At 34.3% G+C, this 72,089-nt stretch overlaps 3 protein-coding genes and 1 pseudogene across 4 annotated transcripts in view; 3 read left to right on the top strand and 1 right to left on the bottom strand.

Moving 5' to 3' along the window:
* LOC120123501 (transcription factor WER-like) overlaps nucleotides 1-364 on the top strand; it is a 790-nt gene extending 426 nt beyond the window's left edge. The window contains exon 2 of the mRNA XM_039142376.1: nucleotides 1-364. This exon is cut by the window's left edge and continues 205 nt beyond it. Within this exon, the coding sequence (XP_038998307.1) occupies nucleotides 1-364 (364 nt within the window).
* A 30,745-nt stretch (nucleotides 365-31,109) lies between these two features.
* On the top strand, nucleotides 31,110-32,290 carry LOC120123470 (MYB-like transcription factor EOBI). The gene is made up of 2 exons (XM_039142355.1): nucleotides 31,110-31,228; nucleotides 31,308-32,290. Exons 1-2 carry the CDS (start codon nucleotides 31,111-31,113, stop codon nucleotides 32,108-32,110), a joined length of 921 nt encoding a protein of 306 aa, XP_038998286.1. The 5' UTR covers nucleotide 31,110; the 3' UTR covers nucleotides 32,111-32,290.
* Nucleotides 32,291-34,414: 2,124 nt separating this feature from the next.
* On the bottom strand, nucleotides 34,415-43,469 carry LOC120123500 (annotated as a pseudogene).
* A 1,358-nt stretch (nucleotides 43,470-44,827) lies between these two features.
* On the top strand, nucleotides 44,828-46,295 carry LOC120123475. Of its 2 annotated transcripts, XM_039142360.1 has the most exons (4): nucleotides 44,828-44,852; nucleotides 45,496-45,530; nucleotides 45,669-45,946; nucleotides 46,041-46,295. In XM_039142360.1, the coding sequence occupies exons 1-4, from the start codon at nucleotides 44,843-44,845 to the stop codon at nucleotides 46,075-46,077; spliced, it is 360 nt and encodes a 119-aa protein (XP_038998291.1). In that variant the 5' UTR covers nucleotides 44,828-44,842; the 3' UTR covers nucleotides 46,078-46,295. The 2 variants fall into 2 exon arrangements, with proteins under 2 accessions (XP_038998291.1, XP_038998290.1); XM_039142359.1 differs by lacking the exons at nucleotides 44,828-44,852; nucleotides 45,496-45,530 and adding an exon at nucleotides 45,263-45,370.
* The last annotated feature ends 25,794 nt before the right edge of the window (nucleotides 46,296-72,089 follow it).

The raw sequence follows: 72,089 nt of genomic DNA, 5'->3' as shown, positions 1-72,089 counted from the left end.
GAAAAGGGTGATATTGGAGAATAACAAATCATCATCAGTAACCACAGAAACCCATTCCAGTATTGAGGAGAATTCACCTGGTGCTGATTCCTCAAGCTTGCTTAAAATTCCTACAATGGCTGATTTTCCAGAACCATTGACTTACGGTGGTACTTTTACTTCATCTGAAAACAGTTATAGCATGAGGGAAACTTTTGTTTCATCTGAGAACTATTGGGAGATACTGAGTTTTATGGAGCAGCCATTAATTGCAGAAAGTTTTGATTGTGATTCAGTGTCACCAAATTCTCAGTTGTGGCTCAACCACCATCAACAATACTATGATCCTGTGGATGATTTCTGGGCCAATCCATTATTTTCGTAATGCATAAGCAAAACATCCTTGTTTTGTTAGGAGATTTTGATTTGAGCTATGTCTTTGTCAGTCCTTACTGGTGTTTATCAGTTCATAATAATACTTTCCTATAATTGGACTGAATTTTACTTCAATAATAATAATTGTTATTATAATATATAAGAGAATGTAAATTCTAACGTGCTTAAGGAGGTAATATTCAGTTCACCCTGTTGCGGAAGACGACTATCGGATAGAGTAAAATCGCAACTGATAATTTGAAAAAATAAAAATGAAGATAAAAGAGATACAAAATTTACGTGGAAAATCCCTAAAATAAAATAGGGTAAAAACCACGGGCAACGGTAGAAGAATTTCACTATGAGAAGATAAGAATTACAACATCTCTCGATCTACCAAGGAGAAAACAATGATAATTCTCTCTTGATAAAAAGGAGAAAACAACTCTCAATAAACTCTCTAAATTCTCTCTAGTATTGGAAGAAAGCTAGAATGCTTTGGGATGGTTTTGAAGCTAAATGAGCTAGGGTATTTATAGTTGAAACTTAAGGACTAATTTGTAAATACCCTAAATTACAATGACTAAAAATGTGTTTTTACCATTGTCCAATTTCAATTAAAACCTAACCACTTTTCGGTGCCCTCCCAATTGTTTGACAATTTTAATATATTTTTTTTAATTATAACTTTCCACCTTTCGGTGGAATGCAACAATTTTCAACAATCTCCCACTTGAAGATTTGATTGGAACAATCATATCTTCACACCATTATTTCTACCTTGTACCTTTCATGTTGCTTACGTTTCTAACAGGCCACAGGAGGATCGACACCAGGTAAATTTATCAGTATTGATTGCCTTCGTCATGAAATCTGCTATGTTGTCTTTGGTATGGATCTTCTGCATATCTACCGTTCCTTCTTCCACCTTTTCACGAATGAAATGGTACTGAACTCGTATATGCTTAGTCCTTGAATGAAATGTTGGATTCCTTGCTAGATGCAAGGCGCTTTGACTGTCACAAAACAGAGAGACATACTCTTGATTGTGCCCAAGCTTCTCCAATAGCATCTTCAACCAAATTGCTTCTTTACTGGCTTGTGTAGCTGCTACATATTCTGCCTCTGTTGTGGACGTAGCCACAACTGACTGCAATTTTGAAACCCAGCTTACAGCTCCACCAGCAACTTTGAACACATATCCTGTAGTAGATTTGCTTTTATCCAAATCCCCTGCATAGTCAGAATCTACATACCCATTGATTAGTAAGTTTGATCCTCCGTAACATAATGCAACATTTGAGGTCCCTTTGATGTATCTTAGGATCCTCTTTACAATATTCCAATGCTCTTTGCCTGGATTCACCATGTACCGACTAACCACTCCCACTGCTTGTGTAATGTCTGGTCTTGTGCATATCATAGCGAACATTAAACTTCCCACTGCTGATGCATACGGTACTCGAGACATCTCCATCCTCTCTTCTTCACTGCTAGGACTCATACTGGAGGATAATTTGAAGTTAATAGGAAGAGGGGGTACAATCTTGCATGCTAAATCGTGACAAGATTTTCTTCAAGTAATTCTTTTGTGAAAGCCAAATCTTCCTATTACTTCTGTCTCGGTGAATTTGCATCCCTAGAATCTTGTTTGCTGATCCCAAGTCCTTCATTTCAAATTTCCTAGCCAGTTGTGCCTTCAATTCTTCAATATGATCTTTGTTGGGTCCTGCAACCAACATGTCATCCACATACAACAACAATATAACAAAATCGTTATCACCAGACCTCTTGAAATAAGCACAAGGGTCTGCATTAAGTCTGTTGTATCCAAGGCACATAATGAAGGAATCAAATCTCTTATACCAACACCTCGGCGCCTTCTTTAGACCGTACAAAGATTTGTTCAACCTGCAAACCAAGTTCTTCTTTTCGTCTTCTTCAAAACCTTCAGGTTGGAGCATATAAATCTCTTCTTCAAGATTTCCATGAAGAAAAGCTATTTTAACATATAGTTGTTCCAAATGTAAATTCAATGTAGCACACACAGCCAAGACTACTCGAACTGTTATCAGTCGAACCACAGAAGAAAAAATTTCATTGAAATCAATACCTTCTTTCTGAGTATATCCTTTGACCACCAGTCTTGCACGATACCTCTCCACTTGATCGTCACCATTTCGCTTGATTTTGAAAACCCATTTGTTACCAATTGGCTTCCTTCCTTGTGGTAGTGGCACAAGGTCCCATGTATTATTTTTATGAAGGGCTTCGATTTCTTCTTGCATCGCCATCATCCACAGTGAAGCATCTGAGCTGTTTATTGCCTCCTGGTATGTTGATGGCTCACCATCCTCTGTTAAAAGGCAGTATGCAATATTACCTTCTATAACATAATCCGAGTGCCAATTGGGACGTCTTCTTACACGATCTGATTGATGAGTTGTTGGAGCTTCAGAACTCTCTGGTACTTGTTCATCATGTGTTGGTTCTGCTTCAGAAGAATCTCTTTCTTCAAACTCTTTTTCCACATGTATCTGAGTAGTCTCTGACTTTTCAGCGTTATCATCGTCTTCTTTTCTTTGTAGTTTATCTTCTACAAAGATAACATCCCTGCTAATGATTACTTTGCGGGCAGTGGGATCCCACAAGCGATACCCCTTTACTCCATCAGCATACCCCAAGAATTTGCATTTCCTGGATTTTGGATCCAGCTTTGAAATTTCTTGGGCGTTGTACATCACGTACACAATACTTCCAAATACATGGAGGTTTGAATAATCAACTGGTTTACCAGTCCACATCTCCATTGGTGTCTTCAGCTCTATTGCAGTTGATGGAGCTCGATTCACCAAATAACAGGCGGTAATGACTGCTTCTGCCCAAAATGATTTTTCTAGGCCTGCGTCCCTCAACATTGCTCTTGTTCTTTCTAACAAGGTTCTGTTCATCCGCTCTACCACTCCATTTTGTTGAGGAGTGTTCGCCACTGTGAACTGTCTTTTGATGCCTTATTTCTTGCAAAAGTCATCAAATTCTTCGCTTGTGTATTCTCCTCCATTATCTGTTCTGAAACACTTGATCTTATTTCCAGAATCAAGTTCCACCCGTGCTTTGAAGTTTTTGAAAGTTGAAAACACGTCTGACTTCTTCTTAATAGGGTGCACCCAACATCTCCTGGAGTAGTCATCAATAAATGAGACAAAGTATTTTGCTCCACCTAGGGACGTTACTGGTGCTTGCCATACGTCAGAGTGAACCAATTCTAGAACACTTTTGCCTCTAGAATTTGATGTGTTGAATTTCAACCGGTGCTGCTTACTTGTTATGCAATGCTCACACAAAGGAAGTGATACCTTTGTTAAGCCTGGAAGTAGCTTTTGCTCCACAAGGACTTTCATTCCTTGTGCTGACATGTGTCCAAGTTTCTGATGCCATAGCATTGCCGAATCTGAACTTCATGAGGCAACAGAGGCTTCTGCTTCTACCAAAGTCTCTCCCTTCAGCATGTACAAGTTTGCAGCTATTTTTTCGCCTTTCAGTACCACAAGCGCTCCACGGAACACTTTCATGATTCATTTCCGTGTTTCAATCTTGCTTGCATTATTATCCAACAATCCGTAGGATAATAAATTTTTCTTCAAGCCTTTCATGTGCCGCACATCTAGAACAACTTTAATTGTTTCATCATACATCTTTAATTTGATGGTTCCCACGCCAACGATCTCTAAGGCATGATCATTGCAACTATAAACAGATCCTCTTGAGACAGGTTCATAATGATGGAACCATTCTCTTCTTGAGGTCGTGTGATATGTTGCTCCCGAATCAATGAGCCATATATCTGCAAATCGTTTTCTTCATTCCACGGTGGTTGACGCTTCACAGCATAGAGCATCTCCATCATCTGAAGTGTTTGTGGTATTGCCTTGTGGATTGGAGTTTTTATTTAGACTCCAACAATCCTTCTTCAAATGACCCTTCTTTCCACAGTTGTAACACTTTAAATTCTTCTTGCTCCTCGACTTCGATCTACCATGTTTGTGACTGCTGCTTTGGCCACATTCTGTTGATCTCCCTCTCATCGTTGTCAACGTTTCTGCTTGTTGCAGATTTACTTGTCTGTCTTCCTTGTTCTTGCGTCGATTTTCTTCTTGTAGAACAGCAGCTGCAACGTCATCGAAGACTAGACTGGTGACATTACTGTTTTTCAAGTTGATGATGAGTTGATCATACGAATCAGGTAGACTTTGAAGTAGAAGTTCAGCACGTTCTTGTTCTCCTATTTTATAGCTTAAGGATGTAAGCTGAGAAAATAAAGTGTTCAGTGTATTTACGTGATCCGTCACTGAAGTAGATTCTGGCATACGGAGAGTGTACAATTTTCTCTTAAGGAAAATTTTATTGTGGAACGATGTGGCCTCGTACAGTTTGGTGAGATGATCTCATATCTCCTTAGTTGTATTCTTCTCCTCGATACTTGACAATACTTCATCTGCTAATGCTAGATGAAAGTTTGCCATAGCATTTCCGTCCATTTCGATCCATTTGTTATCGTCTGTGAAATCTATTGGCCTTTCACTGATAGCTGCTAGACAACCGTCTTTCCTCAGGATGGCCTTCATCTTCAATTTCCAAAATGAGAAATTTCTCCTATTGAACTTTTCAATATCAAATTTCGTTGCCATTGCTTCGTTTACGGATAACTCCCACTATTTCACTATCGTGAATAGTTCTCTGGAACCTTCAAAGAATGGGTAATAACTTCTTACTTTCTTATTGGAGGATCCACCTTTTGGTGGCAACCACAAAGACAATAAGCAGATATTACACACTCTAATCTAGCTCCGATACCAATTGTTGCGGAAGACGGTTATCGGATAGAGCAAAATCGTAACTGATAATTTGAGAAAATAAAAATGAAGATAAAAGAGACACAAAATTTACATGGAAAACCCCTAAAATAAAATAGGGTAAAAACCACGGGCAACGGTAGAAGAATTTCACTATGAGAAAATAGGAATTACAACCTCTCTCGATCTACCAAGGAGAAAACAATGATAATTCTCTCTTGATAAAAAGGAGAAAACAACTCTCAAGAAACTCTCTAAATGCTTTGGGATGATTTTGAAGCTAAATGAGCTAGGGTATTTATAGTTGAAACTTAAGGATTAATTTACAATGATAATTCTCTCTTGATAAAAAGGAGAAAACAACTCTCAAGAAACTCTCTAAATTCTCTCTAGTATTGGAAGAAAGCTAGAATGCTTTGGGATGATTTTGAAGCTAAATGAGCTAGGGTATTTATAGTTGAAACTTAAGGATTAATTTATAAATACCCTAAATTACAATGACTAAAAATGTAGTTTTACCATTGTCCAATTTCAACTAAAACCTAACCACTTTTCGGTGCCCTCCCAATTGTTTGACAATTTTAATATTTTTTTTTAAATTATAACTTTCCACCTTTCGGTGGAATGCAACAATTTTCAACACACCCATATCTCAAGATCAAGTAATGTTTTGGCTGTGAACCTCGCCAAGGATGGGATGCTGAGATCGAAATTCTTTAAAGACTGATGGTGAGTAAGTAGGCAGCTGGTTCGTTGCTGGCTCTTGTGTCTAGTTGGCGCAGATTGCGTCGACATGACTCTCGAAGGATGTGTTCGATACTGCCTTTGGTTGCGGTTGTATTAAGTGGAGTGTCTTTTGGTCTTTGTCTCTTAGCAGGTTAAATTTCATTCTAAATTGACTGTTGTGTTCTATGTTGGGGCATTTCGGTTCTTCTAGCCTTTTCCTGTTGGTGGTATTGCTGCCAGTGGCGGCTGAGGTTTTAAGTCTTTTCGACAGGGGTTGACTCTATTGTTTTTTTTTTGTCGGTTTTCTTTTCCAGACATTCTCTTTCGACCAAAGTTTTATGATTCTTTTATAAAATTATATTTACAGAGTTAAAAGAAATTTAAGGTAAGTAAAATTAAATTTTTAATAAAAATATATAAACAATTTAAAATATATAATAATTTTAATTTTTTAAGAGGGAGATTGTCTCCCTCATCTTTTCTATACATCTATAATTATATTGATACCCTCAACTTCATGGCAAGCACAATAACACAACTGTAAAAATAAGTATTATACAAATATATTTGATAACAAAATATAATTCGCCTAGATAAAATTCAGTAAAAAAATCTAAAGTACAAAAATCAAAATTAGTAATCTAAATAGTTAACCATTTAAGCATTATCCTAAGAACAATACCCAATTAATATCATATGAGAATGTAAAAAAAAAACTAATAGAGGTGTGGTAAATTCATTTAATTTTACAATAGTGTAAGTGAATTCTTCTCTTTATCATATTATCATTATTAAAATTTGTTTTGGTGCATGAACTAAGTTATTTCATTGATTAAAGGGGTGATTATTATTTCTAGAGGTCTCAGGTTTGAGCACCAGCGATTGCAGGATATTTAAGCTTTCATTGTCAAATGGTTGAGTCTTTAGAACAATTAGTGCAACTTGTAATCACCCTAAATTAATAAAAAAAATATATCTTTTGATTTTAAAAAGTTAAAATATACTCCAAGTTCATGCACTCTTCATACATTTAGAATTTAGCCCTGCTTTCACTTATAAGAATTTAGTCTCTTTACCTGTTGGATTTAAAATTCAAGTTCAATTATTAATATTGTTATAACTGTTCCATTAAATTTATTGATTTGATATTTTAAAATAAAAAATAAGTGTTAATTTAGAAATTAATTAACCAGAAAAATGACATTAGAATGAATCTGAATTTAACAAAAGAACATTAATGACGTTAATAATTAGACTCAAAATTTTAAATTTGAAAAGTAAAGAGATTAGATTTCTAGAAATTAAAACAGAAAGACAAAATTCTAAATACGCAAATAGTGATGGGAGATGAAACATATTTTAATCTATCCAAAAACTAATCATTTAAAATGGTTTTTTTTCTTTTAATTCAATTTTTAAGATCATATTTATTATAAATGGGTGAAACTCAACTTAAATAAAATTGAGAATAAAAATTAAATTATTTAATATTTTATACATATATTCCTCATTTTGGAGCGACTTGGTACTATGCAACGTAAGATAACAACAAAATTAAAACATAAAAGTATTTTCCAGAAGGAAACATGATTCGGTTACAACAACTAATTCTATGACCCTAAAACAGAAAATAAATCAATCACAACAACTTGGAACATAAAAAAAATATCCTTATCATTAGTGAATTTATTCAGATATATCATTTCAATATTATGAAAAAATGACATACTGAAACCTATCATTTTCTCAAGAAATAATAACGCCTAAATAATTTAGCCTCATTAGAATGTCCAAGAACTATATACATAATTTATTATTATGTTTGAAATAATAAAACAAAGGATTTATTAACCAATCTAAGTGCTTATAAATTAAGCATACATATCTTATTTTTATCCACTCCTAGTTCCTAGAAAGTAGAGAATTTAGACCCTATCAGCCTTGGTCGTATTAACTAAAATAATCATAAAAATTAAATATTTGATTATATCGACCGTAGCTCCCAATTTTAGACAAAACTCCAACAATGTTCACATGTAAGGAAAACATTTTCTTGTTTGTTTTTTTTTTCCGACAGTTGCTTGCAATGTAAACATTTATGGAATAAAAATGGAGTTGGGACCGGGATACCCATTTTTTTAAAGTAAACTCGTCTACCCAAAAGGCAATTCAAACATGAGCCACACTCTAGAAAGTCTTTGACATGTTATTTACAACCGATATAAATAGATTGAGATATTCAAGTTCAATAATTAGTTCAAGACTGGAGTTACAGAGTAGTCTGAAAGAAGGAAAGATACCCATACCTAAAGAAAGGAACGTGGATTAGTGATTAACACCAGAAACTTATGACATGCGTCTATATTTATATGTTTGTAAGTTTGTTATAAAAGGAATTTAAGGTTCAAATTTAGAATCACTTAAAAGGTCTAATATAACATTTTAAATCCATTGTATATTATGACGCGAGTTTAAGATGTTACAATAAATAATTTATTCAAAGAAAAATTTAGATAATCTTATATTAAAATTAGTGACCGAATCATAAATTATATTCTGTAATTTAATTTTACTAGATTTCTTCTTAGCAATAAATTTTAATATATTTTTAATTATTTTCTTTTTCATTAAGTCTTCTAATTTTGTTTTCGTTATACAAACTCCCTCTTATTTACTTTCTCTTCTATTTTTGTAAAATTTATCTAACATCACTCTATATAATTTCAAATGCTTATTATTCCTACAAAATCTATTTTGAATGTGAATTATATTTGAAGGCTTCGAGCCTTCGACAATATGTGAAATATCTCAATTGCATTTTCTAATGAACTAGTTATGTTCCGAATCTCTTAGTCGGCATGTTTTGTTATTCGGTGATGTATCTTTACGGTCTATGATTTCCTTTACCATCATATGATCGATATCAATAAGTTAAAAAACATAAATGGGTAGATAATTACCTCTCACTTAATGTTAAAAAATAGGGTAAAGTACATAAATGGTCCCTGATTATAGGGTGCTACTTTGTTAAGTTCTCCAACTATTTAAAGTTATAAAAAGTTCTCCAACTATTTGTTGAGTCCCTGACTATTAAAAGTTACAAAATTATTAACTAACAATTAATATGTTTCAAATTCGTCATTTTTCATTAAAAAATTAGCGGTCATATGTTAACTTGTTGAATAAGATATGATAAAATCCGATCTCATAACTGTTTGAATTGTATTTTGTGGATCAACTCTCAATTTATATTATGTCGTCGAGCCAGTGCTTTAAACATTATGTTGTAGAGCCAGTTCTTGAAAATAACGATGGTGTCAATAGACATAATTAAAATGTCAACGTCCAACTCAGATGGTTGTCAATCTTTTAACGAAAAATGATGAGTTTGGAATATAAATAGTTCAGTGACAATTTTGTAACTGTTAATAGTCGAGGGACTTAACAAAACAATGTCCTGTAATTTGAGGATTATTTTATAACTTTTAATAGTTAAGAGATTTAACAAAATAATACTCTATAGTCGGGGACCATTTTTGTACTTTACCCTAAAAATATGTTGATTTATTTTTTAGAATTATATTTTAATTAAATTTCTCCACTTAATCTTACTGATTTATTTTAGTTTTGATTTTTTGGATTAATTTTCTCATCTTAATTGGCGTTTGTAGTTACTTTATGCTTGATTTGTGATAAAGTTATATATTAAGGTGTTGTCATGTTCTATTTTTATATTAGCGTTGATTGTGTTTATTAGGGGTGAACATTCAATCAAGTCGAGTCGAGTAAAAGAAATTCGTGTTATTCGAGTTGATGAGTCTTATTTTATAACTCAAACTTGATTTAAAAAATTTTCAAGTCAATTCAAGTTTATTAAATTCGAGTCGAATTGAGTTGAGTCAAGTTTTTTATTTTCTATGTAAATTTAATTGTAAATATTTATAATATTATGATACTATTTAATTTCAATTTGAATAAATTTTTATTACTATATACAATGCATATATATTTCATCATATTTGTTTTCATATGTAATATACATATTGTAGACACTAATTTTTCACTTTCATTAAAATTATTATTATCATTATTATACATTATTATTATTATTATTATTATTTATTATTAAATAAATATTACAAATTACAAAAATCCCAAGGCCCAAAATCGAGGCCCGATTACAATTCCAGACCCAACCCGGATGGCCCAAACAACTAGCCCAACTAAACCCTAAACCCAATTTTGGGTTTGTATCATCTCAGCCAGCCGCCAGCTCCTTTCTACCGTCAGATCAAGACAGATCCAAGGGTCCCCAAATGTGCCAGAAGAAACCCTAGGGTTATCATCACCCTAGGGACACGTCGCCGACTCTTTGGCTGCCACCATCTCGCCAACGCCAGCCGCCTCTCCACGTCGCTCTGTCGCTGCCACGCTTCAACAGAAACATTGAAATAAAAATAAGAGAAGCCTTATCGAAGAAGCTGCGACGCCACCGGAGTCCACACGCACCGTAGAAACAAAAATACCGAAGGTATTTTTTTGTAGATCTATGTAAATAGAAGGTGTTTTGTGGTAAAAGGGGGTCAGATTCGGTATTAGACCGTCTCGATCTACGTTTTGAGAGATTTTAGTATTTTTCGACCACCGGTGACGGTGACCGGCGATAGGGTTGACGGCGTGATCGGCGCCGGATTCCCTCTGGCGAGGGAATCCTAGAGAAGGAACATAGAGAATTCTCATCTCTCTCAAATAGAGAGAGAGAGTGAGAAGGGAGAAATGAACCAAAATGGCCTTAGGGCCGTTTGAAATAGGGTTTAAGTACCCTTACCAAAACGACGTAGTTTTGGTGAGGGCCTTTGGGTAATTTCAAATAAGGTTTAATCCTTCCCGTCATCATTGTAATTTCGTAAGCTTACATTTTAGTCACTTAAATAAAACTTCGAACATTTTAAATTTGTCTCTTAATTTTATTTAATTAATAATTTAGTCATTAGCATAATATATATATATATTTTAGACAAATAACCGATTTAGTCCTTTAATTCTAATTAATTTTATTTTAATCTCGAATGCATGTTTTAATTTATTTTAATCTGATATTCGAATTTGATATAAGTTCATTTTAGTCACTAAATTAATAAATAGGTATAATAGCATATTTAAGCCCTGTAACATTAAATAATTAATTACAAATTAGGTTATTAAATTTTAACATATTATAATTTAGTCATTAAGTTTAATATTTTCATTTATTTTTTATAAATTTTATATTTTACTACTATAGTTTTAATTTTATTTATTTTAGTCACTATTTATTTATATTTTAATTTAATTTATTATTTTAATTTTATTTGCAATATATTTAATTATTATTATTAGGTATTATTATTTAATCATATAAATATATATTAAGTAATATTTATTTATTTTATTATATATATTAAATAAATATCCTATTTTTATGAATTATATATATATATATTAATCTATTTTTTTAGAAAAATGTTTAATTAATATTTATCTATTTTTTAATATCGAAGAAAAGAGCTGTCTTAAGGCATCTAGAAGTCCTTTTCTGATATTTCTAAATAAATAAATATTTTATTTATAAATATATATAAATTAATAGATTTTCTTAAAAATTATAGTAATAAATTTGAAATAACAGAATTATAAATTAAATATATTTGAATTCTTAAATTCTATTATTAGAGACAATTTATAATTAAAAAGTACCATTTTTGGGCGTTGTAGGGGTGCTAATCCTTCCCTAAACGTAACCGACCATGAATCCCTTTTAATTATTAAAAAGAACGAATTTTTGGTTAAAACGCATACCAGTTTATCTTTTAAATGATGTTTTCTTAAAAACTCTTTTAAAAGATGATTTTTAGGTATTCGACCTACCTGACTCAAAAGGCCGATGGCGACTCCCAAATTATTTTAAAAAACCATTTATTCACATCACTTTTTCCGCCAAGTAAAAATTTCGTGCCCTGACGAAAAACGGTTACGACAGCTTGGCGACTCTACTGGGGACCATGGTCAAACTTTAAAATCAATTATAAATTGTCTCTATCAATTAGAAATTAAAAATTCATATTTATTTAAATTTTAATTATTTTCTTTCAAATTTTTATATATACTTATTATTTTCATAATATTTATTTATGTTTTATTTTCAGGTATTAAATTTCCTTATTTTATTTGTTTGTCAGAGGTTTGAACATTTCTTCTCACACACAACACTTGCATTGCATAACATAAGCTTTCTAATCAAGCTTGTCCCTTTTAAGTGGGAGTGAAAGCGACGTCTTCGTGGGAATTTATTCTCCGTGTTAGACCTAGCAAGTAGCTTTCGGGATTCATATGCTCTATGTCTTCGTGAGAATTTATTCTCCGTGTCAGGCATAGGGAAATGTGTCCCCTCGAATTGAACTCGATCCGCTTAAGTCTGTGATGGACTAGGATTGAGGGTTGACAGCCCAAGGGGGCATCAACAAGGACAGTTCGAGTACCTTTACTCTTAGAACCAAAACCTTGCATATAATAAACCTTAGAAATTCTCCTGATCTAAGACTGTACTGAACCTCTGTCCGTAGGTTTACACAAAGGAGAAATAAACTCTAGTTTTTAATTTATTTTATTTGTTTTCCTTGAATAAATGCTTGCGAACTAGAAATCATGCGGTTAGTTTAATTTTTCCAAACAAAGCATGGAACAAGAAAGCATGAGGTTAGGATTTATACCTTGATAGATTTTTTTCCATTAGTTGGTACTAACTATTCTATTTTTTTCTTTTTTTTTCATGCATGTTACATTGCTCTAATTTGTTTATATTAATTTCTTTTGTTTACATTGCATGATCATAGCATAACCAAAAAGTGTTTACTTGAAAGACTGTTCATCAAATTGGAAAGAAATCGTAAATGGACAAAAAGTTTTATGATCAAATAAAATATGATGCGGCCAAGAAAAGACATCCTAAGGAAACCCCGAAGATAAAGAAAAGCTATGCACCCAAAGATCGTATGCCCATTGAAGAGCAAAAGGAGATACGAGAAATAAGAGAGCAAATGACCAAGATGATGGATAGAATATCTGTTTTGGACAAAGGAAAAGAGATTCCTGCACAGAAAGAGAGAGAGCTCAATGAACCTAACCCTACAATTTCAGATACGCATGGGACTTCGGATCCTAACCAATTTGAGAAATTACATATAGTTATCATTCGTATTCATAAACTGTCTGGAGATACCAAAGAAATGGTGACAACTGTACAAGCTCCCAGAGATGAGAAGAAATCATGTACTCTGAAATCGTCAAAGTTTAGTCTGCTTCCGATATCTAAAACTCAGGTTTAATCCAAGACAAAAGGTGGTTCTCATTTTGATACTATCCCTATATCATATAAAGAGTTATATGAGAAGTTACTTGAAGTGCGAGAAGTGACTCCGTACTACATAAAACTGTTCCAACCTCCGTATCCGAATTAGTATGACATCAACGTTTATTGTGAATATCATGCCGGAGCTCAAGGACATACCATTGAGAATTGTCTTGCCTTCAAACGTCGAGTCCAAAGTCTTTTGGATCAGGGAATCTTACAGTTTATGATAAATGATCAACTTAGTTTGGTAACTGAAGATCCTGCTAGATTGATACCAAAAGTATTCCACGGTAAGAATATTAGTAGGGACGTCCAGAAGGAAGAAACTTTACTGAGGTTCGAAGCTCAAGTACGTCATTTGAAGGATCAAAATAAGAAATTGAACACAGAAATGGAAACCACGCAGGAAGATTTCCAGAAGATCAGTCAAGCCTTTCAAAATGCTGGCATGGGAAACACTCCAGAAGAATGGATAACAAGGGTCACCAAACTGAAAAAGAACTGCAACATAAATGAAGGACGAGCCAAGAAGTTTTCTCATGATTTACGAGTTGTAGAAGAAAGATGCAATACAACTGTCATTGAATCGAGAAAATATCAAGTAGACAATCAAATGTTGAATAGTGCTATAACCAACATGGAAGCATCATATCAGATCCATCAGCATGGGATTGATACTGAATTAAAAGCCACTATAGATAAGAACAAAACATTAAAGAAATGTTTAGAGGATTATGGAGATCTTGTACGAGAACTTATTGAGCACAAATATTTTCTCACAAGAAAAAATGAACAACATTGTTTACAACTTCGAGAGTTGACACAAAGGATGAAGGAAAAAGATAATGTCGTAAAGGAAGCTGTTTCTCAAGCAAACAATGTGGCTCATAAGCTGGTGGACATAGCTGGCTTCGCGAGAGAATTAAAGCAGATGGATAACTCCATACCTGAGTATGAGTGGAAGTTAGTTTGGCTTTTAAGGGAAATAGAGAAATTAGGAGTGAAAGTTGTCCCATACATGTAAAAGTTTTGTTTGATGTGCCGAAACTTTTGTGTTCAATGAAATTTGTTCTAAGATGATCACTCTTGAGTAACACTTTTTCATACATGCATTTTCATTTTGCATCTTTGCATTTTTCATTTTGTATTCATACTTTTATGTTTGCTTTTGCATTGCACATTTTGCATTCTTATTTTTGCATTTATGCATTTTCACTTTTTTTATTTAAGTATTGTTATATACTTTAATTATAAAAACATGTAAATAATTCATGAAAGGTTTCTGTAATAGTAAAACCAAGATCATTCATTCATTTTAATGTACCATCATCATGAAAACAATGGAGCAATCTTATGAAAGACTACAAGATCAGTGGTTAGAACAATTGACAGGGTTACCTCGAGATACAAGGAAAGAATCGTCAGATTCAGTACCAGATGGATCAAATCAAATTATTCAGTGTATGGCATCTGATAAAGAAGAGATAATTTATAAAGAGCAATCATGCTATCAGATTGAAGAGTCAAGAAAGATAACATACCCTGGAGCATCCCAATTGAACCCAAAGAATAGCATCATTAATTATTCACAATATGAAGAGAGAGTCAAGAGGACGGAAAAAGCAATCAGAAACATAAAAGATGTTAATGTCCACCACAAAGAATTAGAAGCAAGAGAGCTCAGCTTGGTTCCAGATTTGGTTATTCCCCATGATTTCAAAATTCATGATTTTGAGAAATATGATGGCACCAGTTGTCCCTTAATTCACCTGAGAATGTTTTGCAGAAAAATAAAAGGATATTTAAGTTCTGATGATCTGTTAATTCACTCTTTCCATGATAGCCTCGTTGGCTCAACAGTAGTCTGGTATAATCAGTTAACCCAAGAACAGATCAAGAGATGGGTAGATCTAGCTGATGCATGTTTTGGATAATATCGGTATGTTAAAGGCTTAGCTCCAACACGTATGGATCTTCGAAGAGTAAAGAAGAAAACCAATGAAAGATTTCAAGAATATGCCTTAAGATGGAGAGGAGTGGCAGCACAAGTTCAACCTCCCATGTTAGAAGAAGAGATATCACATATGTTTCGGGATTCCATTCCCGCTCCTTTCTGCGAGTTAATGCAGTTAAATCCGACGAAGGAATTCAAGAATTTTGTGACAAGTGGAGATTTAATTGAGAATGTAATCAGTGAAGAAAACTCAAAAGTCACATCCAAGAGCCCGATTGATCAGAGAGCTAAAGTTGGTAATGTGAATGAGTATCGCATCCAGAGTCACCGCAACTGTAAAAGAAAAAGAGTAAATAGTTGTTCGGATCGACCAAAGAAAGTCATGCGATCAAGAAATACTTTTGAGGTATTCCAAACCTCCATTTCATACTTGTACCCACATTTGATTAAAGGTCAATACATAACACCAAGACCAACGAAAGTGACACCAAACCCTTCTGCTCATAACTATGATCAAGGTGGTGTTTGTAATTTCCACTTGGGGGTATCTGGGCACTCTACTGGCAATTGTAGGCCACTGTTGAAAGAAATAGAGACGCTTGTTGACAAGAGAGTCTTGACACAATAATGATCAAGAAATGGGGGGCAAATGAGGACAAGAACTCTGGTCCAATTGCACACCTAACATTATAATGAGGCATGATAAGATAAATAAGTGGAAGTGTTACCTACCACTGTAGTACCTTTCATTTTTAGCATCTTGTTTGAACTTGTTTTTTGTTCCTTTCTCCTCCTTTTGTGCAATAAATAAATTTGTGTTGTTTCTAAGGTTATGAGCATTGAATCAATTTTGCAATCTTGTAGTTCTTTGAATATCAGCTGGATTAAAAAAACTCTTTAAATGATTACAGTTATAATCTTTGACAAAATATCAAGATTAAAAACCAGAAAAATAATGACCCTTGACCTTACCTCAGAAGAAATATACCCTAACATTACCCTTTCCACAAAGTTGAGAGAGCTTTCTCCAATGTAAAGAATTAGGCAAAATGCTTGGTATTTACATATAAATGTGTACAATGTGGGGCATCTTGTGTAACATTGCAAAACTGACTAGATTGCTTTTCTATTGATAAAGTTCGACGATGAAACTTTGACAAATCTAGTCTAAAGTCAATTACTTGGAAATTGAAATTTGGTAATGATATTTTCTGAATTCTACCAAACACATAGGCTATAACAAGTTCTCCTAAAAAAAGAGTCATATATTCAAAGCATGACCTTGATCGGGTATTTGGCAGTTCGGTGTTTGCTCCACTGTGATTGTCAAGTCAAAGACATTATGATGAGTTGAATCCTTTTATTAGTCCAATGAAGGCTAATGTCAAAAAAGAGTCATATATTCAAAGCATGACCTTGATCGGGTATTTGGAAGTTCGGTGTTTGCTCCACTGTGATTGTCAAGTCAAAGACATTGTGATGAGTTGAATATTTTTATTAGTCCAATGAAGGCTAATGTCAAAAAAGAGTCATATATTCAAAGCATGACCTTGATCGGGTATTTGGCAGTTCGGTGTTCGCTCCACTGTGATTGTCAAGTCAAAGACATTGTGATGAGTTGAACCCTTTAATTAGTCCAATGAAGGCTAATGTCAATAAAGCTGAAATTAGCTAGCCAAAATGGCAAAAGAAGCTTTTGAAAAGAAAGACCTGTTATAGTATATTTCACACACGTACACATAGAAATTTCATTATTAGACTGATGTTTTCACACTGCTTTGGCTAGAATCAAGGATTTCAGAGAATTGAAATGGAAATATTCTAGAAGGTCTAGTAACTGTTATGCTAGATTGTGTCATTTTATACGCATCTAGTTAAAGATACGAAGTCAAACAAAGTGAGGTATGTGACAATGTTTACAAATATAGAAAGGAGTGACATCTTAAATAGATGTAACCATAGAAAATAGGAAAGCCATCCTGAAACCAAACCAAATCTTGATACTTTTCAAAGAGCTATAACTCTCAAACATTAAAGAGTTGTTAATTCTTTTGATATTCTTTGAATTTATGCTTATGATTTGATTCTATTGTGAACCTGTAAGGAGCAAAACTTTACAAAATTCTTTCATTCTTTGATAAAGAAAGGAGAAAAAAACATTTTCAAACATGACAGTGTCAAATGAGGAAGGTACTTGAAGCAAGTTGATGCCTATTCTACCTCAATTGTAGAAAAAGAATAAGCAATGCCAGAATGATGAAGCATTCTTGAAGGCAAGTGGTCTGAGAGTCCAAAAAATTTGGAGAATTGAATTTATAACGCTCTCCTGTGACATGATTAGCAATCCATCAAGAAAGATTACATCACAGAGTTATAAGTCCCATTAAGGTGTATGAACAAGTCACTACTTGCACTCTGGTTATACCGTGATGTTGGTTCAGGTCTTGATACATCATTGCTGCCTCTTCCATGCTGATCATTTTCCTTGACAAGATTATATCCATTTTGTCTTTTAGAAGATTGTTGAACTTGAATTTGAGAACTTATGGAACATAATAAGACATTGGAACAAATTCTACATTTGTATGCCTTTCATATTGGGTAACATTGGTTACATGATTCCAAAAGATGAGATAACCAGTTTTACTATAAGCCAAACCTTTCCATGGTTCGGGAAGAGTGGGATATTACAGTACATATTTTAGAGTAGCAGAAGAGACAGTTGTCGTAGCAGTCATTGCAAGAAAAGACACCAACAAAAATCTTCTAGTTCATCCTGATGATGTTTATTTGTTCCAATAAGGTTGTTACACTGGATGCCATTGACGACAAGGTCGAATTCTCCAAATCTACTCATCAATTGCTCCAACTGATCACTATTAAGTTCTTACACATCTACCTTCAAAGGTATGCCAAGACAGTAGAAGTCAACCTCTGTATCACAAATCCCAGAGAAAAGAGACAAGACATTGGAACTTAGAAGCATTTCTACTTCATCAGGTTCAAGTGAAACAACTTTATTTCTTCCAACCCATACCATATTCCATTTTCGGCACTCATTAAGAACATACTTTTGGACACTCAAAGGTGACTCATCGTCATAAGCTTCAAGAGCCTTACAGATCATTTCTGTCAATTTGGCACTTCCTGTACATGTTTGTAAACAATTCAACTTTGTTCTTGGAGCCCAGGAAGGCCACCATTTTTTGTCAATGAAAAAACATCATGTATGGTGCTTGGAGGAAGCAAAATAAGAGGAAATATGTTCACAATTGGAAGATTATGAATATAGCCCTTTTCAGTACAGCAGCATAAAAATACTTCGAATCTACAAATTCTGGCTCTACATCGTATAAGTACCGTGACATTTCGGTCCAAGCACCAACTAGAGCAAGTGCCACTTTCTCGTAGTAGAAATAAGAAGGCCCAATAGCATCTTCTGAGAGTGTTCTTTGAGTTATCTGATATGGTTCGGTAGGAACCCCAAAACTAATCATTAGATTTGAAAGATGAACTGCATGATCGTCTTCATTAAGAAGCTTCTTTTCAAGCTTCCTCTACTTCTTCCTTTTCAAAAATCATAGCCCGAATTTTATCTTTGCTTGTAATTGGGGTCATTACATAATTGCTTCTTATCTTCTACTGAAAGAAGTGCATCAGCAGCCTTAGCCTTTCAAGCAGCACATATAAAACCTGTCAACTCTGTGATTGATGAATCCAGACCACATCTCTCCATGGTTATTGAAGCCTCAGCCTCTGAGTACCCCGTTTTCGTTGAGTACCAACAGTTTATTCTCCTCATTAGAATCAGAATTCAGGATTTCCTCGGTATCAGAAGAACTATCAATACTTGTGAAATCGTCCTGAAAGATCGCTTCATAATCAGAGAAAAGTATATTCCAGAAATAACCTTCACTGGACATAAGGTTCACTGTGTCAGCCTAGAATAGATTACCAAGCGATTTATACCACTCTGTCCGATTAAGATCTCTCCAGATCCAAAAAATGGGCACCTCATTCATAAGAGGCACATATCTCAGACGTTTCTGTCAGAATGATTGAGCACTTCTTAAGTTCGTGACAACATGAAGAGAATTCCTCAAGTTACTTGACAACTGCTGTTTAGTGACACCAGAATGAGAGTATTCAAGATAAATAGATTTGGGGCACGATAAAGCCACAAGTACCCACCACAATGCATTGTCAAAATTGGACCTCATGGGGATCATGATATTCTAGTCAAACAAACATTGAGAGTGAATCAGAAGCAGAATATTGGGGCATCTCGAAAGCTCATTTCAGACAAAAATGTTTCATGTGGGGTATTTTAAAGGCTCACAGCAATATGAATATTTTGGCATTCTTTGAGGCTCATCTCAACAAGAAGTAATGTTGAGCATACTTTTAGCATCTGTATCAGCAAATGTTGGGGCATTTTAAAAGTTCCTTCAGACAGATCCATATGGGGCATTTTGAAGGCTCAGATTAACAATAAGCAAATATTGGGGCATGCTAAAAACCCTTTTCAATCAGAATCAGAAACATTGATGTATTTTGAATGTTTGTATCAGCAAATGTTGGGGCATGTTGAAAGCCCATATTATATTGTGTCAATATTATTGCTTTGAGCAATTATTTCCAATGAGACCGAAAGATATGAAGAATGAAAATGGTGAAACAGTGACAGTCGAGATGACTATACATAATTGCTTCGTTCATCAGACAGTTACATTATGATCATGTTGTTGAACAAATATCTACTCAGCAAGTATGGTTTCAAATACCCAATCTTCTTAGCCATGTGTTACATTACAAAGTATTTTTTGTTAAGCTACATCACGGTTGCATGGATAAAGATAGTCCCCAGGTAGACCATTCGATCCAAGGTTCAGTTCCTCGAGATCTCGACTCTGAATTTGGCCTTTTGTATGCCAGTGATAATTGAAAATATTTCTTAGAGATTCCTGGCAGTTAGTTTCAACCATACTATTGGGATTACAAAAATATTTTTCACAACAGTTTTCACTTAATCGATGACATTGAAAAGGGAGACTCGACTCACTTATATTACTATTATTCCCATTGTTACTGGGGTTATCATTGCCAGCTAGGCTGAACTGAGTTTTCATCTATTTCGGTTTTATCATGTGCGTTTCATCCCCAGCGGCAAGAATTCTACGGATATCGTTCTGTACATGACTCCTATAGTTGATGAGTTTCTACTTCCTACAACGCTCGTTATGAAAAAAAAAACATGATCAGTATCACACTTGCCCTTGCCCAAGATGATATCAAGATCAGTTGGTATCTCTTATTCAATTCAACACTAGCATATTTTGTGAATTTGACCAAGTTTTGGGTCATGAAACACACCAACATCTCACTTGTATTCCCATTGAGTTTTGTTCTCAAGTGGTCTTATGATATCATACAAAAGCTTTGAATATTATGAAAGAGTTTCCTTGACCATAAATTTGTGCAGAAACCACAGGATATGACGAATGTATTGTCAAATGCTTTACAAAAATCTGAGCAGAAACCACAAGAAATGATGAATGTGTTGTCACATGTTTTACAAACATCTGAGCAGAAGCCATAGGAAAGGATGAATGTGTTGTCAAATGTTCTATGAACCAGTAATTATTGTGTTAAACCAATGTTGCGATCATATGGTGTTTCCATTTATTGATCGAAGATGAAGTCTGTCTTCTTCAACCCCAAGATTATAAATGAGATATGATGAAGATTTCTTTCCACAGAAGGGAAGCGGAAATTTTAATAACAAGAAACTAGTGGAGCCAACTAAGGTTGAACGACAGATTGTTGTTAAGCATCTCGACATGATATGGTCCAAGTTGCCTTATTCGAGATTTGATTAGATGTGGAGACATGAAAGGAATTAGGATAAATCTTCCTTATGATGTATTTCAAGAGTCAAATCAGAACAGACATTGTTCTCCTAATTAATTTGCTGAGTCAAGCATATCTATATCTACATTCTTCAAAGGTGATAGATTCTCTCTTCAAAGATGATAGATTTTCTTTTTAAAGATGATAGATTCTCTTTTCAAAGATGAAAGCTTTATTGGATTTCTACACAAGTCCCGACAAAGAAAGCTGGTTTTATCCAAGACAAAATGGGGCATCAAGGTCATGATTCTGATTACAGCAAGGGTTCCACAAATGAAACATTTCTTCTGAGACTTAAATGAAGCAAAGAAGACACCAAAATACAGATTGATCAGATGATTCTGCAGAAATGCAAGCTTGATAACATAAGTTGCTACACTGATATCCAGAAGTAACCCTGGAAATAAATGATGAAGTGAAGGAAGATCAAGTTCACCACTTTGAAGTCAAATGAAGATTGCATCAACATTATGCATTCATAAGCACATCATTTGACAATACATTACATCGATACATTTGATTGCATTCAAACATAAGTTTTTTTTTCTTCAGATTTTCGTATGAAAAAGAAGATTCGTGATGAAAAATACCTTACAAGAAGAAGGTAGAATTACGCAAACATCTAAAGAAGAGATGGACGCAATCCACAATAATGAGCATTATCTTGAGATTGGGGCATGTTACCCAATCAACATATTATTTTGAAAAATAATGAGAAAACGATTTTCATAGTTTCTCATTCAATCTTTTCTGAAAATGAAATTGTTGAAAAGTAAGAAAACAATTTCCATAGTTTCTTACTTAGTAAACTATTTCCCACATCTGTAAGTCCTACAGTGCATGATGTTTCCAAAAAGCCTTCGGGAGCTTTTTGATGTTTTCAAAGCCTTAGGGTCATCTGTAAGTCATACAGTGCATGATGTTTCCAAAAAGCCTTCGGGAGCTTTTTGATGTTTTCAAAACCTTAGGGTCATCTGTAAGTCCTACAGTGCATGATGTTTCCAAAAAAGCCTTCGGGAGCTTTTTGATGTTTTCAAAGCCTTAGGGTCATCTGTAAGTCCTACAGTGTATGATGTTTCCAAAAAGCCTTCGGGAGCTTTTTGATGTTTTCAAAGCCTTAGGGTCATCTGTAAGTCCTACAGTGCATGATGTTTCCAAAAAGCCTTCAGGAGCTTTTTGATGTTTTCAAAGCCTTAGGGTCATCTGTAAGTCCTACAGTGCATGATGTTTCCAAAAAGCCTTCGGGAGCTTTTTGATGTTTTCAAACATGATGTTTCCAAAAAGCCTTCGGGAGCTTTTTGATGTTTTCAAAGCCTAGGGTCATCTGTAAGTCCTACAGTGCATGATGTTCCAAAAAGCCTTCGGGAGATTTTTGATGTTTCAAAGCCTTAGGGTCATCTGTAAGTCCTACAGTGCATGATGTTTCCAAAAATCTTCGGGAGCTTTTGATGTTTTCAAAGCCTTAGGGTTATCCGTAAGTCTTACAGCATGATGTTTCTAAAAAGCCTCGGGATTTTTGATGTTTTCAAAGCCTTAGTTTTGATGTTTTCAAAGCCTTAGGGTCATCTGTAAGTACAGTGCATGATGTTTCCAAAAGCCTTCGAGAGCTTTTTGATGTTTTCAAAACCTTAGGGTCATCTGTAAGCCCTTCAGTGCATGATGTTTTCAACATTTCCATATTACTTAAAATAAGCCGAATGAAAAATTATTGTCTTTTTCGTCTTTGCTCTATTCTTGTTAACACAAGAATGAGCAAAGAGGGGCAGTTGTAGACACTAATTTTTTACTTTCATTAAAATTATTATTATCATTATTATACATAATTATTATTATTATTATTTATTATTAAATAAATATTACAAATTACAAAAATCCTAAGGCCCAAAATCATGCCCCAATTACAGTTCCAGACCCAACCCGGATGGCCCAAACAACTGGCCTAACTAAACCTTAAACCCAATTTAGGGTTTATATCATCTCAACCAACTGCCAGCTCCTTTCTACCGTCAGATCAAGACAGATCCAAGGGTCCCCAGATGTGCCAGAAGAAACCCTAGGGTTATCATCACCCTAGGGACACGTCGCCGACTCTTTGGCTGCCACCATCTCGCCAACGCCAGCCGCCTCTCCACGTCGCTCTTTCGCTGCCACGCTTCAACAGAAACATCCAGAGAAAGCAAGGAACGCCGTCCATATTTCAACTATGGGATGAGTCACCACCTACGGTTTGGTGACTCACCAAACTTCTTCTCTTTATCCAGATCGAAGAGGACACCAGTGGTGGCTATAAAGCCATCACAAAACCTGTAAAAAAAGAGAGGGACGAAAAACAGAGATCCAACAGCAACCACACCATCAAAAAGATCGAAACAAAAATAAGAGAAGCCTTATCAAAGAAGCTGCGACGCCACCGGAGTCCACACACCACCGTAGAAACAAAAATACCGAAGGTATTTTTTTTGTATATCTATGTAAATAGAAGGTGTTTTGTGGTAAAAGGGGGTCAGATTCGGTATTAGATCGTGTCGATCTACGTTTTAAGAGATTTTAGTATTTTTTAACCACCGGTGACGGTGGCCGATGGTAGGGTTGACGGCGGTGATCGGCGCCGGATTCCCTCCCGCGAGGGAATCCTAGAGAGGGAACAGAGAGAATTCTCATCTCTCTCAAATAGAGAGAGAGTGAGAAGGGAGAATGAACCAAAATGGCCTTAGGGCCATTTGAAATAGGGTTTAAGTACCCTCACCAAAATGACGTAGTTTTTGGTGAGAGCGGCGGTGATCGGCGCCGGATTCCCTCCCGCGAGGGAATCCTAGAGAGGAACAGAGAATTCTCATCTCTCAAATAGAGAGAGTGAGAAGGGAGAATGAACCAAAATGGCCTTAGGGCCATTTGAAATAGGGTTTAAGTACCCTCACCAAAATGACGTAGTTTTGGTGAGAGCCTTTTGGTAATTTCAAATAAGGTTTAATCATTCCCGTCATCATTGTAATTTCGTAAGCTTACATTTTAGTCATTTAAATAAAACTTCGAACATTTTAAATTAGTCTCTTAATTTTATTTAATTATAATTTAGTCATTAGCATAATATATATATATTTTAGACAAATAACTGATTTAGTCCTTTAATTCTAATTAATTTTATTTTAATCCCGAATGCATGTTTTAATTTATTTTAATCTGATATTCAAATTTGATATAAGTTCATTTTAGTCACTAAATTAATAAATAGGTATAATAGCATATTTAAGCCCTGTAACATTAAATAATTAATTATGAATTAGGTTATTAAATTTTAAACATATTATAATAGTCATTAAGTTTAATATTTCATTTTTTATAAATTTTATTTTACTACTATAGTTTTAATTTTATTTATTTTAGTCACTGTTTATTTATTTTAATTTATTTAATTTATTATTTTAATTTTATTTCAATATATTTTAATTATTATTATTAGTATTTTATTTAATCATAAATATATTAAGATTATTTATTTTTTATAATATAAATAAATATCCTATTTTTGAATTTATATATATTAATCTATTTTTTTAGAAAAATGTTTTAATATTTATTTATTTTTTAATATCGAAGAAAAGAGTGTTAAGGCACCTAGAAGTCCTTTTTCTGATATTTCTAATAAATAAATATTTATTATAAATATATATAAATTAATAGATTTTCTTAAAAATTATAGTAATAAATTTGAAATAATAATTATAATTAAATATTTGAATTCTTAAATTCTATTATTAGAGACAATTTATAATTAAAAAGTATCATTTTTTGGCGTTGTAGGGGTGCTAATCCTTCCCTAAACGTAACCGACCACGAATCCCTTTTTATTATTAAAAAGAACGAATTTTTTGTTAAAACGCAGACCATATTATCTTTTAAATGATGTTTTCTTAAAAACTATTTTAAAAGATGATTTTTAGGTATTCAACCTACCTGACCCAAAAAACCGATGGCGATTCCCAAATTATTTTAAAAAACTATTTATTCACATCACTTTTCCCGCCAAGTAAAAATTTCGTGCCTGGACAAAAAACGGTTATGACACATATATCATACAAAGCCAATAGGTTCGACTCAAACTTAAAAATAATCCACTAATTACTAAAATTTTCGAGTTATTCAAGTTACTATTTAAGTTATTTGAGTTGTATATTATAAATCGTTTTTTTAATTTAAAAATTTTCGAGTCTAGTTTATAAAATTACAACTCAAAAACAATTCGAGTCGAATAAAATAAAATAAAAATCAATTTTTTTAAATCAGGTCGAATTTTACTGTTTGTCATCACTAACAATTATATTTGTGTATATTCTTATTTTTTTTTTGAGTTATTTGTTTAAAGTTTAAAATATAATTTTATTCTATAATTAGATGGTACATTTCAAAAGATATTTATTTTTAAAAAAATCATTAAATATAAATATTACAGATTTAAAACTAGCTATATTTATACGTAAGACAAGATGTGTCAATGATAGATACTAGAATGTTAGAAGATACAAAATTTAGACTATTTAGTGAACCTTCTTATTTTTTATATTAATTTTATATTGACTTTTTACTTAATTCTTAGAATGAACAATAAAAAAATATTTTATCGATTACAGCCTTTAATTTTGGCTAAATCTACGAGATAATGTGTTGGAATTATTTATTTCACGAGATAACGTTCTCCCAAGATTAATTGTTGAAGTAGGGCGAATTGCACAGTGTTGGCTGTAGGTCGCCATGCCTTCCGGGCGACCTACGGCGTGGCAGCTTCAGATCCAACCCATAGGTCGCCATGCACTCCCAGCGACCTCCTAGGTCGCCATGCACTCCGGGCGACTAAGGAGGCGACCTTGTCTCCTTGCATAGCCATGTGATATTTCTGCACGTCCCGCTCTATGGATGCAACGCATGCATGAGGGAGCAGAGGGTTAAAGCTTGGTCGTCGGGCATAAATCTCCCAGCTATGACATACAGGGCGTGCAAGGGTTAAAAGCTTGGTCGTCGGGCGTGCATGGCGACTTCCTTAGTCACCCCGAGTGCATGGCGACCTAGGAGGTCGCTGGGAGTACATGACGACCTATGGGTTGGGTTGTGCATGTCCCATGCACACGATCATTCCCTCGTCAGAAGCTGCCACGTCGTAGGTCTCCCGGAAGGCATGGCGACCTATGACCAACACTGTGCAATTCGCCTTACTTCAGCAATTAATCTTGGGAGAACATTATCTCTTGAAATAAATAATTCCAATACATTATCTCGTAGATTTAGCCCCCAATTTTTTGACTGACAATGACAATAATCAAATATTTATTACATAAATTTTTTGAGCAGTTAATTGGCTCTTTATTTATTTCTTATAAATATGTTTGTTTTCTACAAATATTTTCTGATGCTTTCTGCATGTAAAAATACACTCTTGGTGGAATAAGAAAAGACTGATGGTCCGAGCTGTTTTTTTTTTTCAAGTAAGCTCGTCTACCCTGAAGGCAATTTAAATAGTCGTGCAATTAGGAGCGTTTGTATCGAGCAAGTGTGAGTTGAATAATGCCACTTAACCTAATTCCAAGAATAAAAAGAATTAAATATTCGACTACATCTATTGCAGCCCCAAATTTTAGACAAAACACAAACACTATTCGCATGTTAGAAAAGCACTTTCTTGTTTTTTTTCCTAACAGTTGCATGCAAATGCAATGTACCATCATGGATGACTTCTTGATCCACATTATATATGGAATAGAAAAAGACTTATTCCACCATTTTTTCCCAAGTAAACTGTTTACTGTGAATGGGATTCAAACATAAGTCACGATCTAGGAAAAAACCTACTAATTCAGTAATTACTAACCCGCGTCTTTGACAGGTTGATTAATTGGATGATTGGAATCTTCCGATCACTATCTACAACTTATATAAATATAGATTGAGAGACTCACAATTCATTAAATGGTTGAAGAATTCAGTTTCAGATAAGACCAGAAGCTGATTGCTTATATCAAGAGATATGGCATTTGGAATTGGAATGAAATGCCCAAATTTGCTGGTATGTTCACTTTAATGAATAAGATGTAATGAAAAACTTGAATCTCATCAAGATTTTTTTCTTATTAGCTGTTGGTTTTGATTTGTAGGGTTGCAAAGACCAGGGAAGAGTTGCAGGCTTCGTTGGATGAATTACTTGAGGCCTAATATAAGGCGTGGAAACTTCAGCAGGGAAGAAGAAGAAACCATAATCCACCTTCAAAGGGAGCTCGGAAATCGATGGTCTGCAATAGCAGCTAAGCTTCCGCAAAGAACTGACAACGACATCAAAAACTACTAGAACACTCGCTTGAAGAAAAGGGTAATATTAGAGAATAATAAATCATCATCAGCAACCACAGAAAACCATTCCAGTATTGAGGAGAATTCACCTGATGCTGAGTCCTCAAGCTTGCTTAACATTCCTACAATGGCTGATTTCCCAGAACCATTGTCTTACCGTGATACTTTTTCTTCATCTGAAAACAGTTATAGCATGAGAGACACTTTTGTTTCATCTAAGAACAACTGGGAGATTTTTATGGAGCAGCCAATAATCGCAGAAGGCTTTGATTGTGTAGCATCATCACCTAATTCTCAGTTGTGGCAAAGCAGCATCAACACTACTATGATCCTGTGGATGTTTTCTGGGCCAATCCTTAATTTTATTACTGCATAAACCAAGCATTCTTACGTTGTTAAAACTTTGAGTAGTTATCGGAAAGTTAGTACAGTCTACACGAATCTATAATAAAAGTTATAGCTAATTGTTTTGTTATCGATTTCAATAGTATCACATTTATCCATTAATTAATGATGCAATAAAGCTTACACATATAATACAACGTTAGTTTCAGTAATACTTGCAACAAACAACCTGTTGCAGCTGGGAATTCCCCTACTCAGATTCCAAAACCAGTCCAGACCCCCAGAACGTTATGCATTAAAGCCATTCTTTAAGTTGTAATTTTAGGTTTCGGTCATGCCATTAGGTAGGTTTTTCAATTTTGTAATCTGTGAATAGGTTTAATTAAAACTAGTTAGATTGAGTTAAGTTGTAAATGGGTTTAATTAGTTGGTTTGGATATAGATATTGGTTTAGGGTAACTTATATAGGGTTTAATTCTAGATAGGTTTTGTACATGATTAAATTTAAATCAAAATTAAATTTGGATTAAGATCTTAAACATACTTTGCCGACAGAGCTGTGATTTCATCGGCTATTTATAATTAAATCATAGTATACTTTCTGTTTAGTGTAATCTTTTTAAATTACTGATATTATTAAATTGAGTGTTATACATAGTAAAGTAGTATCATAATTCCAGACAAATATTGTCTCATAGTATACTTCTTGTTCTATTTTTATGAGGAAAAGGAAGCCCTAATCCTATTAGTATAGAAATTTAGTTATATTAAAATCAGCTTAACTTTAAAAAAAACTTATAAATTACAATTCCTCCTTACATTGCTTTGCCATCATCCCTACTTTCAGTTTTACTTTATATATTCTTCAGATTTAAACCCTTGTTCCCTTTATCTTGTAAAACAATGAAGAAAGTGCGTGAGAAACGCAAGTCAAAAGCCATCGATAATGGCGATAATGGAGAGGATCCGTCGAATTATGAGGTTCACTATGCTGCTTCATGTCTTATTTTATTGAAGCATGAAAAGTTAGACAAAGAATCTGAATTAACGTTATATAATCAGATAGACAAAGACAAGCAAAAACAAGAGGAAGAAGCGAGTTTCAAAATTACTGTTGGAAGAAACAATAGAATGTTGGACGGCTATGAACCCCCAGATATCCCGCCGGTAGCAGCTCTCGCCGGTCTCATTACCGAATGTAGCAAGCCTTACCAAAAGCGGCTGACGGAGACCGACTTAAAGAGAGATCAATCGAGGCTGCTTTTGTGCAAGGATCACGTTAAAGACTCCATGATACCAAGGTTGAAAGAAGATGAGAATGTGCGGAACGGAATCCCGGTGACCGTGTTCGATTCGGAAGGGAACGGATACAACATGACATTCAAGCTCTGGGCTTCGAAGATGTACGTGCTTACTTCTAGCGGCTGGCTATCGTTTTGCAGACAACATAGGTTGGAAAAAGACGTGGATATCGTCACTGTTTGGATGTTTCGTCATGGGCTGACAGATAAACTTTGTTTTGTGATCACCAGAAGAAGGTCGCCACCGACAATCGGCAGAACCCAAGAATTGCGTAGAAGATTAAGAAAAGGGCAACTAGGGGGATAGATTTTTATCCCATTTGGCATAAAAATAAATCTTATTTTACCAATAACAGCCCGTCTATAGGAGTTTTTCGATGTTGTTTTTCTTCAGTGTTACTGTTTGATTTTTGTGCCTCCATGCAACTATTTTTTTTTTAATGATGGTTATTATTAATAAAAATTTAATTTTTTATTGTGAAAAAAGTTGGTGATTTTAATTATTATATTATGAATGGAAAAACTTTAATTAAGATAATTATTTTATAATATTCGAAAAGTATGATTTAAAATTTATTGTATTTGTTATATTTTTTTTTATCGATTTAAAATTTTATTAAGTATAGTTTTGATAAGATGATTAGATATTTATATTTAATCTTTTATCATCGATAAATTTGTGATATGTACTCTTCAAATAAAATAAAATTTCCAACTAATAAAATCAATGAACGTGTGCTATGTTCTAAAATAAAATAAGAGTTATCGACTAATTATGAATAAAGAAAAAATCTTTTGAAAAGAGTCAAACCCCTATTTTTAATAGAAATACTTATTCTTCCACAATCTCTTTTAACTGTCCAGCTTCCTAAAAAGACATTCCAACCTAACAACAATTATGAATCATTAGATTTTGTCGCATAAAGAAACAATATTTTAAAAATATATATTTAACAATAATTATAAGTAGAAATTAAAAAATATATAATTATTTTTATTAAACATGAAATTATTCTTTAAATTAATAAATTTTCGTTTGTTATTTAAAATTTATATATAGAAAAGATAAAAACATAATCATATAATACTTTGGTCTTGTTTGAAGTGATTTTCTAAAATCACTTTTAATTAAAAAATATGTTTCGACCGCAAAATCAATGTCAAATTGATTAAAAGAAAAAAAAATTATGATGAAAACGGTAGTTTCAAACCAACTGCAAAAGCTAAAATTTATAGATTTTTTTTATTTTCAACTTTGCATTTTAAAGCAAATTATAATTTTATCCTTACTCATTTAAATTCTATAATTTTAATTTATAACATAATGTCTATAACGGACGTTTTCTCTTTTCAAATTCATTTTTAACTATAATCTCAAATAATTAAATTTTAAACTGCACTTTTAAACAACACTTTTGAAAGTTTTCTTCTACTGCATTTTTAAAAGATATCTTTCAAAAGTCCTACCAAACTGACCCTTTATTATTATCTATAAAATATATTTTAATAAATTTTAACTACATTCACTTTCTATTACTTATGTTATCAACCCCTCAACGATTTAATAAAAAAAATTAGATCATTGATCTTAGTCTTTTATAATTAATTTTAAATTGATTATTTACTTTATTCGTAGAATGAGCAACAAAATATATATTTTATTAATGACAGCACCCAATTTTAGACTGACAATGACATTAAACAAATATGACTAATCCGCATGCTATTGGTGGAATTAGAAAAGGCGGATTAGAGCCAATTTTTTTCCAAGTAAACGCGTCTACCCTAAGTTAATTCAAACATATCCAGGAAGGATCGTACTTACTAACCCGCCGCTTTGACATATTATCTACAACCGATATAAATATGCATGGGATTAATTGAGAGATTCACATTCCATAAGTGGTTGGAGACATTCGAGTTCCATAAGTAGTCTGAAAGATGGTGAGACAACCATTTGTAAAGAAAGGAACGTGGACTAGTGATGAAGACCAGAAGCTGATTGCTTATATCATGAGATATGGAATTTGGAATTGGAATGAGATGCCCCGATTTGCTGGTATGATCACTTTAATGAACTACCTGTAATGAATTTTGTCGAGATTGTTTTTCTTATTAGCAGTTGGTTTGATTTGTAGGGTTGCGAAGATCAGGGAAGAGTTGCAGGCTTCGTTGGATGAATTACTTGAGGCCTAATATAAGGCGTGGAAACTTCAGCAGGGAAGAAGAAGAAACCATAATCCACCTTCAAAGGGAGCTCGGAAACCGATGGTCAGCCATAGCAGCAAGGCTTCCACACAGAACTGACAACGACATCAAAAACTACTGGAACTCTCGCCTGAAGAAAAGTGTAGTAGTGGAGAATAGCAAGTCATCATCATCCGAAACCACAAAAACCAGTTCCAGTATTGAGGAGAATTCACCTGATGCTGAGTCCTCAAGCCTGCTGAATATTCCTACAATGGCTGACTTCCCAAAACCATCGACTTACAGTAATACTTTATATTCATCTGAAAACGGTTATAGCATGAGGGAAACTGTTGTTTCATCTGAGAACTATTGGGAGATACTGAGTTTTATTGAGCAGCCATTAATAGCACAAGGTTTTGAATTCGATTGTGAAGCATCAGCAACCGCAGAAAACAGTTCCAGTGAAGCTGATTCCTCGGCCTTGCTGATTATCCCAACAATGACCGACTTCGCGGAACCATCAGCTTACAGCACTACTTTTTCTCCATCAGGCTGCCACCAAATTGTGGAAGTTGACAACACTAATAGCATGAGGGAAAATTTTGTGTCGTCTGGAAACTATTGGGAAATACCGTGTTTTTTGGAGCAGCCATTGACGGCACAAGGTTTCGATTGTGAAGCATTGTGGTACAACCAACAACAACACCTATATGATCCTGTGGACGATTTCTGGGCCAATCCATTAATTTAGTAATAGTAGTTTTCGTGCATATATAAATTATAGTACAATTAACTTAAGACCATACTGTTACAATGTTTTTAATGTCAGTTCGCTACCACAATCACAATCTGAAAACGTAGTGATTTGTATTTTGTGTGAAAGTGTGAAACACTGTAAGCATTGAGAAGTCGCTGGGCTCAGGAGGCAAATGGAGAAGAAGATGGTGATGCAAATGAAAACAAACTTGCCTGCTTCACGATGCCGCCCTTCATTTTAATAGAATTCATCTGATCTCATCCATTAAAAAAAATTAGATTTGTATAATATAAAAAATAATCCTTAATATTTGATTGTATTAGCACTTTGATTTATATATTTTTTAAATATTTTAATTCTTAAAACAAGATAAAAACATTGATTAACTAATTGTTAATATGTCACGTTAATAAAAAATTATTTAAAAAATTTAAATATATTTAAACACATATTATCTTGTAGATAAGGATGAAATTTAAGTGTATTATCTTCACTGTCTAACAAGAGCACGAATGCACTAAGCCTCCATAGGGCCTAGTGCATCTCCATTATTTTGAAAAAATTGTTAAATTTAGCTTAATGTGTTTAAGAGAAAATAAAAAAAATTACATACTCATTATTTTTAAGAGAATAAAATTAAAATTTTGGACTAATTCTTAAATTTCTAGATCTACCACTATTATCTAATGATTAAAAGTCTTTAAAATAGATATTATACTTACAAACACCCTAAATTAATTAAAAAAAATCAATAACCTTTTAAAGAGTACACGTACGAAGCAGTGCACTGAGCACAGAACAATTTAATTAGTAAAAGAGGACACACTTGGGGAAAATAGTTTCAAGTCCCAGAGTGTTAGAAGCTACAGAATATAGACTATAGTTTTAGATTGACTCTTGAGTCTTAACTTTATTCCCAGAATGGAAAAAATAATTTATTAATGACAGCTCCCAATTTTAGACCGACAAGGACATTAAATAGAATATTTATTTTTTAATTAACTTTTCTTTTGGAGAGTGAATTGACCAATTCCAAAGATCCAGAATCCGTATAATTCGATATAAAATCTTTGTCATCTAGTAATATTGTCTTTGATGCTGATTCCTCCAACTTGCCGAATATTCCTACAATGGCTAACTTTCCAGAAGCAGCTGCTTCCACTAGTACTTCTTCTCCATCAGGCTGCCATCAAACTGTGGAACTTGAGAACACTTACACCATGACAGAAACTTTTGTTTCATCTGAAAACTATCGAGAAATAATGTGTTTTTTTTTTTGGAGAAGCCTCTGAATTGTGAAACAAAGTCACCAAATGTTCAGCAGCACATCCACCATCAAGACTTAACTATGATCCTGCGCGGGATGGACCAAAGAGGGGTGGGGGAGAACAGACAATCATCTGAAATTTTATATTTATATTTTAAGTTTTTTTTATATATTTTCTTTTGATAATTTGTTTTTGACTTCTAAAATTTTATTAAATTATTTATTTTTTAAATTTTATAAGTTCGTTCTCTTAACAAAAAAAAATAACAAAAAAATCATACGTTAGTCACGTAAATGGTATTTGGGTCAATCCATTTGTTTAATACATTCAACCTATACTGTTATGAATATCTATTAATATTTGTATAGTTTAAACATATATTTGATAATTTTATACGTTCATATTCTGTTAGATCGGTTACAAGTGGCTTTGGCATCGGCGTAATGATATTATCCCAGTAGCAAGACTGTGGCTTGCCCTCAAGTCCTTTCGTTTGGTTGGAGAGCAGTTCATGAAGCTCTTCCAGTTGGTCGACAATTATTCTTGGCTGGATTGACTCCCGGTAATTGTGTATTTTGTGGTGCTTTGGAGGAGACAGTTTCACATGCTTTACGTGATTGCTCGGCGCTGCCTTCAGAATTGTTGGATTTTCTGCTTTCATTCCGAGTCATTGTGCCTCATCGTTTGGATCTTGGCTGGAGTATCAATTGTCTGTTCTTCCCCATGATAGATTTGTTGAAAATCCACCGAAAAAAAATGTCAAAAATGGTTGGCTAATTGTTGAAAATTAGCAATGGTGTAATTGTTATTTTAGTCATTATAATTTAGAGTATTTATAAATTAGTCCTTAAGCTTCAACTATAAATACTCTAGCTCATTTAGCTTCAAAACTATCCCAAATCATTCTAGCTTTCTCCCAATACTAGAGAATTTAGAGAGTTTCTTGGGAGTTGTTTTCTCCTTTTTATCAATAGAGAGGTATCATTGTTTTCTCCTTGGTAGATCGAGAAAAGTTGTAATTCATATTTTCTCATAATGAAATTCTTCCACCGTTGCCCTTGGTTTTTACCCTATATTATTTAGGGGGTTTTCACGTAAAATTTGAGTCTTCTTTATCTTCATTTTTATTTTCTCAAATTATCAGTTGCGATTTTGCTCTATCCGATAGCTGTCTTCCGCAACAATTGGTATCCGAGCCAGATTTGAGTGTGTAATATATGCTTATTGTCTTTGTGATTGCCACCAAAAAGGTGGATCCTCCAACATAAGAAAGTAAGAAGATATTACCCATTCTTTGAAGGTTCCAGAGACTATTCACGATAGTGAAATGATGGGAGCTATCCGTAATAGAAGCTATGGCAACAAAATTTGATATTGAAAAATTCAATGGGAGAAATTTCTCATTGTGAAAATTGAAGATGAAGGCCATCCTAAGGAAAGACGGTTGTCTAGCACCTATCAGTGAAAGACCGGTAGATTTCACAGATGAAAACAAATGGACGAGAATGCTATAGCAAACTTTCATCTAGCATTAGCAGATGAAGTATTGTCAAGCATCGAGGAGAAGAAGATAGCTAAGGAGATATGAGATCATCTCACCAAATTGTACGAGGCCACATCATTGCACAATAAAATTTTCCTTAAGAGGAAATTGTACACTCTCCGGATGCCTGAATCTACTTCAGTGACGGAGCACTTAAACACACTGAACATTTTGTTTTCTCAGCTTACATCCCTAAGATGTACAATAGGAGAACAATAACGTGCTAAACTTTTACTTCAAAGTCTACCTGATTCGTATGATCAACTCATCATCAACTTGACAAACAATAATGTCACCAGTCTAGTCTTCGATGACGTTGCAGCTGTTGTTCTACAAGAAGAAAATCGGCGCAAGAACAAGGAAGACAGAAAAGTAAATCTGCAACAAGCAGAAACGTTGACAACGATGAGAGGGATATCAACGGAACGTGACCAAAGCAGCAGTCACAAACATGATAGATCAAAGTCGAGAAGCAAGAAGAATTTAAAGTGCTACAACTGTGGAAAAAAGGGTCACTTGAAGAAGGATTGTTGGAGTCTAAATAAAAACTCCAATCCACAAGGCAATACCGCAAACACTTCAGATGATGGAGATGTTCTATGTTGTGAAGCGTCAACCACCGTGGAAGGTAGAAAGAGATATGCAGATATATGGCTCATTGATTCGGGAGCAACATATCACATGACCTCAAGAAGATAATGGTTTCATCATTATGAACCTATCTCAGGAGGATCTGTGTATAGTTGCAATGATCATGCCTTAGAGATCATTGGCATGTGACCCATCAAATTGAAGATGTATGATGGAACAATTAAAATTGTTCGAGATGTGCGACACGTGAAAGGCCTGAAGAAAATTTTATTATCCTATGGATTGTTGGATAATAATGCAAGCAAGATTGAAACACGGAAATGAATCATGAAGGTGTTCTGTGGAGCGCCTGTGGTGATGAAAGGTGAAAAGATAGCAACAAACTTGTACATGTTGAAGTGAGAGACTTTGCTAGAAGCAGAAGCCTCTGTTGCCTCATGTAGTTCAGATTCTGCAATGCTATGGCATCAGAAACTTGGACACATGTCAGAACAAGGAATGAAAGTCCTTGTAGAGAAAAAGCTACTTCCAGGCTTAACAAATGTATCACTTACTTTGTGTGAGCATTGCATAACAAGTAAGCAGCACCGGTTGAAATTCAATACATCAAATTCTAGAGGCAAAAGTGTTCTAGAATTGGTTCACTCTGACGTATGGCAAGCACCAGTTACATCCCTAGGCGAAGAAAAATACTTTGTCTCATTTATTGATGACTACTCCAGGAGATGTTGGGTGTACCCTATTAAGAAGAAGTCAGATGTGTTTTCAACTTTCAAAAACTTCAAAGCGTGGGTGGAACTTGATTATGGAAATAAGATCAAGTGTTTCAGAACAAATAATGGAGGAGAATACACAAGTGAAGAATTTGATGAATTTTGCAGGAAAGAAGGCATTAAAAAACAGTTCACAGTGGCGAACACTCCTCAACAAAATGGAGTGGCAGAGCGGATAAACAGAACCTTGTTAGAAAGAACAAGAGCAATGTTGAGCGATAAAGGCCTAGAAAAATCATTCTGGGCAGAAGCAGTCAATACCGCCTGTTATTTGGTGAATCGAGCTCCATCAACTGCAATAGAGCTAAAGACACCAATGGAGATGTGGACTGGTAAACCAGCTGATTATTCAAATCTCCATGTATTTGGAAGTATTGTGTATGTGATGTACAACTCCTAAGAAATTTCAAAGCTGGATCCAAAATCCAGGAAATGCAAATTCTTGGGGTATGCTGATGGTGTAAAGGGGTATCGCTTGTGGGATCTCACTGCCCGCAAAGTGATCATTAGCAGGGATGTTATCTTTGTAGAAGATAAACTACAAAGAAAAGAAGACGATGATAGCGCTGAAAAGTCAGAGACTACACAGATACATGTGGAAAATGAGCTTGAACAAGGAGATTTTTCTGAAGCATAACCAGCACATGATGAACAAGAACCAAAGAGTTCTGAAGCTTCAACAACTCGTCATTCAGATCGTGTGAGAAGACGTCCCAATTGGCACTAAGATTATGTTATAGAAGGAAATATTGCATATTGACTTTTAACAGAGGACGGTGAGCCATCAACATACCAGGAAACAATAAACAGCTCAGATGCTTCACTGTAGATGATGGCGATGCAAGAAGAAATTGAAGCCTTTCATAAAAATAATACATGGGACCTTGTGCTACTACCACAAGGAAGGAAGCTAATTGGTTACAAATGTGTCTTCAAAAAAATCAAGCGAAATGGTGACGATCAAGTTGAGAGGTATCGTGCAAGACTGGTGGTCAAAGGATATGCTCAAAAAGAAAGTATTGATTTCAATGAAATATTTTCTCCTGTGGTTCGACTAACAACAGTTCGAATAGTTTTGACAATGTGTGCTCTATCCGATAGCCCAGTTGGTCGATGATTATTCTTGGCTGGATTGACTCCCGGTAATTGTGTATTTTGTGGTGCTTTGGAGGAGATAATTTCACATGCTTTACGTGATTGCTCGGCGCTGCCTTCGGAATTGTTGGGTTTTCTGCTTTCATTCCGAGTCATTGTGCCTCATCGTTTGGATATTGGCTGGAGTATCAATTGTCTGTTCTTCCCCCTAATAGATTCATATTGTTTCTTATATTACTTTGGAAAAATTTGGTATCACAAGAACTTTTATATCCATGAGGATCATTTGTTGTCGATCTAACAATTGTTTGCTTATGCTGCAGTGATACAAGCTGCTGCTTCTTTTTTTATCAGCAACACAATTTTATTAAGAAAAGTCAAGACAACAATTGATTATATGCCTCGTTAAAAACCCTCGTAATCTAAATGATGGAAAAGAGTACATACAACCAAGTAAGCAACGCCATTACAAGCTTTTTAAGTCGTTGTTGCTCGCGACTCATCTCGATTATCCTCGACATCAACCCTAGATAGGTGGCAAAAGCCTCCCCCGGTACTTGGAAAATAAACGTTGATGGTACTTGTCCAACTGTTGTGCGTACGCCTGCAGTTGGTATTGTTGTTCAAAACAGTGAAGGTGTTGCGGTTGCCAGTCGCGCGCTCCCAATATCAATCCCTCGTGTTGCTAACCTTATTGAAGCACATACACTCTCTCATGGGGTATGTCTGGCCATCGACATGGGGTTTCCATTAGTGATCATAGAGAGTGATTGTTTAAATATGGTACGCAGTTGGAGAATCCTGCCACCGACCGAACAATCTTTTGTTTCCTCCTGCTGGAAGTGCGACAACTATTTGATTCTCACCCTCAAATATTTTTCTAATTTGTTCATCGGGAAGCGAATGGTGCCACCAATTTACTAGCGTCTCATGTTAATATGAACATCCGGCCTGTAGTTTGGATGTCCTTGTCACTGATGCTATTTTTGGGATATTAATGCATTGTTAACGTTTTTAAAAAATTTATACACAAATTAATATTTATTTGCATGAACTAAAAGATTTCAACGGTAAAGAAATTATTATTATTTCTTGATATTTCGGATTCGAGTACTAGGAATATCAGGAGTGTAAACGTTTAATGTTAAATGGTTGAAAATTGTCTTTAAACAAATAATGTATTGTACTTACCACAAATTAATTAAAAAATAATTTTATTTATTATTTTAACATTTTATTAATTATTTTGATATTGACCAATATTATAAGAAGATTCTCAAGGATACCTTTCTTCCTTTATAAAATAAGAAACACAATTCTAACTTATACTACTTTATATTCACTCTAAATTATTGAAAAAATTAAATAATTTTTAATATCTTTAAAATATCAAATAATAAAAAAGTAATTTTATTTATTATTTTAACATTTTATTAATTATTTTGATATTGACCAATATTATAAGAAGATTCTCAAGGATATCTTTCTTCTTTTATAAAATAAGAAACACAAATACTACTTTATATTCACTCTAAATTATTAAAAAAATTCAATAATTTTTAATATCTTTAAAATATCAAATAATTTTAAAATATCCTTAAAATGTCTTGCGTACAAGTCGCAACCATGTGTGTTTTTGGGATATAACATGCACCATCAAGGTTATCAGTGTTAAGCGCCCGATGGGAGAGTCTATGTGTCTCGCCATGTTGTTTTTTATGAGTATGTGTTTATGTTTGTTACTAGAATGGATCAGACGGATGTTTCTTTCGAGGTCAATCCACGTGGTGGAGCTTCGCTTTTTTTGGTTCCTGGTGCTCGACGTATTTGTGATGGTTATTCGCAGGTGGCTACGGGTGTACGTCCTGAGGTCCAAAAATCTAGTTGTGCACCAGTTTGTGAAGCAGACACGTTTGTGAATGTTGAAGTTGGGGTTCCTGGTCTTGTTGTGGACCAGACTGGCGACAATGTTGGTCCTAATGCAAGTAAGAGTAGTGATCGTCTTTCGGCTGTTGTGCAAGATCATACAGAGCAGCAGGGTGCATCTTTAGTTGCTGAACCGATTCCTAGTAGTAGTGCTTCTAGGAATTTTGAGGATGGTCCAACTCTTCATCCTTTTCGAAATGGGCATCCGATGGTCACTCGTAGTAAACGGGGAATTTTTAAACCAAAGTCGTTTGTTGCTCAAAAACAAGTGGGTGATGGTGAGCCTTGCACAATTGTTCAGGCTCTTCGAGGCCCTCGATGAAATGAAGCAGTTTTCGCCGAGTATGATGCCCTTGTGAAGAATGATACGTTGGTTCTTGAGCCGCTGCCAGTTGGGCGAACGACAGTTGAGTGTAAATGGTTATTCAAGGTCAAGTATCATGCTGATGGGTCTGTCTCGAGGTAGAAGGCTCGTCTTGTGGTGACAGGTTTTTCTCAGGCGCCCGGTCATGATTTTAATGATATGATTAGTATGGTGGTGAAGACTACCATGGTAAATGTTGTTATGTCGTTAGTCGTTACTCAATGATGGAGCTTGAGACAGGTTGACGTCAATAACACATTCTTTAACGGTGATTTTGGAGAAGAAGTCTATATGGTGCAACCACCGGGTTTTGAACGTGTGGCTAATGATGGCTCTCGGTTGGTTTGTAGGTTGAAGAAGGTGTTGTATGGGTTGCGTCAAGCCCCGCACATGTGGTATTCCAAGTTGCGTCATTTTTTGTTGGAGTTTGGGTTTCATGGAACTTCGGCTGATGCATCTCTGTTTATTCGTCGAGATGGTGGAGGCCATACGTTTATTCTAGTGTATGTGGTCGATATTATTATAACAGGTGAGTCTCATAATGCTATCGATGATGTTGTTTGGTTGCTTGGTCAGAAGTTTTCGTTAAAGGATTTGGGTGAGCTTGGGTATTTTCTTGGCATTGAGGTTCACTGAACACCTGAGCAACTGGTTTTGTGCCAAAGTAAATTTGTTCGAGAGTTGTTGGAACAAACGGGTATGGTCAGCTCTAAACCTGTGCCTACCCCGATGGTAGTTTCACCTAAGTTGACTTGTGATGCTGGGAAGCTGCTTGCGGATGCTTTGATGTATCGTAGTGCTGTTATGGCGTTGTTATATTTAAGTCACACACGACCAGATATAGCTTTTAGTATTAATCGTGTGGCTTAACATATGCATCGTCCTTGTGACGGTCATTGGTTTGCTGTGAAGAGAGTTTTGCTTTACTTGAATGGAACAATTGATCAAGGTTTGGTGTTTCGGTCGTCGTCTTCATCTGAAGCTTGTTGTGTAACTGTGTTTGTCGATGTTGATTGGGCAAGTAATGTAGATGATCGTCGGTCTGTTTTTGGGTCGTGTGTGTTCCTTGGGTGTAATATGGTTTCATGGAGTACTAGAGGCAGAAGACGGTGGCTCGGTCGACAACTGAGGCTGAATATTGTAGCATTGTTGATATGGTATCTAGGTAGTATGGGTTAAGTCCTTATTAACTGATATGGGTGAGTCGGTGTCTACGACTCCGGTTGTATGGAGTGATAACACGAGTGCCATTGCGATGAGTGCTAATCCAATATTTCATGCTCATTCTAAACAAATCGAATTGGATCTGCATTTTGTGCAAGAAAAAGTGGCTCGTGGAGCTGTTCAGGTGACTTATGTTCCTGCAAACCACCAAGTTGCAGACGGGACTAAACCCTTGCCGAAGTCTGCTCATGTTTTGTTTCGACAGAAAGTTCAAGTTGCTGATGCTGGAAAAGAGACAGCTGAAAGGGACGGGGAGAATGTTGAAGCATGAATAGTAGTCACATGGTTGTGTGTATATTGAGAAATAGTCTTTTATGCAGTTTTTTAGAGCTAGTATGTACAGTTGTTATGCTGACGTTCATGCAATTAGAGGCTTCATCGACTAGCCTATGTTGTATAAATATGCTACAGTGGTTCTTGAATAAATGAGCAACATTTTATGCACGTTTTAAGGATATGCTTTTTGCAGTTTTCTTTAGGTTGTTTAACATCAAGCATCACAAATTTCCCAATAATATAAAACAACGAAACCGCATAGAATAATCGAGATCCATTCTTGTTTTAAAGAAAGAGTCTACTATAAAACCATGACCTTTTTGTTACCTTGCTGCAACCTGGTACAAGTTCTTGAAACAATCTCATTCTCTCACTTATCTTTTCCCTTTTCACATGCTATTATGAACGTTATCGGATTCAATATAAAATTAAGAACGCAAAACGTTGTTCTTTCGATATGAAAACAGTAATAAGTTACGCTTTATTTCAGGCTGTGATTGTTAGTAGTCCGGCCTCTTCTTGCTCTAACATGGATGTAATTCTCTTTAGGAGATTCCCCCATTTGAGAATTGTCTTTGGCATGTTTTCAACTTGCTTATCAAGTGAATTTGCACCTTATTAATTAGGTTCTATCCGAACAAATATTCTTTTTGGATGAACTGAGTTATAATCTCCCTACAACGTAAGCTTGACAATTGAGGGTGATTTCAACTCAGTTAGAGACAAGAGTGAGACTGTGAGAGGAACGAAATGCGTAATATAATGAGTTTTGCCAAAGTATAAAAATTACACGTATAAAAAACTTAATCGAAGGGATACAAAGAGGGGCACACAAAAAGACAGAATTTCTGTTCGTATAATCTTATGCACCCTTAGTGAATAATAGCATATCATTGATATATTGATAACCTATTTTAAGAACACACTTAGTGTGCAAGATCCAAATGTTGAAGTTTCTTCTGATGAACTACTAAAAAAAACACCGGAAAACCTGAATTTAACCTACCATGCACGAAACCCTTAATTGTTATAAACCCTCGTAGACAAATCTCACCGCAAAGGAAATTAATTCCCATTATGCGGACAAATAGAATTCCTCAATTAATTTCCCGTGTGCTGAACCCTCGGATATCCATCGCCTCCTCGGTTGAAATATGCTCCTCGATTGTTGCTGCTGTTACCATAGCCACTATAGTTTCCACGTCCTCTTGCTCTCTCGTTTCTGTACGCAACCCCATTTCCATATGAAGACCGACCTCTGTTACCCCGAGAAGTAGATCGTTTTTCTTCAACTGCTTTACGACCACCAATGTTAATAGGTGAAGCCTCTAAGGCACTTTGAACAGAACGTGCCACTTCAAATTCAACGAAACCAAAACAGACCCCCTTTGACTTCGAACTTGAATACCACCCCTCTTAATACTTCCAAACTTCTTAAATTCATTCTCCACCATGTTTGGTGTTGCATTCAAAGGTAATCCTTTGATGTATACAGAGTGACCTTCTTCAGCTTTCACATCTCTATTATTTCCGTTTTCAACAACATTGTTGCTGGGAATCTGTGAATCAGATGATGTTGCAGCAGATCTTGGTTGCTCATGAGACTTTGCTGAAGACTTCACAGGGGATTGTGTAGGGATTGATACATGTATTGCATTCTCCTTGAGAATAGATGCGTATGATTTCTTTGGCACTTGCTCCATTTTGGAGTTAGAATCAGCAACCATCTGTGAATAGTCAACAACCTCCATCACTGGGGTCTCCTCTTCTTCGTTATCCTCAGAAGGCTTGTACACTTTCCCATTAGCTTCTTCTGGCAACGGTTCCAATTGCTGAATGTGATTCTCCAAAGCAGGTGAAGAATCTTGACCCCCACTCTCATCAACGTATCTAAACATATCATTTAAAACAAAATAGGCCTTTTCTTGGGGAGCCAAAAAGGAATTTTTGAGTGAATTTCCGCTCCACTTTGTCCGTTGAAGTTGAATAACCAGTTACAATAACCAGTACTCCTCCATTGTGAGAGTCGTGTGCATCCACACTTGTTATATCTGTTGTGAGTTCTTCTTACCCAAGTGCTAGTATTTTCTCATTGATGGCTTGCATGGTGGTGATTATACTTATGACGCCATTTTCATCAGGTCGACCAAGCTTACTAGTATCACGGTAAAATCGGTGAAGCAGTTGAGGATATTGATGTAAGATAAGGTAGTATTGATCGAAAAATACATTCCCAACAAAAATCGGGAGCAGCAGCTGTAATTCCGGCAGGAATTTGCTGTGTAGATGCCATTGACGAATTGTAAACCAAAAGATGAGTGAGATTTTATCTATGTAATTTTTGATAGATTTACATGACTCGTCACTATTATAAAATATTTTAATAAAAAATGAGAAAAGAATAAAAACTTTATCTCCCTCTAATTCTTTTCTAACTATTTATAAAAATAAAATATTTTAAAATTGACCAAAGATCGTCTAATCACCAATTACGATTTTCATTTAAATAAAAATAAATAAATAATCTATTAATCTTTCTAACCTGTTTATTCTATAAAAAAATTTGTCCAACTGTAGGTACTTTTTCAACAAAGTAAAATGTATGGTTAGTTGTAAGTTGGTACATACTAAAACTAATTTTCATTTTGAATTGATTCAATTATGTCAATTTAGATTGAGTTAATTTTTATATATTATAATTAATTTAATTAAAAATTAATAAAAAATAAATATTTTTAAATATATAAATTATTATAAAATAATATTTATTTAAAAAATTAATCAATTAATAATACATATTTTATAATTAATAAATATAATTGTTCAAACGAAATAATGTTCGATATGTAGCAGGCGCTAATATTAAAATTATTGAACAACGTGTGACGTTTCCCGTTCCTGAGGATAAGCATACCACAAAACGCGTAAGGGTAGGACCACCGCACCGCCCTCTGCTTACCAAGTTTCTTACGCAGGCTGCCTGATGTGGGTCTCGTCCCCACTATATAAAGGTAGTCGCTTTATTCGTTTGTTTTTAAATTTTCTTGTCAAATTATATACAAATTCTAACAAAACTCTTCTTCTGTTTGCCTTCTTCTTTAATATCGCCACCTGTTCCGGCGGAGATGCTGTCACCGACCTACGGTAAAACAAATCTGGTCGAATACTCGCCTTCCTTCATGATCGAAACCGACATAAATCAGGTGCCGGATCCCATTTCCAGCCTCCATAACAGCTGGTTTTAGTCTAGTTTAACAGATTGAGAAATCAAACTAGCCTTGTTTATCTGTAAATTTAATCGGGTAAGAGTCCCTGACTTTCAAAGCCATTTCCGACGTGATCAGCTGCCGGATCTGGCCTTTTAAGACCTCATAACAGCTGGATCTACTCTCATTTAACCGATGAAGAGCCTTCATTGACATAAAGCCAACTGAAAAGTGAAATTTTCTATATAAAAAAAAAGAAAAGGAAAAGAATTCATCTGGGCCAAAGATTACAATTATTAAGAAATGACTCTTTCACTGCTTATATTTTTTTGTTTCGGAAAAAAATTGAAGAATGTTGGGTTCTTATGGTTGCAGCAGTGAGAACTTTGATACGCTGAAGAGTGGACGAGAAGATAAGATGAAGAATCCAAAGACATAAGTTCAGAGTTCGTTGAGGCAGATGGCAATGGGTAAGAAACAATTACTACAAGTTAAGAATTTTTTTTATTTTCAATCGTTTGTATAAATAATAATAATAATCTTAATGGTTTACATTATTGTTGTATATATTGATTTTATTCTAGTTTTAAGGAAACAAACGTGATCTTTACTTTGAAAAGTATTTTTCAAAAAAGTAAACGGCAAGTTATGGAATCATAGAGTTCGATAAATATAAAATACATGTAGTATGTAAAAAAGCATGACTGTGCCTTTTAATAATCAAACCCACTGTCCGGTGGGCCAATAGAAATAAGAGTCGGTCGATTGTCGTTGGATAGGCGCGATACTCGCGATTACAACGCGCAAACCGCAAGAAAACGTTCGATCTCCTCATCTGGGTTTTTATAAATAAACGGGAGGAAAAGGATGGTATGGTTCACAGCCAGCAAGAAGAGGTGATCTTACGATGAATACCTTCAGCCGACAAAAGTTTCCCCTACATGTCTTTCCTTTTACTAAACCCCGTTGTCGCATTTCCCTCAACCGGGTATTTGAACCTCCCACCTTTTCTTTTTATGTCTCTCACACTTGATACACTGTTTGTTTTCTTTACTTCTACCATCCGTAATTTTTATTTTTTACTATTTTACTGATGTAAGTATTCGAATTCAGATTTGAATATCGAATATCGGTATGCATCTATTACGGTATGATATCATTATCATGATCACGTTTGTTACTACATATATATCGTATTGGTGATATATCATCAATACGAGCCTTCGACATGAGTTGTTGAAAAGTCGAAATGAATACTTTTTTAACATGGAATTTTACTTGGGTAGAGGAAGAAGTCGAAAACCCTTCGCCGGCATATGAAGCGGCTGCGATCGGAGATGGAAGAAATAAGTCAGGAACAAGGAGAGATAAAAGAAGGGCAAAGACTAGTGAGAGAAAAATTTGAAGCCGTGGAAATGGAGTGCGAGCAGCTTCGAAAGGAGACTAACATGATAATGCAGCAGAGCATGAGCACCCAGCTCCGCCTTGCATTCATGTTCCAAATTTTAAAAGCCAGAGAAAACCAAGACTTCAACCAAGCCGCTCAACTCACCGCCGCTCTCCGGTTGTTCTCTATGTGTTTATTATAATCTGTTATGACTTGGAGAAATTAGTGACCCCTTTGCTGACATTACTTGTTCCTTTTTTTTATGCCACAGGGAGCTGATAGCCGGGGAGAATGAGCAGAAAGCATGAAACAGTGAGAAATATATGAATAAAAGTCTAAGGGTGGCGAAGAGGAGCTGCTCTTTCTATCGTATAAATTGATAATTAATTAATCGTTTTATGTACGTCGTTCTAGTCAATGTTATTCTTCTAATTCCGGCTTTAGCCTTTCGTGTGTGTTTGAATTTTATGCGTGTGGTGTACGAATGATTTTCCTATTAAGTTACATTGTATGATATGTTCTCGTTTGTTACTTTTTGGATTAGGTTCGAACGTGACTTCAAAAGTTATACTCAATTATAATTACGTCACTCACCGTAATCCAAATAAGATATTTGTTGACATTTTAACAATATTTTATTTGATATAAAATCTTAATTTATAACCCTAACCCTAAATCACAAATTCATTTATTTCATTCTCTTCTCATCTTCTCAACTCTTTTCATCTTCATCAACAGCAGAAGTAAGAAATAGAAAAGAGAGGATCAATGGTAACAAAAGCAGAACAAAACGGTGGAATGGAACAATCCATTGCATATCTAATCTGTGGGTGTACATATTTGGTTATCATTCATTTGAAATTCCAACAACCCATTCTGGTAAGCTTAGACCTTACGTATACTGCTCCTCCTTCGGGTAGCTCTCTCTTCAAGCACTATTGCAGTATTCCCCTCAATTCACTGTTTCTCTTTTCATTGAACGCAGCAAAGAACAAGACACCATCATTGAACGGGTAATCAATTTGTTAAACACAATCAGAGCATCACCATCATTATTGAAGCTATCATACTTTTTCCCTTTTCCACCTGTAGAGATGGATTTCTTATTTAAAGTATCGATGTGGGTAGAAAAAGGGTTAACAGAATGTTAAACCTATATTTTGATATAACATATAAGGACAAAAATATTTTTGGACTTAATTGAATTTAATTAAATATTTCAAAAATAATTGAAAGTCCAAAATAACTTTAAAAATATATTTTCTAAATTGATTTATATATGAAATGTTTTTGAATTAATTAAAATATGTTGAAAGTGTTTAAAATATATTTAAAACTTTTAAATTATGAAAAGTACTATTTAATCACTATTTTCCACTATTTATAGTACTGTTCATATATGAATAGTGAGTTTCTAAATTTTACTTAAAGTTTCGAAACTTTGCCTCTAAACCAGTTTTAACATTCTGATTTTCTTTAACGGTCATATTTTTAAGTAATAGTTTTGAAACTTTCAAAAATAAATGTTTAAAATTTTTGATACTTTCTCAGTATTTTGGAAACTTGCATCAAAGTTTCAAAACTTTCCTTGAAGTTTCGAAACTTTATGTGCAGATAGCCACAATAATGAGAAATGAATGCTTTTAATAGCTATAATTCATCTCCAACGGCCATAAACGACTAGAAACTCATTCCACACTACAAAAACAATCAAAGGACACTTAAAAAGGCCATGACACTTATCCAAGCTTAAAGATCAAGAGAAAAGAGTCTTTCATTCTTATTTTTTTTCATTTTCTCTTGTTTATAGTGTATTGAGCCTTATTGACTATCTTTGTATTCATTATTTGTGAGCTTAGTCTTTGTAAACACCTACGTAGTAAGGTATTCGTTTTTATCCAAATCAAACATTGTAAAAGAGGAGTAGTTCTAGTTTAGCTTTAGAAAAACTAGAATGGTTTTATTTTAGCCATTGAAAAGATAGAGTTGTAAGGTTACACATTATCTTTAAAGGTAAAAACAAATTAGTGAATTTGTTAAAATCAAAGCTAAGGTAGTGGATGCAGACTTTGGTTGAGAAAATCGAACCACTATAAATCGATTTGTACAAAAAAATTATTTTTTGTTTAAGTTTACACCAAACTCTATCAATTCACCTCTTCTTGATGATTTTTAGTTGATCGATAGAGTCCAACACAAAAGGAAAAAAAGAACAATGAGAATTAACAAAAATTTGTCTAATACTGACAACAGAGCGAAGAACGGGATAAGAATTAAGCAAAACAAAAGAGTTAAGCTTACCCATACCTTGAAACTGAAATAAATTGAAAAGTAAGAGTTGAGCTTGAAATGGAACCACATATGGGGGCGGCGGGAAAAGGAAAATTAAGCAAAACAAAAGGGTTGTTGTTGGGATAGATATGCTGTTAGTGTGAGGATAAATGCTATTAATTCAAATTATTATTTAACATATATATTAGTTTTATTATAAATATAACAAGTTTTTAAATTAACTTTGTGGTTGGGTGTTTAGCTTTGGTTTGTGAATAATATGGGTTTGAATCTCATGGAAAACAATGTTTTATCAAATAACTCTAATAAAAAGACGTCGTTTTGAGTTTTTTGAGTATCAAAATAATTGTACCAAAACGACGTCGTTTTGATGAGAGAGCCACATCATCACCGTCACGGCACAGAGATACCATGTCATCACGCCGTTAATAGATTAACGGTGGAGTGGCAAAATTGTAGTTAAATATAAATGTCAGTGTTAAAATTGGTAAAATTAAAATGTCATTGGCTTAAACGAGCTCGAACTTAAAGGTGAGTGATATTTGAAGTAGCTTACCCTAAAATCAATACAGAAAATTTTCGCAAGAGATTCACCCACCAAAATTAAGTGTGTAATCAGGATTAATTCATATTAATCAAAGGAAAGCGTTAAAAACTCAAAGGATAATAAAAAAATAAATACATCTTATATTTGATAAAAGAAAAAATATTTACATTTATAATCGGAAGTTAATCTTTGATGTATTAATAATATATAATTATAATCATCGTTAATAAATCAAATTATCTCCTATCATTAAAATTGAACTTAGAAACATTTAATTTTTTTATTTATATCATTTGGTTCATTAATCAGTCATTATACACAATTAGTATATTGAATAAAAATCTGTGTTTGATAGGTTAATATTTAATATACTGATGATTTATATAATTTGGTTCATATAATTTGGTTCGCTAGTTATATATTGAATTATCTGCAACGGGTTAAATAAAACTTTATATTTGGTACGTTGCTCATTTTTTTTTCATCTTTGTTGAGAGACAATAACATCACCTGTAATGTTGGTTGTTGAGTGTTAATATTCTTTAATTTTTTTTATTTTTAATAAATCTATCTATATGGCGTGTTTTCATTTGCATTTATAATACGTTTTCTTCTGTCTTTTAACACGTTTTTTAGGTTGGTCGTTCTTTCACTAATTTTTTTTAAGGGTTGATTTGACATCGTCACGACTAATAAAGATGACGCTTATTTGTTATGTTGTTAATATTCTCTGTTTTGGACCATCGGATTGTATACCCGTTATGCGTTTGTGGATGACTTTTCACATCACTCGAGTCTGATTTACAGTTGATCTTTTAGTAGTTTGATTACTTTTTGTGATTTGTTTACCGATGCGAACAAATCTACTTGTATTTATCTTTATTCGAGTTTCTTAATTAAGTTTTAATCTTTCATTTTATAGTGTTTATGTGGTCTTAAGTTGTTAAATTTGTTTCAATGATTATTTGAAATTGTCCTACTTATAAGTATAATTTACTATTATAATTATAAATCTTCACGGTAATTTGTAATATTTCTTATTGAAATAAAATTGATAATTTTTATAAAAAAATAAAAAAATATTTTATAAGTTAATATTTGATATACCGTTGATGTATAATTATATACATCATTAATGAATCAAATTATGCATCGTCATTAGAAGTTAACTATAATTTTTTAGTGATCCTATTACTTAAAAGCCTTTAAAAAATTTCTTTTATTTTTCTTTCTGCAACGCCTCCTTTTCTTATGTTTGTGTGGCTAGCGACGGCGCACCAGTCCTGATATATATTGGTTATTGGCTTCTGCATTCTGCATTTTTTTCTTAACCTTTTTGCGTCACTTCTTTATCTTTTATTTATCTTTTTTGGCTTCACCTTGCTTTCTTAATATGTTTTTCTATGCTTTTGGTATATTTGTAACTTTTATCACTCATTTAATAATTATTATTTTTAAATTACTTAGAGTTGTATTTGATATCGTCTCGACTGATTAATATGACACTTATTTATTATCTTAGTGATCTTTCTTATTTTGGATCCAATATTAGATTTGGATACGTAGTTTACGTTTAGAGATATTTTTCTTATGACACTCAACTCTGATTTACATTTTTTAGTCTTTCAGTTGTTTGATCTTATATTGTGGTTTATTTATTAATGTAGTCAGATATATTAGCATCTATTTTTCTTTAATTTTTAAATGAATTTTTACTATTTTCCCTTATATAATCTTGAGTGCCTAAATTTTTGTATCAACGATTATAAAAAAAGTCATAATTATATATTTAATTTACGTTTATATAGTAAAGATTCCTTGTAATTTCGAAGTTGTGGTAACTATAGCTTTTTCTTTATTTTTTTCACTTCTTAAATTCCAAAACTAACAGCTTTCTGTTGTCAGTTGTCAACTTTCGCATGCAATTTCCTTGAAGCATCACTTACCCTAAACAATGATGACGTGATCAAATTAAATAGTCATAAGCAAAATGGGATATTCAGATGAAATTACCAATGACATGCATGGCAGGTTACATAGTTTGACTTCATTCGGGTCATTTTTTTAAAAGAAAATACCATTAAATAAATCAACTTTATAAATAGTCATTAAATTGTATCAAAATAATCTTTTTGAATATTTCATTTTTAAAAGTTACATAATGAATATTGAATTTTAATTTTGTTACGAAATTGACACAAAACCATTAAGAAATGTTTCATTTGACATGTTATAATTAAAAATTATTTTATTCTTAATTTTAATTGAAATGATTTTTATTAGGTTCAATGAATTGAAAACAAAATAGATATAGATAAAATAAATATCATCTTTTAATTGTATATTATAAACATTAAATTCATATCATATAAATTAAAAATTATTTGATATGATATTATAATATTATGGATGTATATTTTTAAATTTTTTTAAATAAAAGTTAAATGCTTAAATCGCATCATTAATAAAAAATAATTTTATTATTTGATAATATAAATTTTCGGACGTCGAAGATTATAATTTTTTTTAGTTTACAAATACAACAACAAATAAATAAATAATAGTTATAAATTGATTTTTGCTTAATAAAAAATAATTTCATTGTTTGATAACTGAATTTTTTGAAAATATTTTTATATTTTAAAAATAATTTATTCTCATATATTTAAAAAAATCTAAAATTTTTTAATTTTTTAGAATTATTATTTAAAACATTAAAATATTAAATAAAATTTTAATTATAATTGAGGGATAAATAAAGTATTTTTTCATTAATTTGGTATGTTATGTGACCCTTTAATAATATTTAGCTATTGTTATTTATTTTTTAACAAAGTTTAATGTTTAATGTCTATTTTGTAACTTTTAAAAAATCAATACTAAATAAAATCAATTTACAAACATTTATGACTATTTACCTTATTTATATTAATGATACATTTTAATACATATCATTAATAGTGCATTTCAATAAATGTTAGCTCTCGTCAATAATGCAGTTAGATATTTATATATTGAAAAGTTCAATAAAAAAAATATCGAAAATAGAACGCTAGAATGTCCAAATATTACACAGAAATCGCTCGACCAATCCATTAAATAGTGCAGTAATGCAATAACACGTTGGAATATTTTTCTTTTCTTTTTTTAACTTTTTTCTCATTTTTCTTGTAAAGAAAATTCCAATTCTATTACTTTCTGTTAGGACCAAGAATTTTAATAGCAATATTAAAGAAGAAAACTCAAGTATTATTATTTTTATATTTTTAGGGTTTCATATTTGACAAGCGTCGTTTTATTGGTCAAAATAAATTAAATCATCTTTTCAAATAAAATAAACAAAAATAAAATATAGTATAGTGAAAGAGGGTCGATCCACAGGGACTTAGAAATTCCTGATGCGATTTAGTGTTGATTTTAATCCAGGCAACTGTAAGAAAAATAAATTAGAAAAGGGGGGTTTCACAATCGAGAGATGAATAGTGACAACAAATAAAGATTAAAAATAAAGGAAAGCGTAAGTAGAGATTTAAATCAATAATGAGAAAATCGCCTCAAGCTGGCTTTGTTTCAATTCCGTTTGATCATTGAAATAGATTTTTGCTTCGGATTCATGTCAGTTACAGTCTACAAGGCCCAACCCATTGTAACTTGCTTTTCTCTCTAATAATTCATCTTCCCAAGCCACTATCCGAAAGTCGATTATTGAATGGGCTAACCACAACTATTGTCGTTAGAACAAACATAATTAAGTACTGGAAAGACCTAACTCGAATTATGTTGTCTCGTCGAGAATCGATTCCGATCTAGATTTCCCTTAGTGAACCATCGCTAAGTGTGTTCACAGAAGTCGAATATGCAACAGGTCAATCCTTCCTCCCAATTATAAATTAAAACAATATCCATACCAACGTCGACTTTTTGATTTGAAAGCGTTTTAATTTTGTAGGCAAGGCCGATTGCCAAACCAATAAAACAGAAAATCAAAAATGTATTCCCGAAGGTATTTTAGTGCTTTTTAATTCTCACATATGGAATTGAGTCATCCTAGCTCTCGGCTAATAAAGAAAATTAGCTAAACATGGTGGAAACCATACTTAGCATGTTTTGTGAAAATCGATAAAAACTTAAAGTAAAAACTAAAATGAAAATAAAAAAGAAAATTTTATAAAATCAAAAACAAAGTAACAAAATAAAATTCAACACGAAGAGATCATTTAAGACTTACCCTAGAGAGGGTATTTACAGGCTTCTAAATCCTAAAAATAACAAAGAATTCAAAATAAAGATAATCCTAAATTTCCAAAGATAATTCAAATGTTTTAAAATTCAAACTAAAAACCGAATTCCCAAAATATTTCTTAAGATCGTGCTGACTAGGTAGCTTCCAAAACCTTCCTCCTTCTAAATCTGCCACGTCAGACCTGTGTCTGTCCATATCTTCAGTCGCGACCATTAAATAATAAAAATGCATATTTAGCCCTTTTTATGACTATTCCAGTAAATAAGTTACTGCACATAAAATGAACGAAATACAATCCAAATCAACAGTGATATATTCATAAAATAGGATAATTAGAAAGTAAAAAGTGACAATTTAAAACGCTCATCAATACTGATGCCCATAGTAATTAGAGGTGGGTATACGGGCTACCCGCCTGTTTAGCCCGCGGGTTTTGACGGAACGGGCTAAAAAGCCCGTATTCATAAACGGTTTTAAATTTTAAGGCCCGCGACCCATCTATTTAACCCGCGGGCTAAACGGGCTTACCCGCGACCCGTTAAATAAAAATAATTTTAAATGTTTTAAATGCAATAAAAAATAATATTTTAACTTACTACACCTTTAAAAATGATCGAGCAACTTGAAAAGGAATGTAGCACCGTCAAAATAATAAATAATATTTAAATTTAATTTAAATAGCCAGAAATGAATATAAAATAATATTTTTTAATTTTTTAATCATTATATATATATATATATATATATATATATATATATAGAATGATATAATTACTTAAACTCAAATTAAAAAAAGCAATATTCATTTATATCACCAAATTGAAAAACAAATAAAACAATAACCATATTATACTTTTATAAAACACGATTATTCAAGGCTATAATACACAGAAGTGTCTAAATTCTAAAAGCACAAATTCAAACATAAAAATTCAACAAAGTCAAACATTATACAAATCTAACAAGAAAGTTGTCAAGTGGTTCTAATAATTATATTTTATGGATACTTTAGAGAAAGACTAAAACATAATATGAAAATATAAAATAAAATACTTACAGTATAAGAGTAAATTTGAAAGATACAGTTATACTAAAATTGATAAAATATAAGTCATTAATTTCTTAAAATATATTTATTTTGTAAAATTCTTTAAAAGTTGAAAAATATGTTTTCAATTTTTTCTTTTACTTTTTTTCTTATTTTTAATCCAAATATTACGTGTCATGTGATATATTATTAGAATATCACGTTACTTTTTATAATTAAAAAACAAAATGGATAACATATTTCATGAAAAAAATAAAAGTCAAAATTAAATAAAAAAATCTTTAAATACCAAAATGATAATGATGTATATTTAAATGAAAAAAATATCAAACATGGATAAAATTATGACAAACGCCCTAATAAATTTAAAAACTACAATAGTTATAAGTAACATCATATTTATAGGTAATTTATTTTCTTTTTCTATAAAATTTTTAAGTTTATTTTCTCTAAAATTTTATGAGTTTTAAATTAAGCGGGCTTTAGCGGGTTTCGCGGGTAGCCCGCGGTTATACCCATTAAACTCGCGGGTTTAACGGTCCGGGCTAAAAAGCCCGCAATTTAAACGATCTTCAATTTTTTAGGCCCGAAGCCTGCACGGGTCGCGGGTTAAACGGGTAGCCCACGAGCCTTAGCCCATATACCCAGCTCTAATAGTAATTGACTGAAATGGTTAGTAACGTGTTAGCTTAATTACGAGTTTTATTAAAATTTATAAATTAACATCATTATATATATTTTAAGGTTATAGTTGCATGAATCAAGTGCCTCAGTGGTAAAGGAATTGCTATTATTCTGAGAATCCGAGTTCGAGCACCATAGATGTCAGAGATATAAATGTTCAATGATGAAAGGTTTAAGGTTTATAGTTGTTTCTTTTAGTAATATTGCCATCAATATTTATATTCGAATCACCTCTTTAATACTATAATATATCCTTATCATTAAATCTAACATTTATAATAATTTTTTCATATTAATTTATTTGAATTTGATCATAATACATAAATCAATCCATAAAAGACAAAATAGAATTAGGTAGTGATTAAAAATACATATTACTGTTAGATTTAAAACAATCAGTTTTATGTGATGGTTTAGTTTATTAGAAATAACTAATAATAAATTAGACATTCCTTAGCCACCAAGGTGAGTATAAATATAAAAACATCCATGGGGGGAAGCAATGCACTAGAAAAGAACTTGAAACAATAATTAAGGATGCATTCCAACACATCAGAAGCAGCGACAGGGCGTCAGCATCTGGTAGTTATTTTGAAAGCTCCTTATTCACTCTTAATTTAATAATATATTCTGAAATCAGTGTCTTTTATTCTGGATATGAACACCCTTATCCCTAACGCCTAATCACATCTTTAACTCTTATTCAAAGGTAAATTTCAAAACTTTTTACAGTCCCGTGATTCTATTTATTTATTTTGTAGCATAAGAAAAGAAGGTTGGAGAACACAAATTGTAGTATGAAAAAGCTAAGAAAGGCAATGGAAGAAGTGAATGGGAAGCAAAACAATATGAAAGAGGTGGAAGGGAATTTAACAGAAAAATTGGAAGCCATGGAGGTGGAATGCCATAAACTTGGGCAGGAGACTATCCTGGTCACACAACAATCTGTGACTATCCCTAACGCCTAATCACATCGTGGTCGTGGTCGTGGTCGTGGTTGTGGTCATAGAATTGCAACGCTAGCTTGGACTATCACAACGAATTTAGAATAAATCGCAACGCGAACTTCGACTATCGCAACGAACTTGAAATAAATCGCAACGCGAACTTGAAATAAATCGCAACGCGAACTTCGACTATCGCAATGCGAATATGTAAATCGCAATGCGATAGTCAAAGTTTGCGTTGCGAATCTGGAAACTGATTTGCGATACCGGAGATCGTGTTGCGAATTATCGATCGCATTGCGATTTAGTTGGTCATTTTGGCAAATCCAAAAAAAGTTGGTTAAAATCATATATTATAAGGCATTTTTACTGAGTTATTTTCTCTTAAAATATTTGTAACTCTATCTTTACTGGAAAACTTTCCTTCAAAGCTAAGTATGTCTTTATGCTTTTGCTTCAAATGCTAAGGTTAAATTCCCCTTTTGCTGCAGTGAATTGATAGAAAAGGAGAAGTAGCAAATGAAAGGAAGCTTTGATGGGCAACCGATGAAGCATCTTATTCAAAAGTACATGACGGAGAATGCACCATTTTTCTATTATTATTTACATTTTATATTTTTATTTAAAAGAATAAAGAATAAAGAAACTATAAACCAATCGTTTCAGCCTGATGCTTGCATAGATTACTGTTGAATCTACGCATTTTAATTTCTAGGAAACTATTTTTGAATGCCTCTTGTTCTTTGTTTGGAGTGATAGTCATATTTCTAGATAATTTATATCAATACCGTCAAATATATTCTTAACCTATCGACAACACACACATCATACAAACACAAATATTTGAACTCAAGATCTCTAAGTCCTAAATGACTCGACCCAAATCTGATCGAATAACCCGATTATCGCCTCTAAGATTAATCAAGCAAATGCTTAAAATAAAATTTATAATAATATTAACGAATGATTTATTTTATTAATAATAAAAATTAAATGATATTCTATAATTTATATAAAAATTAATATTTAAATGAATAATCTAAATTATAAAGTATCCAATTCTATGATATAAATAGTTGAACTATAATTTAAAATTTAAAATTAAAAAAAAATTTTGGTTGCTTCAAATGTAGAAAAACATTGAGAAATATATTTACAAAGAAAAAATGATCACAATGTTACATCTTTTTGGACCGATAATGGCCACCATTGACAATAACATTGCCATTTAAAAGGGGAAAAACCTATAGCTTTATTTCACCAGAAACGGAACTAAGGAAGCTATTGAGGGCAGCATCTATCAGCTTCACCATCTTGGCTAGCTCTAAGATATTGAACGTTATATCAAGCTGAATCCTATTGGAAGCCGATTGCTCCATAATTAGTTGAGTTTCCAAGATGAGCTCTTTGCATTGGCATTTAACATCTTCCAACCATTCTCCTTTATTCCTTTGTTCATCTTTTCTTTTTACTCGTGTCACTTTCACTTTAAAACTCTTTACTTTTGGTTTCAAGGCCTTATTCTTCTCCTTGATCATGCCCCGGCAAACCATTCTTATCGACTCGAATTTGAAACCAACTGCGATTGAGATGAAATAAACTGATTTTATATCAATATTGCGCCTGAAATCCAGGGGAAACAATAACCAAAAGGCAGAGGGACAGAATGAAATAGAAGATGGGAAGAGCCTTGGCCTCCCAAACTTCTTATGTCCCTAAGCTTTTTGGTTCCCCTCAATATTCAATCCCAATTCTATCACTGATGAACAAAAACTGTGGATAAAAGGAGGAAGAAGCATCGTTTTTATAATGAGGTTAGAGGGTTGCGAGGTTAAAGGATCGCGTGATTTTTTAACTGAGATCGAGCATTCTTTTAGGGCTTTATTTTAGTGTTGTATGACTAAATCAAAGATTGATTTTAATATCAAATTTCTTTAATTAGCGTTCTCACGTTGATAGGATTAGACTTTTTCTATAATATGACCTTAAATGATGCAAGTCAGTTTATGTTTACACAATTATACAATTAATCTGAGCTTATTTAGGATTAAACTTGGTAACGCCATTTAAAGCACAAAACTGCAGTAACGATATGTGAGAAAAATTATGTAACAACAAGAACAAAACCTAACAGGAATGAAAACAAAAGTCAAAATACAAGATCTAATGGATATTGGCTTCCAATAAAAAAAAATTGTAAAGCTCTGAAGATCCTTTGAAATGTAAATACATGACCAGACCACTTGTACTCTTTATATGTTTAAATTTCCCAATTACATGACAGAGGTTGAAGGACCTTGATTACTTCTGGGTTCCATCCTCCATCTTATACTCTCAGAAGCGTCAGTTATACAATCACCATTTCGATTACAAGTTGCCTCCACATCATCAACCATGTCGTGGCTAAAATGAGTTTGGTTCATATGTGAGAGAATTTCCAAGAAAAATTGATATTTCATTCTACTTCCGTGTACACAGTAACGATTGTTAACGGTTGAACGTCCGATTTGTTATACAACAATGATATTAATAATCATTTCATTATTTTTGAAACACCAATGATAAATATAGCTTCCAGAATAACTTTGTGTTTAACGGCCAAATTTCTTCCATGATAACGGTTATTCGGGAGGCCAAATCTTGGGTAAGCACCATAAAGACTAACCAGCAGCTCGTTGTCCCTCGCAGCAGCGCCACTAACAGAGATGGCCGTTGGAATCCACCGGGTGTGGGGATTTTTAAACTAAACATGGATGGGACCGTGTATCTTACGACGAAGAAGGCTTCAAGCGGAGGTGCGATAAGAGATTACAAGGGAAATTGGATCGCTGGCTACACAAGGAACATCGGCTGCTGCTCCGTAAGTCGGGCAGAATACTGGGCGGTCATTAATGGCCTCGAGATTGCGTGGGACCTCGGTTTACAACAAGTGATCGTAGAGATGGACAGTATCGAAGCCGTGTGTTGCTTGCAAGCTTCACCCCAACAGCACGAGCCAACTGCGAATCCGAAGACTTACCGATCGACAATGGATCATCACATTTTGGTATACGCCTCGTTAATCCAACGTACTGGCTGATAAGCTGGCTGCCATGGGTCGCTATACGAGCCTGGGACTCTCAGTATGGCAGAGCCTGCCTCCTGATACTCTAAGCATAATCAAGCTCGACCAGTCCACTATGGGCAGACGGCATTCTAACTGATAATTCTGTGTCAATAATTGTAACAAAACAAAATGCATTTACGAGAAAAAATTGACTGCAATGTTGTTGAATCAAAATAAAGTAAAAACTCTAATTGATCGAGAAGAAGAAAAACTCTTTAGAATAATCTCACAAAATTGCAAAAGAGAAAAACTCTTAAGAAAGCTTTCAAATGCTTATAATTAAGCTTTGATTGTTGGATAATAAAACTCAAATACAAGTAGGGTATTTATAGGTTACAAGAAACAATCTAAACACTCATTAAAATAAGCACTAAATAATCTAAACCATTGAAATTAAAACATGAGAAAAATACTTAATTTTCACCTAACTAAATTGATGTAAGCAATGACATCAAAACTAAATTGATGTAAGCAATAACATCAAATTAATTTAGGTGTGAACTTATTTAGGCTAATATTGAATTTTCAACACTCCCCCTCAATGTTAGCCTCCATTCTTTGAATCACGCCATGCTGAGGACGGAAATGTTCAAACTTTCCAACACTCAAGCTTTTTGTAAATAAGTCAGCAATTTGCTCATCTGTCTTGATTTGCCTCATCTCAATCTCGTCTTGCAAAAAATTTTCCCTAACAAAGTGGTAATGTACTTCCACATGTTTAGTTCTTGCATGAAAAACAGGATTCTCCGCCAGCCGAATTGTCGATTGGTTGTCACAGTACAAAGGAATTGCATAATCTATTGGTTGATGTAGATTATTCATCAATTGTATCAACTATTTACTCTCTTGAGCTGCCATTGATGCTGCTCGATACTTAGCTTCAGTGGTTGACAATGATACCATTGGTTGTCTCTTGCTACACCAAGAAATTGTTCCGGAGCCAAGCTTAAACACATACCCAGTTGTTGATCTCCTGGTGTCATGATCTCCTGCATAATCAACATCACAGTAACTAACTAACTTGCAGTCTTCAGCTTTCTTGTACAAAAGACCATAGTCAATTGTACTCTTCACATATCTCAGTATTCGTCGAATTGCTTCCAAATGAGGCTTCTTTGGATTTTGCATATATCGACTCATCACACCAACTGCATAAGAAATGTCAGGTCGGGTCAAGGTTAAGTAGATCAGACTACCTACCAATTGTCGATACATTGTTGCATCTTCCAAATCTTTTCCTTCATGTGAACAAATTTTGACATTTGGTTCCATAGGCGTTGAAGTTGACTTGCATTTGAGCATTCCAAACCTCTTCAACAAATCTTTAGCATATTTATGTTGACACAGAAATATTCCTTCGTGTGTGTGATCAACCTCTAGACCAATGAAGTGCTTAAGTTGTCCAAGTTCCTTCATCTGGAAACGAACTGATAAATTCTCCTTCGTCTGAAGAATTTCTGCCTCATCATCACCAGTTATGATTAAGTCATCCACGTACACTAGCACGATAGCTAGCTTACCTTCATTGGCTTTGACAAACAAACTAGAATCTGCAGGTGTTACTGAATAACCACTTTTCGTTAGAAATTTAGCAATCTTACCATACCATGCCCTAGGTGCTCGTTTCAATCCGTAGAGTGCTTTTCGTATCTTACACACATATTCAGGATGATCTTGACTTTGAAAACCCATTGGTTGGGTCATGTAGATCTCTCGATCTAGCTTTCCATGTAGAAAAGAATTCTTCACATCCATCTGCCACAAGTTCCAGTCTTTGTTGGTTGCAAGTGCAAGTAGGACTCGTACGGTTGTAAGTTTCGCCACTGGACTAAATATTTCATCATAGTCTAGTTCATACTGTTGAGAGAAACCACGAGCTACCAATCGCGCTTTGTACCTCTCGATTGACCCATCTGGACGACGCTTTATCTTGTAAACCCATTTGCAAGATATAAGTTTCACATCTTTTATCTTTAGTACAAGATCCCAAGTTTGATTTTGCTGAAGTGCATCGATCTCTTCTTTCATAGCTGTCATCCACTCAGAACTCTGTGATGCTTCTTCGAACGTCTCAGGCTCTGTTACTTCTTCAATTATGGCTGCATTGGCATATTTGGGATTTGGCCTTCGTATTCTTGTTGACCTTCGGAATTGAGATTGTGGAATTGATTCTTCTATTTCACTAGGCCCACCTTCTTCATTTGATTGTTGATACACGCCAGTTTGCCAAGGATTTTGAGTCACTCTTTGTTCGACATTATCGCCATTTGGATCTTCTGATTCATCTGAACTTGTTTGGAGTTGAACAACATGTTCCCCTATCTTTTGTTGTAGCTTGTCTCCAAATTCTCTCGAATCTGGCAACACCTCATTCTCTAAGGACCACAAAGAATATGCTTCACCAAATACCACATTTCGTGACGTGTATCATCTTCCACTAATTGGATCACAACATTTCCACCCTTTTCTCTGGCTGTCGTATCCCACAAAGATATATCTAACAACTTTCTTGTCAAACTTGCTCCGTAAATGATCAGGAACAAACACATAACATACACAGCCAAATACTCAAAAGTAGCTAATTGTAGGTTTTATGTTCCATAGTTTCTCAAAGGGTGAAACAAATCCTAACCTTGGTTGAGGAAGTCTGTTGATCACAAAGGCTGCAGTCCTCATTGCTTCAGTCCAAAAGCTTCAAGGTACGTTCTTTGCATGTAGCATACTTCGACAAATTTCTGTAAGATGTCGGTTTTTCCTTTCTGCTACACCATTCTGTTGTAGCGTGTTGGCACAAGTGTACTGATGACGTATTCGACATTCCCTTAGGTATTGAGAGAAATTGTTTGATCTATATTCTCCTCCGTTATCTGTGCGCAAGCAACATATCTTCTTTACCACTTCTCCTTCAGCTGAGTCTCTGAACTCTTTAAACTTTGAGAATGTGTCAGATTTTTCTTTCATAAAGAAAACCCACACATACCTAGAGAAGTCATCAATGAATGTTACCATGTACCGCATACCGCTAATTGATTGTTGCTTAACCGGTCCGAACACATCAGAGTGAACCAACTCCAACGGTTCTTTTGCTTTAAACTTTGACTCGTCATATGGTAATTGGTGTGCTTTACCATACTGGCATCCCGCACAGACCGTGTCTGTTCTCACGTTTAGTTGAGGAAGCCCCTTAAGCATCGACTTCTTCACCATCACACTTAGCTTGGAATAGCTAACGTGACTTAACCGCATGTGCCATAGATCTGATGTCTTATTTTTTCTTGTCCTGTCTACATATGCAGACTCTGCTGACATCACATAGATTGACTCCAAACGTCACCCCTCCATTGTTGGTGTTTTTGAGATTTTAATGTCACGATAAACCTTCACATCTTGGGAACCAAATAAGACATAATGGCCTGATGATGTTAATTGAGCCACAGATAGCAAATTTTTCTTCATTCCTAGGACATGATAAACATCTTGAAGTTGCACCTGGTTAGAATTATATCGAGGCGTAAGTATCGTCTTACCGATGTGAGTTATCGGTAACCTTGAATTGTCAGCTGTCACCACCTCACGACCTCCATTATATTCAGACAAGTTTTGCAACTTCTATTTGTTTCCCGTCATAAGATTTGAGCAGCCTGAATCTACGATCCAATCATTCTTGTAGTCAATCCGTTCTGGTGTTGTTACCGTGAGAGCTAATTTTTCTTCCTCTGTAGCAAATAATGCTTCAGCATCCCAACCATCTTCACTATTCTCCTTCGAACTGGAAGTAGCAGTATTACTTTCAAGAGGTTTTTTCTTGGTCCAACAGTCTTTTGCCATGTGGCCCATCTTCCCGCAGTTGTAACACTTGCCATCGAACTTTCTACTATTACCGCGATTCTTGGAAGCTCCCCCTTAATGATGGCCTCCCTTTCCTTGGTAATTATTCACCTTGTCACCATCCTTTTTAGATTCACTGTCAGTATACCGCTGAAAATTGCCTCTACTTTTGCTGGTGTAGAGCGCTTCCTCTTTACCCTTCAGCGAGACTCCTCCTATTTGCTTGGCCATGACTTCTTGACCTGCAAGCAAATTTTCAAACTCAACAAGAGATGGTTATGTCAGCCATCCCTGTACAACGGCAACAAACCCTCGATATTCGGGTCTCAAACCATGGACAATTATTCATTTTATCCTGGCTTCCCCAATAGCAGCTGTCGGATCTAATTCTGAAATTTCGCGATATATCGACTTCACCTTGTGAAAGTATTGGCAACCGCGACATCCGCCATGTCGCGTTGCGCCATTGATAGAAGTTGATTCTCGAGAAGTTACAATTTTGTATCATTCCTCTTCGAAAAGAGTGTAACAAAAGTGTCACATGCTTCCTTTGGTGTTTTAGCATCCCGGATGTGCTCCAATATTTCTTCTTCAATTTTGGTCTTTAAAGCAAACATTGCTTTGCATGCTTTAATTTTCCACTTTCGCAAGATGCCATTGGCATCTTCTGCCACCGGTTGTGTAACTTCTCCACCACCGACAACCTCCCATAGGTCTTGACCTTGTAAGTATGACTCCATACATGTTGCCCACGTGTTGTAGTTTTTATTGTTGAGCTTATTGATTCCTCCAACTACTTGAAGATCACCCATCTTAACGGCAAGGCTTTGACTATACCGAACAAGTTTGAGTAACAAACGTGCAGAGTACTAAATTACTCTAGACACAAAGAAGTTTCACAAGGTTTGTAATAACCCCGACAATAATCTCAAAAAATCTTTTATGATGTGGAAGATCAGTTAAAAACTGCAGCCACAGAGCATACTTGGAATTTCAAGAGACCTTAAAGACGTGGCTCTAATACCAATTGTAGAATTAAAATATAGTAAAAACTCTAATTGATCGAGAAAAAGAAAAACTCTCTTTAGAATAATCTCACAAAATTGCAAAAGGGAAGAACTCTTAAGAAAGCTTTCAAATGCTTATAATTAAGCTTTGATTGTTGGATAATAAAACTCAAATACAAGTAGGGTATTTATAGGTTACAAGAAACAATCTAAACACTCATTAAAATAAGTACTAAATAATCTAAACCATTGAAATTAAAACATGAGAAAAATACTTAATTTTTACCTAACTAAATTGATGTAAGCAATGACACCAAAACTAAATTGATGTAAGTAATGACATCAAATTAATTTAGGTGTGAACTTATTTAGGCTAATATTGAATTTTCAACACTTCCCCTCAATGTTAGCCTCCATTCTTTGAATCACGCCATGCTGACGACGGAAATGTTCAAACTTTCCAACACTCAAGCTTTTTGTAAACAAGTCATCAATTTGCTCATCTGTCTTGATTTGCCTCATCTCAATCTCATCTTGCAAAACTTTTTCCCTAACAAAGTGGTAATGTACTTCCACATGTTTAGTTCTTGCATGAAAACATGATTCTCCGCCAGCCGAATTGCCGATTAGTTGTCACAGTACAAAGGAATTGCATAATCTACTGGTTGATGTAGATTATTCATCAACTGTATCAACCATGTACTCTCTTGAGCTGCCATTATTGCTGCTTGATACTCAGCTTCAGTGGTTAACAATGATACCGTTGGTTGTCTCTTGCTACACCAAGAAATTGTTTCGGAGCCAAGCTTAAACACATACCCAGTTATTGATCTCCTGGTGTCATGTCCTGCATAATCAGCATCACAATAACCAACTAACTTGCAGTCTTCAGCTTTCTTGTACAAAAGACCATAGTCAATTGTACTATTCACATATCTCTGTATTCGTCAAACTGCTTCCAAATGAGGCTTCTTTGGATTTTACATATACCGACTCATCACACCAACTGCATAAGAAATGTCAGGTCGGGTCAAGGTTAAGTAAATCAGACTACCTACCAATTTTCGATACATTGTTGCATCTTCCAAATCTTTTCCTTCATGTGAACACATTTTTACATTTGGTTCCATTGGCGTTGAAGTTGACGTGCATTCGAGCATTCGAGCATTCCAAACCTCTTTAACAAATCTTTAACATATTTATGTTGACACATAAATATTCCTTCGTGTGTGCGATCAACCTCTAGACCAATGAAGTGCTTAAGTTGTCCAAGTTCCTTCATCTGGAAACAAACTGATAAATTCTCCTTCGTCTGAAGAATTTTGCCTCATCATCACCGGTTATGATTAGGTCATCCACGTACACTAGCACAATAGCTAGCTTACCTTCATTGGCTTTGACAAACAAACTAGAATTTGCAGGTATTACTGAATAACCACTTTTCGTTAGAAATTTAGCAATCTTACCATACCACGCCCTAGGTGCTCGTTTCAATTCGTAGAGTGCTTTTTGCAGCTTACACACATATTCAGGATGATCCTGACTTTGAAAACCCATTGGTTGGGTCATGTAGATCTCTCGATCTAGCTCTCCATGTAGAAAAACATTCTTCACATCCATCTGGCACAAGTTCCAGTCTTTGTTGGCTGCAAGTGCAAGTAGGACTCGTACGGTTGTAAGTTTCGCCACTGGACTAAATGTTTCATGATAGTCTGGTTCATACCGTTGAGAGAAACCACGAGCTACCAATCGCACTTTGTACCTCTCGATTGACCCATCTGGATGACGCTTTATCTTGTAAATCCATTTGCAAGATATGGGTTTCACATCTTTTATCTTTGGCACAAGATCCCAAGTTTGATTTTGCTGAAGTGCATCGATCTCTTCTTTCATAGCTGTCATCCACTCAGAACTCTGTGATGCTTCTTCGAATGTCTCAGGCTCTGTTACTTCTTCAATTATGGTTGCATTGGCATATTTGGGATTTGGCCTTCGTATTCTTGTTGACCTTCGGAGTTGAGATTGTGGAATTGATTCTTCTGTTTCACTAGGCCCACCTTCTTCGTTTTATTGTTGATACATGCCAGTTTGCCAAGGATTTTGAGTCACTCTTTGTTTGACATCATCGCCATTTGGATCTTCTAATTCATCTGAACTTGTTTGGAGTTGAACAGCATGCTCCCCCATCTTTTGTTGTAACTTGTCTCCAAATTCTCTCGAATCTGGCAACACCTCCTTCTCTAAGGACCACCAAGAATATGCTTCATCAAATACAACATTTCGTAACGTGTATCATCTTTCACTAATTGGATCACAACATTTCCACCCTTTTCTCTGGCTGTCATATCCCACAAAGATACATCTAACAGCTTTCTTGTCAAACTTGCTCTGTAAATGATCAGGAACAAACACATAACATACACAACCAAATACTCAAAAGTAGCTAACTGTAGGTTTTATGTTCCATAGTTTCTCAAAGGGTGAAACAAATCCTAACCTTGGTTGAGGAAGTCTGTTGATCACAAAGGTTGCAGTTCTCATTGCTTCAGCCCAAAACCTTCAAGGTACGTTCTTTGCATGTAGCATACTTCGAAAAATTTCTGCAAGATGTCGGTTTTTCCTTTCCGCTACACCATTCTGTTGTGGCGTGTTGGCACAAGTGTACTGATGACGTATTCGACATTCCCTTAGGTATTGAGAGAACTCGTTTGATCTATATTCTCCTCCGTTATCTGTGCACAATTAACATATCTTCTTTACCATTTCTCCTTCAGCTGAGTCTCTGAACTCTTTAAACTTTGAGACTGCCAGATTTTTCTTTCATAAAGAAAACCCACACATACCCGGAGAAGTCATCAATGAATATTACCATGTACCGCATACCGCTAATTGATTGTTTCTTAACTGGTCCGAACACATCAGAGTGAACCAACTCCAACGGTTCTTTTGCTTTAAACTTTGACTCGTCATATGGTAATTGGTGTGCTTTACCATACTGGCATCCCGCACAGACCGTGTCTGTTCTCACGTTTAGTTGAGGAAGCCCCTTAAGCATCGACTTCTTCACCATCACACTTAGCTTGGAATAGCTAACGTGACCTAACCGTATGTGCCATAGATCTGATGTCTCATTTTTTCTTATCCTGTCTACATATGCAGACTCTGCTGACATCACGTAGATTGACTCCAAACGTCGTCCCTCCATTGTTGGTGTTTCTGAGATTTTGATGTCACGATAAACCTTCACGTCTTGGGGACCAAATAAGACATAATGGCCTGATGATGTTAATTGAGCCATAGATAGCAAATTTTTCTTCATTCTTGGGACATGATAAACATCTTGAAGTTGCACCTGGTTAGAATTATATCGAGGCGTAACTATCGTCTTAACGATGTGAGTTATCGGTAACCTTGAATTGTCAGCTGTCACCACCACACGACCTCCATTGTATTCAGACAAGTTTTGCAACTTCTGTTTGTCACCCGTCATATGATTTGAGCAGCCCGAATCTACGATCCAATCATTCTTGTAGTCAATCCATTCTGGTGTTGTTACCGTGAGAGATAATTCTTCTTCATCCGTAGCAAATAATGCTTCAGCATCCCAACCATCTTCACTATTCTCCTTCGAGCTGGAAGTAGCAGTATTACTTTCAACAGGTTTTTTCTTGGTCCAACAGTCTTTGCCATGTGACCCATCTTCCCGCAGTTGGAACACTTGCCATCGAACTTTCTACTATTACCGCGATTCTTGGAAGCTCCCCTTAATGATGGCCTCCATTTCCTTGGTAATTATTCACCTTGTCACCATCCTTTTTAGATCAACTGCCAGTATACCGCTGAAAAGTGCCTCTACTTTTGCTGGTGTAGAGCGCTTCCTCTTCACCCTTCAGTGAGACTCCTCCCATTTGCTTGGCCATGGCTTCTTAACCTGCAAGCAAATTTTTAAACTCAACAAGCGATGGTTGTGTCGGCCATCCCTGTAAAACGAAAACAAACCCTCGATATTCGGGTCTCAAACCATGGACAACTATTCTTTTTATCCTGGCTTCCCCAATAGCAGCTGTCGGATATAATTCTGAAATTTCGCGACATATCGACTTCACCTTATGAAAGTATTGGGCAACCGCCATGTCGCGTTGCGCCATTGATAGAAGTTCATTCTCGAGAAGTTACAATTTTGTATCGTTCCTCTTTGAAAAGAGTGTAACAAAAGTGTTCCATGCTTCCTTTGGTATTTTAGCATCCCGGATGTGTTCCAACATTTCTTCTTCAATTGTGGTCTTTAAAGCAAACATTGTTTTACCTGCTTTAATTTTCCACTTTCTCAAGATGCCATTGGCATCTTCTGTCGCCGGTTGTGTAACTTCTCCACCACCGACAACCTCCCAAAGGTCTTGACCTTGTAAGTATGACTCCATACATGTTGCCCACGTGTTGTAGTTTTTTGTTGTTGAGCTTCTTGATTCCTCCAACTACTTGAAGATCACCCATCTTAACGGCAAGGCTTTGACTATACCGAACAAGTTTGAGTAGCAAACGTGCAGAGTACTAAATTACTCTAGACACAAAGAAGCTTCACAAGGTTTGTAATAACCCCGACAGTAATCTCAAAAAATCTTTTCTGATGTGAAAGATCAGTTAAAAACTACAGCCACAGAGCATACTTGGAATTTCAAGAGACCTTAAAAATGTGGCTCTGATACCAATTATAGAATCAAAATATAGTAAAAACTCTAATTGATCGAGAAGAGGAAAAACTCTCTTTAGAATAATCTCACAAAATTGCAAAAGGGAAGAACTCTTAAGAAAGCTTTCAAATGCTTATAATTAAGCTTTGATTGTTGGATAATAAAACTCAAATACAAGTAGGGTATTTATAGGTTACAAGAAACAATCTAAACCACTCATTAAAATAAGCACTAAATAATCTAAACCATTGAAATTAAAACATGAGAAAAATACTTAATTTTCACCTAACTAAATTGATGTAAGCAATGACATCAAAACTAAATTGATGTAAGCAATGACATCAAATTAATTTAGGTGTGAACTTATTTAGGCTAATATTGAATTTCAACAAATGTTACATCATTTTTGAACTGCTGATGGTCGACATTGACATTAACATTGACATTTAAAAGAACAAAAAATTATAGCTTTCTTTCGTCATAAACGAAATCAAGGAAGCTATTGAGGATGACAACTATATCATCGTCACCTTCTTAACGAGCTCCTAAGATATTGAACATAACACCAAGCTGAATACAATTGGAAGCCGATTGCTTGGGTTTCCAAACTGAGTTCATTGTATTGGCATTTAACATCTCATAATATTTCTCCTATAATCATTAGCTCCTTGTTTATGCATCTTTGATCTTTCATTGTCTTTTTTATATCTGTTTTTTTATTTGTGTGGCCTTAACTTTAAAACTCTTCATTTTTGGTTTTAGAGTCTTCTTCTTCTCCTCGATCATGCCTCGGGACACCAATGTTATTGACTTGAGTTTAAAGAATCAAAAACTGCAATTGAGATATCACACAGATCTTATATCAAAGATTTTGCCTGAAATTTAGAGGAAAAGTGAAACCAAAATGCAGAGGGACAGAGCCAAATAGAAGATGGGAAGAGACCTAGTCTCCCAAACTTCTTATGTCCCTGAGCTTTTTGTCCCTCAATATTTAATCCCAACTCTGTGGGAAAAAGCATCGTTTTATAGTAAGATCAGTCGGGTACGAGATTAAAGGATGATATTATTTTTTAAGTGAGATCGAACAATCTTTAATGATTTTATTTTGAATTATTTGACGAAATCAAAGATTGTTTATGGATTAACATTAATTTTTTTTAAATAACGTTTTCACGTTGTTATTGTCACGCCCTCAGAATCTTTAAGCTCAAAAATGATTAGAACCTTAAATTATGGAAGGCAGTTCTTATTTAGATATAGTTAATCTAAGTTTATTTGCGTCATTTTTTTAAACTTAAATCGAATAATATTTTAGCATACTATGTATAATTTAAATTGGTTGCAATGTTATTACATTCTTTCATATTCAAGATAGCCGAAACTCGAGATTACCAATGAAATAAAGAAATTATAACTTTCTTCCGTCGGAAATTGGATTGAGGAAGCCACTGAAAGCGGCAGTTTTATCGAAGTCGCCTTCTTGGCGAGCTCGTAAGATTATGAACATAATACTGAGCTGAATACTATTAAAAGCGGATTGCTTCAGAATCATTTCAGTTTCCAATCTGAGTTCATGGCATTAGCGTCTAACATCTCCAAACTTTTGTTCTATATCCCTTTGCTCCTCTTTTCTCCAGTCTGAGTGAAATGGCATGAACACTGGGTTCATATAACGATTTAAATTGTATCAGAACCGCTTGTTGAATTTGGAGGAAGCAAACAGCGAAAATGAAGAGAAGCCGGGGAGAAAGGAGGAAGAAATGAAGAGGTTTGGAGTTAGCGCAGTGGGGCGTTTACGGGTGAAAGAAATCGCATGGCGGATCGAACAATTTTGTTAATATTTATTATAACTGAATCAGAGACTGCTGATTGGTTCAACCTTATTTCTCAGTGGTCCCACACGAATAGGATTAAGCTTTTCCTTTAACAGGTTATGGTTCAATAAATTTGCTTGCTCCCCGTCTTGTGGTATCTTCGACCAGTCATCATTTATCGGACAATTTCAAGGGAATAATGTTCATTTTAAAACTTTTATGGGTAAAGTACATAAATATTCCTCAAACTTTTAAGTCTCTTGCGTTTTGGTCTCCTAATTTTGCATTTGTTCAATAAGTTTTTAGTAATAGTTTATTTAAGTTTTCAATAATAGTTAATTATTTAGCAGCCTAAAAGGAGGAGGAGAAAGAAGAAGAAATTGCCACATCAAATGGTTAATAGAGGTAATTGTCCGGTCAAATCTAACGGGAAGTAACGTCAAGACTTTACTGAAAACAAACTAAAAGTATAATAACTAAATTATAAATTTTAAATGTTGGGTAATCAAAATATAAGCGCCCTAATAATTTAAAGACTATTCATTTACTCTACCTAATTTTTATTTAAGAAAGCAAATATCATTATGTCACGTAAGCCTCGAATTTTTTAAAAGACATGTTTTTACTTGATACGTATCAATAATATTGATACTAAATTCAAAAAATAATAATTTCGAACTTGAAAAACACATCTCACATCTCTCTAAATATTTGATTTAAAATTTTATTCAATTATTAAATTTGATGGGAGTAGTGTGGAGTCATATAACTTGATTTTTACACGTATCTAGTAACATAATTAATTTCATCATGTATCTGTTAAAAGTCAAGCAACAAGGCTAAACTTTCGGTGCCAACATGTTGCCAAATTATTGAAGAATGAATTTTTCGGTGCAATAGGTCAAAAGTTGCAGCTAAATGGTTGAAAGAAAATGGTAAAATCTCAAATTTTGTCATTGTACTTTAGGGTATTTATAAGATTAGTCCTTAAGCTTCAACTATAAATACCCTAGGTCATTTAGCTTCAAAATCATCCCAAAGCATTCTAGCTTTCTTCCAATACTAGAGAGAATTTAGAGAGTTTCTTTAGAGTTGTTTTCTCCTATTTATCAAGAGAGAATTATCATTGTTTTCTCCTATGTAGATCGAGAGATGTTGTAATTCTTATTTTCTCATAGTGAAATTCTTCTACCATTGCCCGTGATTTTTACCCTATATTATTTAGGGGTTTTCCACGTAAATTTTGTCTCTTTTATCTTCATATTTTATTTTCTCAAATTATCAGTTACGATTTTGCTCTATCCAATAGCCGTCTTCCGCAACAATTGGTATCAGAGCCAGATTAGAATTTATAATATCTGCTTATTATCTTTGTGGTTACCACCAAAAGGTGGATCATCCAGCATAAGAAAGTAAAAAGCTATTTCCCATTCTTTGAAGGTTCCAGAGAACTATTCACGATAGTAAAATAGTGGGAGCTATCCGTAAAAGAAGCTATGGCAACGAAATTTGATATTGAAAATTCAATGGGAGAAATTTCTCATTGTAAAAATTGAAGATGAAGGTTATCATGAGGAAAGACGGATGTCTAGCAGCTATCAGTGAAAGGCCGGTAGATTTCACAGATGACAACAAATATATCGAAATGGACGGGAATGTTATGACAAACTTTCATCTAGCATTAGCAGATGAAGTATTGTCAAGCATCGAGGAGAATAAGACAACTAAGAAGATATGTGATCATCTCACCAAATTGTACGAGGCCACATCGTTGCACAATAAAATTTTCCTTAAGAGGAAATTGTACACTCTCCAGATGCCAGAATCTACTTCAGTGACGGAGCACTTAAACACGCTGAATACTTTATTTTCTCAACTTAAATCCCTAAGATGTACAATAGGAGAACAAGAACGTGCTGAACTTCTACTTCAAAGTCTACCTGATTCGTATGATCAACTCATCATCAACTTGACAAACAATAATGTCACCAGTCTAGTCTTCGATGACGTTGCAGCTGCTGTTATACAAGAAGAAAATCGGCGCAAGAACAAGGAAGACAGACAAGTAAATCTGCAACAAGCAGAAGCGTTGACAACGATGGGAAAGAAGGGT

Source organism: Hibiscus syriacus, unplaced genomic scaffold (assembly GCF_006381635.1).
Source record: "Hibiscus syriacus cultivar Baekdansim isolate YM2019G1 unplaced genomic scaffold, ASM638163v2 tig00110393_pilon, whole genome shotgun sequence".
Classification (NCBI taxonomy): Eukaryota; Viridiplantae; Streptophyta; class Magnoliopsida; order Malvales; family Malvaceae; genus Hibiscus; species Hibiscus syriacus.
This window is presented reverse-complemented; position numbering and strand designations above follow the sequence as displayed.

Coding starts and splice junctions, on each gene's coding strand:
- LOC120123470 (XM_039142355.1), top strand. CDS start 31,111: ATGGTGAGACAACCATTTGTAAAGAAAGGAACGTGGACTAGTGATGAA. Junction 31,229..31,307: donor TGAGATGCCCCGATTTGCTG/GTATGATCACTT, acceptor TTTGATTTGTAG/GGTTGCGAAGATCAGGGAAG.
- LOC120123475 (XM_039142359.1), top strand. CDS start 45,290: ATGAATACCTTCAGCCGACAAAAGTTTCCCCTACATGTCTTTCCTTTT. Junction 45,371..45,668: donor GTCGCATTTCCCTCAACCGG/GTATTTGAACCT, acceptor TTACTTGGGTAG/AGGAAGAAGTCGAAAACCCT. Junction 45,947..46,040: donor CAACTCACCGCCGCTCTCCG/GTTGTTCTCTAT, acceptor TTTATGCCACAG/GGAGCTGATAGCCGGGGAGA.